The sequence below is a fragment of the Schistocerca piceifrons genome, chromosome X, assembly GCF_021461385.2.
Source record: "Schistocerca piceifrons isolate TAMUIC-IGC-003096 chromosome X, iqSchPice1.1, whole genome shotgun sequence".
Lineage (NCBI taxonomy): Eukaryota > Metazoa > Arthropoda > Insecta > Orthoptera > Acrididae > Schistocerca > Schistocerca piceifrons.
The window spans coordinates 665,349,039-665,421,127 of NC_060149.1; positions in this window are offsets into that span (position 1 = coordinate 665,349,039).

Below are 72,089 nucleotides of genomic sequence, written 5' to 3' on the forward strand. Positions count from 1 at the left end.
GATGAGTGGTTAACACATGTATTGGTAGAATGTAAGAGGGAGACTTGTTAACAACGGTGAACTCGTCAATCTTGACAATTACTTCATGAATATTATTGTCAGTGGAAGTGGCAAAGACAGTGGCATTTTTAATTTTTGATCTTACATACGATGCTACCCCATAAGGTCGGACGTATGAGCAACTAGAAAATCATAACTATATATTTTGTCTCTTGAGAAAAGGTTTCCTTCAGATTCGTCGAGCGCCTTCTGTATGGGGACCAGATCGACACCGTTGTCACTTTTTTTTTGTATTTGAAATTTGCTGTGCTTATTCTCTCTATATTAAAGTGGCAAACTCGGCGAGAGGATCCGAGCTTCATGGTCAGAAGGTCCTTAGGAGATCCGTTTGTTGGAATCAAGCCGTAATGTGTGGTGTAAGTGCCAAGAGATCTGAATGATTGTCTGGGGCTAGTTGAGATAGTTCATTTAGCGTTATCCAGAGCGGACGTGTGGTATTCTACTACGGACGCGAACTAGATTTGCATCCCAGTATATCGGTGAGGTTCTGCATCACGCAGTTGACATCACGTCTTTTTCTTCACAGCCCACCTCGCCATCCGTGGTTCACTCCCCATCTGGACTTCATGACAGCTGTGCAACTAATCACTAAACAAATCAGTGACACCCTTTTTCACTCCTACGGTGTGACAAGTCATCAGCTGAAGGTCAGTACATGGGCGTAAAACTATTTTCTGTCGTCTTTGTAGCCGGCCGCGGTGACCGTGCGGTTCTAGGCTCTTCAGTCCGGAACTGCGAGACTGCTATGGTCGCAGGTTCGAATCCTGCCTCGGGCGTGGATGTGTGTGATGTTCTTAGGTTAGTTAGGTTTAAGTAGTTCTAAGTCTGGGGGACTGATGATCTCAGATGTTAAGTCCCATAGTGCTCAGAGCCATTTTTTGTCGTCTTTGTAAGTCACAAGCGCTTCGGTGCAGTGATTAGCACACTTGCCTGGCATTCAGGTCGGCGGATAAAATCCATATTTAAGTTTTAGGTGGTTTTCCTAATACGCTTAAGTCAAATTCAGGGAGTGGTCCTTTGAATAGGACATTGTCGATTTCCATTTCCTTCGTTCCCAATCTGTACTCCGTTGCAAATGATTGTATTGGCACAGAGACAAATGTGAACACACAAACTACTGGAAAAAAGTACGACACTCTCAACAATGTGTGTATACTGAGGGGCTGTAGCAGTACTATTAGCGAGTCATTTGTCACGGTCGTCGGGGATCAGATGGCGCTAAGGAGGCCTCTCTGCGCCCTCTATGTTTTAACTATGTTGGCAGTAAGTGTACTGAGTTTAGAGGTGAACAATGTTTGCAGTATTCGTTCTAGAGTACAACCACGTCCCGCCGACGAGTACGAATCCTGTTGGCTGCTCCAGCCATTTGAACTGGATCGCATTATGGGCCTCCTGGAAGCTGGAGGCCGGCCACTGTGGCCGAGCGGTTCTAGGCGCTTCAGTCCGGAACCGCGCGACCGCTGCGGTCGCAGGTTCGAATCCTGCCTCGGCATGGTTGTGTGCGATGTCCGTAGGTTAGTTTGGTTTAAGTACACTACTGGCCATTAAAATTGCTACACCACGAAGATGACCTGCTACAGACGCAAAATTTAACCGACAGGAAGAAGATGATGTCATATGCAAATGATTAGCATTTCAGAGCATTCACACAAGGTTGGCGCCGGTGGTGACACCTACAACGTGCTGACATGAGGAAAGTTTCCAACAGATTTCACATAGAATGAGATTTTCACTTTGCAGCGGAGTGTGCGCTGATATGAAACTTCCTGGCAGATTAAAACTGTGTGCCCGACCGAGACTCGAACTCGGGACCTTTGCCTTTCGCGGGCAAGTGCTCTACCATCTGAGCTACCGAAGCACGACTCACGCCCGGTACTCACAGCTTTACTTCTGCCAGTACCCCGTCTCCTACCTTCCAAACTTTACAGAAGCTCTCCTGCGAACCTTGCAGAACTAGCACTTCCGAAAGAAAGGATATAGCGGAGACATGGCTTAGCCACCGTCTGGGGGATGTTTCCAGAATGAGATTTTCACTCTGCAGCGGAGTGTGCGCTGATATGAAACTTCCTGGCAGATTAAAACTGTGTGCCCGACCGAGACTCGAACTCGGGACCTTTGCCTTTCGCGGGCAAGTGCTCTACCATCTGTTTTAATCTGCCAGGAAGTTTCATATCAGCGCACACTCCGCTGCAGAGTGAAAATCTTATTCTGGAAACATCCCCCAGGCTGTGGCTAAGCCATGTCTCCGCTATATCCTTTCTTTCAGGAGTGCTAGTTCTGCAAGGTTCGCAGGAGAGCTTCTGTAAAGTTTGGAAAAATGGTTCAAATGGCTCTGAGCACTATGGGACTCAACTGCTGAGGCCATTAGTCCCCTAGAACTTAGAACTAGTTAAACCTAACTAACCTAAGGACATCACAAACATCCATGCCCGAGGCAGGATTCGAACCTGCGACCGTAGCGGTCTTGCGGTTCCAGACTGCAGCGTCTTTAACCGCACGGCCACTTCGGCCGGCTGTAAAGTTTGGAAGGTAGGAGACGAGATACTGGCAGAAGTAAAGCTGTGAGTACCGGGCGTGAGTCGTGCTTCGGTAGCTCAGATGGTAGAGCACTTGCCCGCGAAAGGCAAAGGTCCCGAGTTCGAGTCTCGGTCGGGCACACAGTTTTAATCTGCCAGGAAGTTTCATATCAGCGCACACTCCGCTCCAGAGTGAAAATCTCATTCTGGAAACATCCCCCAGGCTGTGGCTAAGCCATGTCTCCGCTATATCCATTCTTTCGGGAGTGATAGTTCTGCAAGGTTCGCAGGAGAGCTTCTGTAAAGTTTGGAAGGTAGGAGACGAGATACTGGCAGAAGTGAAGCTGTGAGTACCGGGCGTGAGTCGTGCTTCGGTAGCTCAGATGGTAGAGCAATTGCCCGCGATAGGCAAAGGTCCCCAGTTCGAGTCTCGGCCGGGCACACAGTTTTAATCTGCAAGGAAGTTTCAGATTTCACATACACAAACAACAGTTGACCGGCGTTGCCTGGTGAAACGTTGTTGTGATGCCTTATGTATGGGGCAGAAATGCATACCATCATGTTTCCGACTTTGATACAGGTCGGATTTTAGGCTACCGCTATTGCTGCTTATCGTATCGCGACATTGCTGCTCGCGTTGGTCGAGATCCAATGTCTGTTAGCAGAATATGGAATCGGTGGGTTCAAGAGGGTAATACGGAACGCCGTGCTGGATCCCAACGGCCTCGTAGCACTAGCAGTCGAGATGACAGGCATTTTATACGCATTGCAGTAACGGATCGTGTAGCAACGTCTCGGTCCCTGAGTCGACAGATGGGGACGTTTGCAAGACAAAACCATCTGCACGAACAGTTCGACGACGTTTGCAGCAGCATGTACTATCAGCTCGGAGACCATGGCTGCGGTTACCCTTGACGCTGCATCACAGACAGGAGCGCCTGCGATGGTGTACTCAACGACGAACCTGGGTGCACGAATGGCAAAACGTCATTTTTTCGGATGAATCCAAGTTCTGTTTACAGCATCATGATGATCGCATCTGTGTTTGGCGACATCGCGGTGAACGCACATTGGAAGCGTGTATTCGTCATCGCCATACTGGCGTATCACCTGGCGTCATGGTATGGGGTGCCATTAATTACACGTCTCGGTCATCTCTTGTTCGCATTGACGGCACTTTGAACACTGGACGTTACATTTCAGATGTGTTACGATCCGTGGCCCTACCCTTCATTCGATCACTGCGAAACCCTACATTTCAGCAGGATAATGCACAACCGCGTGTTGCAGGTCCTGTACGGGTCTTTCTGGATACAGAAAATGTTCGACTGCTGCCCTGGCCAGCACATTCTCCAGATCTCTCACCAATTGAAAACGTCTGGTCAATGGTGGCCGTGCAACTGGCTCGTCACAATACGCCAGTCACTACTCTTGATGAACTGTGGTATCGTGTTGAAGCTGCATGGGCAGCTGTACCTGTACACGCCATACAAGCTCTGTTTGACTCAATGCCCAGGCGTATGAAGGCCGTTATTACGGCCAGAGGTGGTTGTTCTGGGTACTGATTTCTCAGGATCTATGCACCCAAATTGCGTGAAAATGTAATCACATGTCAGTTCTAGCATAATATATTTGTCCAATGAATACCCGTTTATCATCTGCATTTCTTCTTGGTGTAGCATTTTTAATGGCCAGTAGTGTAGTTCTAAATTCTAGGGGACTGATGACCTCAAATATTAAGTCCCATAGTGCTCAGAGCCATTTGAGCCATTTAGGGAGCTGGATGGACATATCGACAGACATGTTGGGCACAATCTATCGGTTGTGTATCGCAACTCTCTAAAGTGGTCTGTGGGACATTCCCACACCTGCAAGTGAGGTTGTGGACTTCCACGTAGTACAGACGCACGTCAAGATCGACGCATTGTGCGAGTAACGGTGGCCTCCCAATGATCATCGAGGAACGAACTCCGGGCAGATACACGAGCTGTGTCATCAGGGATCATTGGGATCCGTCTGCTAGCAACAGGACTAAGATCACGTGTGCCCTTGGCTGGCCTCCCAATAATCATCGAGGAACGAACTCCGGGCAGATACACGAGCTGTGTCATCAGGGATCATTGGGATCCGTCTGCTAGCAACAGGACTAAGGTCACGTGTGCCCTTGGCCATGCAACCGCTGACTCCACGACAGCGCAAAGCGTGACTACTGTGGTATAGTGAAAAAGTTTGCGGAGAGTAGAATTTCGCTCTGTTGTCTTCACACAGACGAGAAGGGGATCTGTATGAATGGGAGTGATAGATGTGCATGTGTATGGTGTGAACCTGGTGAGTTGTCTGTCCCAGACTGTATTCGCCCACGACACACAGTTCCCAGCCCAAGCTTCATGGTGCGTGTATGTGAGGGTTGTGGCGGCGCGGTGATGTGCTTCTGCTAATAAATTTCCACTCAACTTGGAGTGAATCTCTTCTCACGCGCACGCCTCTTTGAAGTTACTGAAATGCAGTTCTCCACCGGGAAAAGCTGTACACCTTGTAACCACAAATCTCACTAAAATTGTTCGGTCGGTGGAGGGTTAATAATGCTTAAATGAGAGCATTTATGTGCTTAAAATTTGACTCTATTACGGTAAGCTTGCATACATCAGTTACTACTAAGCCTTACTCGAAGCTGTACAAAGTAGGAAAAATCCACACGCACACACCACTCATAACCGTTGCCAGTTTATGGTAATTATTAATTATCCTTCACAGAAAGTTTACAAACGGATTGTTTCTTTCAGAATAGCTCATTCAAATGTTGTTATAATCAGTCTCACGTAACAAAATGTTCACGTTCTCGAGTATTTAACACGATACGCGAAATTTAGTTATTTAAAATGTCACCAAAAGTTCTGGATTTCACACTGGGCATTAAATCAAACTCTCTTCCACACTTCACGGCATTTCTCAAACACTTTGGTACCGGAATATCAAGATGTTAATAATTTTCATCGGAGCACCAATCACTATGCGATACAAGCTCCGACTCTACTCCTCTCTTTACACAAAAGAAGTTTCTAGTTCCCACACTACGTGCGAATACGCGAGTTTCTGATTTGCAGAGGAATATCACAGCCAGTCGGAAAGCAGCATCAAACCCGCTCAATGCCGCTCATATATGCAGAACCAAACAGAATTTGTCACTGAAACAGAACAGTACATTAACATAAATAAATTTTGAAAACTCACAAATATAAAATTAATTTCCTCTGAACAAAACTACTTTACCGAAATCAAAATCTCATTTCCTCAGTAACATACACTGAGGAAATACAGTAGTTTGTAACAAGTTGCCCAGTACGAATGACTAACACACGCGTCATTCTAGAACATTCTTCACGAGACCAGTTACTTTAATGTACAGTATAAAAAACTATACATAAAACATTATTTCAGATGCACACCTTCATTCAGTCTCGTAAATAAGCACAATAGTTAGAAAATTACAAACAGAACTGCAAATAAAAATTACAGCAATTTTGACTGCAGCTCAAACAGTGGCAGTCAGCTAGTGACCTCCACCAGATCGCATAGAAACCACATACATTCGAGTATCTGAGCACCTGTCTTGTGCGTGACTCATACTGCACTTCTACTAACTGCTGTTACGATCTCAATAGGGACCACATAAGGCGCCACGCCGCGCGGTCACGTCTGGCGTTTCTGCAGGGTAAAGGAACCAGTGCCCGCTACATTGCAAAGGCTGTTATCTTCACGCTACCGCCATTACTTCGACAGGAAGGTGATGTGCTTTTTCAGCAGGACAATGCACGTCCACATACGGCTGCTATGACGCTGAGCTCTTCGTGATGTACAGCAACATCACCAGATCTTTCGTCAATTGAACGCGCGTGGGACATGATGAAACGGGAACTTACTCGTTCTACAGGGCCTGCAAGAACCATTGCCGAATTGCAACAAAAGGCGGAGGTGCTTGGGACAATCTATCGCAGATTGCTATTCGGTACCTTTGTGGTTGTTTGCATGCGAAAATACACGCCTGTATTGCCGCCGGAGGGGTGTACGCTATGTTTTAATGTGGCTGTATGGGTACCCTTTACTGTGATGTGTGTGTTTCAGTTGGTCTTAATTTGATATTATATAATCCTACTATGATCTAGTATCTGTCATCTCACTTTTCAATAAAATGTCCTTGTCGCTGTGGGTGTTGAACTTTCTTCCAGTTGTGTTTTTATCGCCTCGGCGCTATTTTTGCAGTTCAAAATGTAGGTTAAAAAGATTTCATTAATGTACACATGGGCATCCACAAGGAGGGACAAGAGAGGTCACTTGTATCTCCTCTCCCCCCCCCCCCTGGAATCTGAAGTACACAATTTTTTTATTCATTACAGAATGCTCATACGCGTCTGTAAGTGATTTGCCGGGATTACGCTAAACCTCTCTTTTTGCTAATTTATTAAGTGACTGACCACAGTGAGAAAATGCTACGGCATTACTAATTGCTGTGTAACTTATGTTTGTTTATTGTTACAATGCTCACAGAAAACTATGCCATTTCTTTTGGCGCACCTGCGTGTTTGCACTGACCTAAACTCAAAAGCAGATGCAGATCTTTACAGGCCAATTCTGAAAAACAGCCCTAAATCTATTTCCTGTCGATTCCCCATACCCGCTCTTATCCGCGCACAGAGGAGGACAGGTCCAGCTTATACAAACAGGTCAACGGCGAAGATAATCATGAAATGAAGCTTACGTTTTAAGTATCAATCGATCTATAATAAATATTGAGTGAATAACAGTCACTTCTCAGGGATAGAATAAGTTTTTGTGTTACCAATAAAATGTAATTCTTATGGCAAGACCGGTCTCGAAACTAGCTAACAACTCAATTGTACTAAAATGACAATTTTAGGGTCTTTGTCTCCGCTGGATAAAGTTCTGCTGACGCCCATGAGTGTACTACCCTCAGATGTTTTTCTCGTTTTACCATCCAAAGTGAAAAACTGATAAAATGCTAATATAGAAACTATTCACATTACTTACCTCACAGCAAACTAATATGAGCGAACTTTGTACAAACTATACTTTCAGTTAGGAACGTTTTAGGTAGTAGGTACCGTTCATAAAGTGGCAGAATTAATGCGTTTATTGATTAATAAACACAGTGGCGGTTTTATTTTGTAAGACATTTTGTTTCGTTTCTCCTCGCCTCCTCTTTCATATAATTAATAGGATCTATCACGCCTCCTCCCCCTCCCCTCCCCTTCTCAGATCCAAGGCGCGCTTTTTCCTTGGAGTTTATGGCGAATGGACACTTGACTACTTCTGGGCAGTCTTTGTAGGCGCCTAGTTGCAGCATTTGGCAGCCCTTGGAACTAGCTGTTTATAAGCGACGAACACCAGTGTGCACCAGAGTTCATCAGTATTCTAATGGGAAACACCACGCGCAGAGTCGTTAAATCTCGCAGCCGGGTGTTTCTCATTTCCGGCCGGCGCGAGGAACAAGATCGTATATCGCGTGCCTATTTGGCGGCGCGGCGGCGGTGCGACAGCTACATTCCTGGATCCTGTGCGTCTCGCCGCGCCAGTAATTGAAGTGCATTACACCTGTGCTGCCATCTAGCGGCACGGCGAGGCGGAGCGCTCACCTGCGCGGCGTTGCCAAGCTTGCGCGCAGGTAGGCTCCCGGCGCGCCGGCAAAAAGACAAGCGACGGCCCGCTGCACGCTGCAAGCCGCCACCACCCGCCGCCCTACTTGCCAATTTCTTGTTGCCAACGCTGAGGCGTGGAGTGCCGCTGCATGCTGCCGTGATCACAGTCTGAAGTGCTCTCCGCCGTCGGCTCGCACACAGTGTGACAGAGTGCGGCTGTGTCTACGTCTTCTCTACATTTATTAATGCTGATCAGGAACTGCTGAGGAAGAGCAGCGACTACGTTTTTCTTGTTTGTATAAAAGAATCTGAGGCAATATCAGGCTGCCTCAAATTAATGAAAATATGTTTCCTTCAACATGCTTAGGCCGACACTGAATTATCTGATCGAATAATAATTTAGAAATAGGTGGCAGGGCCGAACCAAAGATCTCGTAAAAATAATTAGACTCCCCGAGGACGCTGCAGTCGAGGGATATTTTGAACATTCCGCTGGATGCCATTGTGGTGGTAAGAGTCTGTGAAATGGAAGTGTATTGTGACTGTTAAGGACGCAGATGAAACTTTTTGTATTTATCCGGAGATATATACAGTATTTGTTAGTTGTAATTGTACTGCCTGCACATTACATCATCATCATCATCATCATTTAGACCGATTATGCCTTTCAGCGTTCAGTCTGAAGCATAGTCCCCCTTATAAAATTCCTCCATGATCCCCTATTCAGTGCCAACATTGGTGCCTCTTCTGATGTTAAGCCTATTACTTCAAAATCATTCTTAACCGAATCCAGATACCCTTCTCCTTGGTCTGCCCCGACTCCTCCTACCCTCTACTGCTGAACCCATGAGTCTCTTGGGTAACCTTGCCTCTCCCATGCGTGTAACATGACCCCACCATCTAAGCCTGTTCGCCCTGACTGCTACATCTATAGAGTTCATTCCCAGTTTTTCTTTGATTTCCTCATTGTGGACATCCTCCTGCCATTTTTCCCATCTACTAGTGCTTGCAATCATCCTAGCTACTTTCATATCCGTAACCTCAACTTTGTTGATAAGGTAACCTGAAACCACCCAGCTTTCGCTCCCATACAACAAAGTTGGTCGAAAGATTGAACGGTGCACAGATAACTTAGTCTTGGTACTGACTTCCTTTTTGCAGAAGAGAGTAGATCGTAGCTGAGCGCTCACTGCATTAGCTTTGCTACACCTCGCTTCCAGTTCTTTCACTATGTTGCCATCCTGTGAGAATATGCATCCTAAGTACTTGAAACCGTCCACCTGTTCTAACTTTGTTCCTTCTATTTGGCACTCAATCCGTTTATATTTCTTTCCCACTGACATTACTTTCGTTTTGGAGATGCTAATCTTCATACCATAGTGCTTACATTTCCGATCTAGTTCTGAAATATTACTTTGCAGACTTTCAATCGAATCTGCCATCAAAACCAAGTCATCCGCATATGCGAGACTGCTTATTTTGTGTTCACATATCTTAATCTCACCCAGCCAGTCTATTGTTTTCAACATATGATCCATAAATAATATCAACAACAGTGGAGACAGGTTGCAGCCTTGTCTTACCCCTGAAACTACTCTGAACCATGAACTCAATTTACCGTCAACTCTAACTGCTGCCTGACTATCCATGTAAAGACCTTTAATTGCTTGCAAAAGTTTGCCTCCTATTCCATAATCTCGTAGTACAGACAATAACTTCCTCCTAGGAACCCGGTCATATGCCTTTTCTAGACCTATAAAGCATAGATACAATTCCCTGTTCCACTCATAACGCTTCTCCATTATTTGCCGTAAGCTAAAGATCTGGTCCTGACAGCACATTACAGTTTGCGTGAAAAAAAAAAAGAACTGTTGGTGAATTACACAGCGTTTAATTTCACAAATAAATTCGATAAAGGGACCAGTTTTACCTTCCACAGGTCCGTGGATGTTTTAGATGTTTTATATGTTAATGCAATTGCCTGATAAATGTGTCTACAACGTGATAATAGAATAAACGAGCATTTAATTGCAGGTTCCTGTTTCAAAACCACAGCTTTAAGAAGATGGTTATAAATGCTGTCAGGAGACAGAAAACCATTTTCTGTTTTCGGAACGTTTCGAGAATAGTCAGTTCCTTGCGAACTATGCAAATTGCAAAAGACTGAAAGATGTTGCTGTTCCATCTATCTTTCGTTTTCCGAACCACAGATTTCGCGCGTACGTTTGCTACTACAATGGCCGCTATTCAATTTGTCAGCTGTTCGTCACACACCATTTACGGGATTGCGGAGCCTTGGGCCGATTCAATGGAAGCGACTTCCTATAAAGGCAAGATGGCGTCAGTTATTTGGAGAGGGATATACAAGTCGTGCATTAAGGCCTGTGCTGAAGGTGGAGAAACAGTTTATCACAGACGCCAATATTACACCTGAAACAAGATGTTTGCAGTAACCTTGGCAATTTATGAACTGAGAATTATATTCATACTGCTGCACTTTAAAAGAGTGCTACAACCGTAAAGATATCCGAGTGCTGCTTGGAGTCATAAACAGCAACAGCTGATCGTAGCAGTAGGAGTTGTGTAAACTAGCTGGAATATGCACGTGACAGGGGAGATCTGAAGCTGTGACAGTCGTGGTGTTTGTATCGAGACGTACCGAAGGATGATTACAGTAATACCAAAGTTTAAACCACTGTATGCACAAGAAACAAGCTCCACGATGAAAGAAATATGCAATATTGTTTATTCCCAGCCATGAGAGGTAATTGAAAATATTATTTCGCCCAAAATCAATTGCCGTGTGAGGTCTGCACAAACAATACAATACTCTGCGCCAATCACAATTATCACTAGTCCCCTTCATATCAAATGAATTCGCAATTGTGAATAAGGACTACTATCAGATGTAGAATGGAATGACGACGAAAATTTGTGCGGGACCGAGAAGCAAACCCGGATTTCCAGCTTATCACGAGTGGTCGCTTACCCATTTGTTTCATGTCATTTTGGTCGTGATTGTTCGCTCTATTTGTTCGGGGCGGACGTCCCATGATGCTTGTTGAAGTTCGTCGTTGATCCACTAACTCAGTTTTTTTATTACAAAGGGCAGCTAACCCTCTGACTGAACACGCTGAGCTACCGTGTCGGCGAGACCCAAACTTCCAATTGTCGTCAACCATTTGTCTACGACCTGCACTCGTACATCCATGTATGCATGTCCAAAGGAACTTTGCTTCGTAATCAGAATAACACAGACACTGGCAATATCGTAATCCCCTTCATGTTTTGATCGTCACAAAAATGGTTCAAATGGCTCTAAGCACTAAGCGACTTAACTTCTGAGGTCATCAGTCGCCTAGAACTTAGAACTAATTAAACCCAACTAACCTAAGGACATCACACACATCCATGCCCGAGGCAGGATTCGAACCTGCGACCGTAGCGGTCGCTCGGCTCCAGACTGTAGCGCCTAGAACCGCACGGCCACTCCGGCCGGCTTTGATCGTCACAAAACACAACAAATTATTCTGTGCTGTTCATCGTGAATTCTATTACTGGCATGCACATGCGTCTGTCAGAATTGTGCGAGGTATTTTATACTGCAGAACTCATTACAACTTGTTCATCACATCGCTAGCTGACGGAGAAAAATAAATTACAATTACGTACCACTAAAGCAATCAATGCGTAAATTGTCCGTAGCCCGTGGTCGTGCGGTAGCGTTCTCGCTTCCCACGCCCGTGTTCCCGGGCTCGATTCCCGGCGGGGTCAGGGATTTTCTCTGCCTCGTGATGACTGGGTGTTGTGTGCTCTCCTTAGGTTAGTTAGGTTTAAGTAGTTCTAAGTTCGAGGGGACTGATGACCATAGATGTTAAGTCCCATAGTGCTCAGAGCCATTTGAACCAAGGCGTAAATTACATCAACAAAAAAGCACCATCAAACATTGTTTTACTACTACCTTGTTAAGGTAAATGCTGATCGTTGACCAGGAGACATTCATTACGCAGGCAGAGTGGTGGTCTGCACATGGGCAACAAGTGATGAGTTCAAAAATGGCTCTGAGCACTTTGGGACTTAACAGCTGTGGTCATCAGTCCCCTAGAACTTAGAGAACTACTTAAACCTAACTAACCTAAGGACATCACACACATCCATGCCCGAGGCAGGATTCGAACCTGCGACCGTAGCAGTCGCGCGGTTCCGGACTGCGCGCCTAGAACCGCGAGACCACCGCGGCCGCCCAAGTGATGTGTAACACAACTGTCATCTTCTATAGTTATGATTTGACATGAGCTGTAACCCCTGACTGTGCAGATCACACAGTTACCTATAAGAAAGTGAAACTGAAAGGAAGTTTGGCACTCAACCCCGTCAAGGGAATAACGCTGTTTGGTTCAGGAAAGTACTATGAAATTCTAACAAATTGTAGTAACACGCGCCATGTTATTTTTGTGTTGATACCACTGGTGATTTGCCTTAACAGTAACGTCTAAGACTGACAGCTTGTTTGTTGTATCGAGAGCAAAAATGTCTGAGATGATAACGGCGTTGCAAGGACCACTATCAAAACGCGAAACGGGGACGCGAAACGATCCATATTAGGATACAGGAGACTTGTTACCGAAATACACTTTGTACCGAGAACTGTGAGTGAGTGTAAAAGTGTAGACGCAACGATGTGTTTGTCATTGACTGAAGACTCTTTGGATGATGTCATATGGCCTACGTAGCCTGAAGCATTTCTCCCTTCTAGAAAAACCACATCATGTAAAAATAATTATCACCTAAAAGCAAGGCCATAACAAGGCAGCTCTGCCCGAAAACGCAATGCCATTTGACGAATAAGCCAACTTCCAGACTTTCACGCTTTGGCGCGCTCAATTAGGGTGGAAAGATAACGTATTTGGACCAACTGTAGTCCAAAGAGACAGAGCGAAATGTATCCTTTTAAGTTCAACAAATCCTTTCGGGATACTCTGGGTGTTTTTTTGAAGCCCCTTGGTAACAACATCACAGTATTCGGGATAGCTTTGTGGTCGCTCTGCTTAACTACAGGGTGGCGCACGAAATGTGTTACCATTTTGTTTTTGAATATAAACTTTATTGTCAATACAATCTGAAAGGAACATATACTACACTGAAGAGCCGTCCATGGAGATTTGTTCTAACTCAGCACATGCTCAATATGTCCACCATTTCGTTTCCTAGCTTCCTTCAAACGAACATAGAATTATTGATCTACGGCACATGTCTTCCGTAATTTCACTGCAAGCTTGAAGAATAAGTCTTCTGAGCTCCATTAAATCACGTGGACGTTTCGGGAAAATTTTTTCCTTTAGCCACCCCCAAAGAAAAGAGTCACATGGATTGAGGTCTGGACTATTGGGGGCCAATTTTGTCAGTCATTGAAGCAACCTGGAAACCTGAGTGAAATGATCCGCATGTCGAAATGCTCGTGTAAAAACTCCAACACAGTGTTTGCAGTATGTGGCCTTGCTCCATCTTGCATGAACCACTGCGTGTTGAAGGGTAAGGCATTAGCAAGAAGCTGTGGAATGAAGCTATTGCGAAGCATGCTCAAATAACGCTCGCTGTTCACAGTTTCTTCAAAGAAAAAGGGTCCAATAAGTCCGTGACTGGAAATTGCTGCCCACGCTGTAATCCTCGGAGCATAATGTTGTCGTTCATGAAACACTTGTGGGTTTTCAGTGGCCCAAAAGCGTACATTTTGTTTGTTAACAACGCCGTCCAAAATGCGCCTCGTCTGAAAACCAAACGTTGTTGAGTGTTTCTTCCCTATCCTCCGCCCACTGAGCAAACAGTAGTCTCTGCTGCTTGTGTTCTTCAGTGAGCTTCTGTGTACAGGTCATCTTGTATGGGTACATATGACGCCACTTTTAAGAATGCGTTGAACGGAGCGTCTGGATATTCCCAGTTGCACTGCTGCCTTTCTACACGATTTCCCGAGACTTATCTGTACAGCAATTCGTACAGCTTCAATATTCTCCGGCGAACAAACAGGCTTAGGCTGAGGTCGCTTCGCTTCCAATACTGTTCCTTCCTGTGCAAATTGATCGTACAACCTGTGGATGATCTTCTTGCAAGGGACTTATCGTGTGTTAAACCGTTGTCGAAATCGCCTCTGAGTCACAACAAGGCTTTTCGTTTCATGAAAAAGTATTACAATTGCCGATCGTTGCTGTGTCGTCAGTCTCCCATTGTCAGCCATTGCTGCTTACTAGTCTCCTAGCAGCAGTATCGTGAATTACACGTCATTTCGTAACTCATTTGTTTTTCCAAGCTCTGCTGGTACTGCTGTAGAGATCCCAGCGGGATATCTAATGTGTGTCGTAAATTGTGAAAGAAACAATTGGTAACACATTTCGTGCGCCACGCTGTACCTGAGTACATGGCTTTGTCCGGGTATGTATTTATTCCGATCTTCTATTAGCGCATCTCCACCTTCATCCTGTCTCTGTCCATCTCATCCTTTCCCTCCTCTCCGTCCATCTCCTCCACCTTCTCCTGCCCCTCTGTCTGTCCATCTCCTCACACTCCTCTCTCCGTCCGTCTGCTCCTCCCTCTCTGTCTTTCTGCTCCTTCTCCTTCTATACACCTCGTCCATCCCCCTCTATCCATCTCTTCCTCTCCCACTCTAATTTCGTCTCCACTCTAATTTCGTCTCCCTCTCAACATCTCCTCCTTCCCCCTATCTGTTCTCCCCCCCCCCCCCTCCTTTCACCTATCGCCTTATCTCTGCTATCCCAGTAGGCGGCCAGTGGTTCTTACCCTCCCAGAGTGATTTTTCCAGATCGTAAATAAGAGTACCAAATCTGATTCAAAACATTCCAGGTGTTTAGGATGAACTTTTTACCTGTGGCTTTGTCTGTATACGCATATGTCTAATAAAACGGCTCTGAGCACTATGGGACTTAACATCTATGGTCATCAGTCCCCTAGAACTTAGAACTACTTCAACCTAACTAACCTAAGGACAGCACACAACACCCAGTCATCACGAGGCAGAGAAAATCCCTGACCCCGCCGGGAATCGAACCCGGGAACCCGGCGTATGTCTAATACATTTCACATATATTTAATATATTTCACTGACATATGTCCAGTTATTTCATCCGTATCCCTAGAGAAATTTACCCTGCAGTTTCGCTTTAATACAGCGCAATGTTTATGACGTCATATCTCCTGAACTATTGTGGTACAATGATATAATTTTACAAATACATCCAGTGGTGTATGTAGATACTGTCTACGAAATGTGTTGTGAATAGAAATAGTAGTAAAAGAAATAATTGATTAAAACAACATGCATGATGCGGCAGTTTTTCACATATATCAGTGTTTATGACGTTACATCTCCTGAACTATGTGTCGTACAACGAAATATTTTTCTAGGTGCGTTCATAGGCATATGTGTACACTGCGAAATGTGTTGGGAATAGAGTTAGTAGCAAAGGAGTAATAAATTTAAAAGCGATGCATGATGCGGCAGTTTTTCACACATCTCAGTATTTGGCGGCATATCTTCTGAACTATGTGTCGTACAACGATATAAGTTTGTAGGCACATTCAGCGGGATATATGGGCACTGTCTGCGAAAAGTGTTGCTAATAGAGTTAGTAGAAAAGAAGTAATAAATTAAAATGAGGCAGTTTTACAGCAAAAACAACGAAAATATAGTAAGCAGTAACATTTATTCCTTACATCATTTTGTGTGTGTGTGTGTGTGTGGGAGGGGGGGGGGTTGTTAGACAGAAAGAGTTTCGTATGGGTTTGGAATTATGTGTAGAGTTTCTTGTAAGTCATTAAGTGCTCTCATTCTCAAATATTGAATGAATAAATTACGGGTATTATCGGCGATGATTTCCAGACAGTTAGTGATATGCCAAGTTTGGTTGAAATCGATCAAATGATTTAGGGAGTTGGGGTATATGGAACATACATACAAACGTGTATGTATATCCATTTAATTATGTGTATGGATTCATCCCTTCACACTCCTTAACTATAATAACACCAGTAATCAATACCTGTGGCTGGTGTAGCATCAGGAAGGTACCTCACAGTTTGATTAGAGGTTATAAGTTAGAAAGTAACTCAGTGAGTGTCCTGAAGGAAAGCCAAGATTTAAATCTGTGCGAATTCTGGCATAAATGTAAATGTCGTGTGACTAGGGCGTCCCGTCTGATAGACCGTTCGCCGGGTGCAAGTCTTTCGATTTGACGCTACTTCGACGACTTGCGCGTCGATGGGGATGAAATGATGATGATTAGGACAACACAACACGCAGTCACTGAGCGGAGAAAATCTCCGACCCAGCCGGGAATCGAACCCGGGCCCTTAGGATTGACATTCTGTCACGCTGACCACTTTTTTTTTTTCGTTGCATCTGCTCGGGGCGAACGTCGTAAGACATCCGTTTTAAGTTCGTTTTTGATCAATTAACTCAGTTTTTTTTTATTACAGAGGGCTGCCAACCCACTGACCGAACACGCTGAGCTACCGTGCCGGTAACTCAGCTACCGGGGGCGGACAATTCTAGCGTTAACACTCACAGTTTATAGTGGTCGACGTCATACTTGACATTCGCTGCGGATCGTGTCACCTTTCACCACACAATCATTAAAAGTAAGTTATGACATGATTGGGCAATTTGTTTTAAAGCTAACGCCATCGCTAAATGAGAATCGTTGTTAACCTAGGAAACACTCACTGTTTTATGTACTCTCATTAAGCTGAGCTGCCAGTCGAACGGTACCACGGTACCACACACCTTCCGGAGCACAATTCAATATCTTTTCAAAAATATATTAGCTGTTGATTTCGTGGCCATGCAACCAAGCAGAGTAACAACTGTCAGTTTTGACTATTATCTACTGTAGTGAGTAAAATAAATCTTTGTGATATGATATTGTATGCAAACTGCTAATGAGATTGGCCCACGTCGGGCGCCAAAAATTGTGTTGAATACAGAATTCTCAGTAATCTCTTGCATAAAATACATGCAAGTTATTAATTATATTGCACCACGTTGGGAGCCAATAATTGTCATCAATAATTGAGTGAAATAAAAAAAGTTATGAGATTAAATGATTGACAGCCAATGGAACAGATTATTTAGATCAACAAAATATGAGATGACTCTTTTACACACACACACACACACACACACACACACACACACACACACAAAATCACATATTTCAACCCGGCCGATGTGGCCGAGCGGTTCTAGGCGCTTCAGTCCGGAACCTCCCTGCTGCTACAGTCGCAGGTTCGAATCCTGCCGCTGGCATGGATGTGTGTGATGTCCTTAGGTTAGTTAGTAGTTTTAAGTCTAGGGGACTGATGACCTGAGATGTTAAGTCCCATAGTGCTTAGAGCCATTTTTTGAATATATATATGAAGGTCGATTTGACTGGGCTTGGACACGACTCAGTTATTAAGGGAAAGGAGGGAGGAATGAATCATCTCACCATTCCTTATAGTCATAGTCGGTCCGGCGCAGCGCGTCATTTCGGAGCTGTGCCGCGCGAATCGACCGCTCTTCCCGGTCTGGCTCTGTAGACAGAGCCCGGACCCGTCTGTTGTGGGCTGCGTGGCCGAAGCTGCGATATCACGCTGTCGGGAGGCGGATGTAGGCGATGGATGGAAGAGCCTCCACGTCGTCCCGCTTCCGCTCTGTCCCACCGACTGTCCTCTTCCCTTCTCATCGCTCTTTAAGCTCACTGATTCGTTGATTTTTTCCCTCCTCTCTGCATCGTCATTGGCGGGCTACATTTACAGTGCCGCCCAATAGCTGATCGACGTTTCATGACCACACTTCCCATTGCAGGGTGGAAATTTTCTATCTTGTGTGGACCGGTGTGTGACTCGAAAGTTGGCATCTCTATCAAGTTATCACTGTCAAGGCTGTTCCCAGCGTTGGCCACACAGTTTTCCGCTATATTTCTGCATTCCTTGGTTGCTGTGAAGGCAGCCACTTCTTTGTAACCGTTGTCCTAGCGTGAGGCACGAACATTCTCAGTCTGCGCTTAGTCTTAGAAACTGCTGGCGTTCTTGATTTATAAGCAACAGCAAACATTTTTTAAGCAGGCTGACGTCTTCCGCAGTTCTTTAGTTTTACACATCTCTTGGCGCTTTGTGTCTGTGCCCCGTCCCAGTGTCTGCAGGGGTCCCTCAGTTATCTGCACATTTCGTACTGTCCGCCAGGCTCTTCGTACGGTGTCCTTTCTCAAGCGAGGCATGTCTCCAGATTGTGCCTCTGGCGCTCGCTCTGTGGTGTATGACTTTCCTCTAGTGCCGGGCCACTGGCCGCTGTGAGCCGGCGAAGTGGCCACCAACGGAGGTGTCCCAGAGTACCTTGTCATGACTGTTAAACTTTTGTTATGGAATGTTGAGAGTCATGGCAAAGTGGCCCAGCTACACTTAATTAAAATTACTACACCAAGAAGAAATGCAGATGATAAACGGGTATTCATTGGACAATTGTATTATACTACAACTGACACGTGATTACATTTTCACGCAATTTGAGTGCATAGATTCTGAGAAATCAGCACCCAGAACAACCATCTCTGGCCTTAATAACAGCCTTGATACGCCTGGGCATTGAGTCAAACAGAGCTTGGATGGAGTGTACGGGTACAGCTGCCCATGCAGCTTCAACACGATACTACAATTCATGAAGAGTAGTGACTGGCGTATTGTGACGAGCCAGTTGCTCGGCCACCATTGACTAAACATTTTCAGTTGGTGAAAGATCTGGAGAATGCGCTGGTCAGGGCAGCAGTCGAACATTTTCTGTATCCAGAAAGGCCGTACAGGATCTGCAACATGCGGTCGTGCATTATCCTGCTGAAATGTAGGGTTTCGCAGTGATCGAATGAAGGGTAGGGCCACGGATCGTAACACATCTGAAATGTAACGTCCAGTGTTCAAAGTGCCGTCAATGCGAACAAGAGATGACCGAGACGTGTAATTAATGGCACCCCATACCATGACGCCAGGTGATACGCCAGTATGGCGATGACGAATACACGCTTCCAATGTGCGTTCACCGCGATGTCGCCAAACACGAATGCGACCATCATGAGGCTGTAAACAGAACCTGGATTCATCCGAAAAAATGACGTTTTGCCATTCGTGCACCCAGGTTCGTCGTTGAGTACACCATCGCAGGCGTTCCTGTCTGTGATGCAGCGTCAAGGGTAACCGCAGCCATGGTCTCCGAGCTGATAGTCCATGCTGCTGCAAACGTTGTCGAACTGTTCGTGCAGATGGTTGTTGTCTTGCAAACGTCCCCGTCTGTTGACTCAGGGATCGAGACGTAGCTGCACGTTCCGTTACAGCTATGCGGATTAGATGCCTGTCATCTCGACTGCTAGTGATACGAGGCCGTTGGGATCCAGTACGGCATTCCGTATTACCCTCCTGAACCCACCGAGTCCATATTCTGCTAACAATCATTGGATCTCGACCAACGCGAGCAGCAATGTCGCGATACGATAAAGGGCAATCGCGATGGGCTACAATCCGACCTTCATCAAAGTCGGAAACGTGATGCTACGCATTTCTCCTCCCTACACGAGGTATCAGAACAACGTTTCACCAGGCGACGCCGGTCAACTTCTGTTTGTGTATGAGAAATCGGTTGGAAACTTTCCTCATGTCAGCAAGTTGTAGGTATCGCCACCGGCGGCAACCTTGTGTAAATGCTCCGAAAAGCTAATCATTTGCATATCACAGCATGTTCTTACTGTCGGTTAAATTTCGCGTCTGTAGCACGTCATCTTCGTGGTGTAGCAATTTTAATGGCCAGTAGTGTAAAATCTTCACTCAATAATAGTAACACAAACACTGTAAGTAGGCTGTTTAGGTTTTCTTATTGTTAACGCCACGTAGCACTCTGTATGAAAATCACTGGCTGTGCTGTGTGCAGTCTGTGGCTAGTTTGCATTGTTGTCTGCCATTGTAGTGTTGGGCAGTTGGAGGTGAGCAGCCAGCAGTGGTGGATGTGGGGAGAGAAATGGCGGAGTTTTGAAGTTTGTAAGACTGGATGTCATGAACTGCTATGTAAATTATGATTTTTCAACATTGTTAAGGTAAATACATTGTTTGTTCTCTATTAAAATCTTTCATTTGCTAACTATGCCTATCAGTAGTTAGTGCCTTCCGTAGTTTGAATCTTTTATTTAGCTGGCAGTAGTGGCGCTCGCTGTATTACAGTAGTTCGAGTAACCAAGATTTTTGTGAGGTAAGCGATTTGTGAAACGTATAGGTTAATGTTAGTCAGGGCTATTTTTTTGTAGGGATTTTTGAAAGTCAGATTGCGTTGCGCTGAAAATATTGTGTGTCAGTTTCAACACAGTCATGTACAATTTTTCTAAGGGGAAGTTTCATATGTCGACACTTAGCCGAGGATACCTCACAGCAATCTTCTGATTTTTTTCTTGTAGTTTGTGTAATTAGTGTAGCTTTAATTTATTGCTAGCGCGTAATTGTAGAGAGAATCTCCTTTGTAGTTGCAGTATTTCATTGTTGTAGAGTAAAATAGTTGTGGCATGCATGTAAATTTGCAACAAGTATTTCGCAGCTGCAATTAACTAGATATTATTTTTAGTGCTATGTTAATGTGTTCTCTTATTTTTGATCTTCAAATTGTGCTTGTCTGTGTTATCGTGTGAAATATTGTGACCATGGCGTGTGAAAAATGTAACACTAGGCTCCAAAGTAAACTGAGAAATAATAGTGACGACGAGCGTAGCTTATCAGCACCACTGTGTAATGAATTAACAGACATTCAAAGTAGTAATTTGGTAATTGTGCATAGGGAAATGGAGCGAGCGGCAAATAATGGTGTAGACAGTGAAACAATTAGTGAACAGGGAAGCATTATCGATCGATCGCTCGGCAACAGCTCGCCTCAGGATTCCGAAATGACAGGACACAATATTGCAAATACTGTAGACTCAGGTTTTGGGTTCTCACCGTTTTCTCAAATGAGTCAAGACACATTTTCCGCTTGTCAAAATGTGAATGTTGCCAGTGCAAATTCACTGCCGAAAAGCACTTAAGAACATATTTCAGACACCAGTGCGTTGTTATTACAGTTAATGCAACAAATGGGACAAAGGCTACAAAAGTTAGACACAATGGAACAAAATCTTCAAAAGTTAGACACAACGCTTGAACAAAATCAGAAACAAATGGGACAAAATCTTCAAAAGTTAGACGCAATGGAACAAAATCTTCACACCACACTTGAACAAACACGTGAAGATTTAACTACTGAGTTACATAAAATTGAATCGAAATGTCAAAAAGTCTGTAACGACGTAAAAACACAAATTTGTGAGCATTTCCAACCTATTTTTTCGCGTCATGAAAATGCATTACAGATTCACGAAGCAGCCATAAAGGAACTGCAAACTATTGTTCATGAAAATCACGACATCTTGCAAGCTAAAATTGACTCAGCTGCATCTACCGATTCGGTTATGCAGCTTGCAAAAACTCAGGAACACTTAAAAGACACAGTAGATACGATTTCAACACAAATGGACACTCTGAAACTTGGTTCAGAAAAACACACAGATTAAATAATTTCACTAACGGATAAAGTAGCCGAACTTTCAGATCAGTTCACTAACTTATCTACAAAGGTACATGATGATCTGAATGACACAAAACCGGTAGTCCTTAATGACACAGAAGTGTGCGAAGAAATTAGGAAATTCAAACAAAATCAGAATCAAATTAATACGCAACAGCAAAGAGAAATCCGGAAAGTAAAAGATCAGCTGACGCAGGTAATACAAGAATTACGTATTTCAGAGGACACTCGCGCTCAAATACGGGAAGAGGGACATAGAAATACGGAAAAGCCACAAAATATTAACACAGGACACTTCGGAAATTATGAAAGAAATTGCCAAGGCGCATTGGATTTTGAGATGGAACCGCCGAAACGAAGTAACAATGAGCGATGTGCGACTCACTGACACCATGATTTTGACTATAAGCTGTTCATTACTACACGTAAATTCAAAACATTTAAGAATTCTGACAACGACATTCATCCACAAGCATGGCTTCATCAATCCTCTCATTGTTTTCCTCCCAACTGGTCATTGGAGCACAGGTTAGAATTTATGTGTGGCTATTTAGAGAATGAACCAGCTGTAAGAATGCGATCGGTCATTCACGATTGCCACAGTGAAGGAGAATTTTACCACGCCTTCCTCTCAGCATATTGGTCTCAAGCTACACAAGACCGAGTAAAACATAGCATCATAATGATGAAACATTTCGAACAATCTCAATTTTGCATTCTTGTGAAATATTTTGAAGATATGTTGCACAAGAATCAGTACCTGTCAAACCCATACAGCCCCTCAGAACTCATCCGCATTTGCTTAATCAAACAACCTGAACATTTACGACATATAATTTTGGCAGGACGTTGCAAAGACGACATTGAAGCTTTTCAGGGACTGTTAGAAGAACTGGAAATTGACACTGACAATCGCGGAACGCGAAAACAGGAGCACAACAATTACAGGTCACATCTGTCACAATTCCGCGATGACAGAAATAATACACGACAAGGCTATTCTTACAACGTCAATCGTGACCAAAACAGACACCACCCACATGACAACCACTGGCAGAGTAATAATAGTTACAGAGAAAGATCGCATTTCCGTAGTAATGAATATGACAGAGATTACCATAGAAACAGACAATATGGGAACAAAAACAATTATTATCAAGGGAGACAGAATAACTTCAGACGCAACAGTTCAGCTCGCAGTTACGATTCAGGAAGAAATTCCCCACCACGTGACCGGCAAGAAAGAAACTATGGAATCTACCGACATGACGACAGACGATATAATCGCAACAACAGACCTGAATTGCATCAGAACTGGCGAGCTTCAAACAGGACAGGGCCTTCTCGTCAAGGTGAATTTGTAGAAGTTAGGTCTCCTAATCCCAATAACGTCGCACGCCAACAAAGAGATAGCAGGCAATGACCCGCACCGCAGGCAGCCATGTGCGCCGGCTGGCTCAGAGAAAAATAACATAGACGCTAACATTGAGAAAAATTCCAGTATTCCTTACCGACGTGTACCGTATGATAATTGCGTTGAAGTTGAAACTCCGCGTACTAGGAAGAATGAAGGTTTACACCACATTTCACATGTAAAACCGTTTATTGAGGGATAATCTGCTTTTTAACTTTGTCTTTGCCATAAAACTTTTCACTTTACATTACTAGTATGCTTTGTCAGACTTAGAATCTGTTAACATGCAACTATGTTTGAAATTAAATATCCAGTCAAGAACCAAGAGAACTTATTGAAACAGAAATTACGAATGCATTGTTATAGTGAACAGACGTCACAGTGTTATTGTGTGTGTACATTCTTCCTTGTTAGTTGCACAATTACGTAACAACTATAAGGCTTACATACTTAGAACATATACGGGTACTGCTAATGAGATTTTAATGCAAGATTTTGGTTTACTTGAAAATACATTCTCGATTTAAGGTGCTTTCTGTGAGATGCCGGACGACGCAGTGGTTGGTTTATGTGACAGCTGCACGGTTTTATCACGATGCTACTAATGAGTGACAATTTACAATGTTGCTTTTGCAGTGTTTCTATTTTATATCTGCACAGTTTTTCTGCATTATTCTGGAAAGTAAAACATGTTTTAGTAGTAACTTTTGTGGTATAGCTACAATGTGACTGCCTTTTCCGTAGCACAACAATACATTACTGTACAGTACTTTCTTCATCACGGCAATAAGCGTAATAACTAAGATATCTATACGCAAAGCATTTCACTGTTGTGTATCATGAGGTAAGTACATTGACTTCTGCAGAACTTAGCTTTCGGAGGACAATAACTACTTCACTTCCACAGAGATTATCTTACAGCAGGACGCACATTTAGCACTACAGGACACGTATTTGAGTGATTAATTTTGTACTTAAATCATTTATTTTTAAAGATATTTGAAGTACAATGATACAAAGGTTTTCCGTGATACATTTCATTCCATTGTTGTAATCTGTAACACCTGAGGGTATAATTACATTAATCCTCAGGGGGGTACACGTTTACTTTGTGTACCATGTGTTTGGCAAGCACAAGGAGCCCTAGCTAATATGGTATTTGCTTATACAACTTTACACATCGGTACCATATTTCTCTAACACACAAATTACACAGCTATCTGATCATTTAACTGAGAGATAAACATTTTTTTTTACTATGGCAGTGACAGATGCTTAAGTAATTACACCGTTGGATAACTTTGCACTTACAAAATTGTATTTTGTCTGTACTTTGTGAACTGTTCATATTTTTTCGGACCCATTGTGATATTATGAGAGCTTTGAATGATATGTTTGGTATGGGATCACGATTTTTAAAGTACGTTTGAGGCAGATGACACTTTTTACATGAGCAGAGAATTTTTTTTAGGTTTTGAAATTATTGAAAGAAGCTGCAACGATTCTGAGATGTGACTGATCTGTTATTATATTATTATGACGATGACTATGTGTATTATGCTGTTGCGGTATGTTTATTATCAATAAGCTTATGCTATATGAGTTATCTGATTATGCTACATATCTGTTATGATGAAATATTGAAGAAGTGTCGACGAATAAGGTAAGGAATAATGAGTAGTGGTTAGGGACTCTGGTTTGTGAAAAAGGTTGTAGGAAACCAAGAATCGTACTTTAAGAGTTATGAAATGTATGTAAATGCGTGAATGTATTACAATGGCGACGAAAATTTTTTGGACTCTGTTATATCAATAGGATTTTGTTTCTACAGATTTGTAACACAAATTCTTGACCTGTGAAATATTTTTATATGAGACTGTCACTGTAGCGGAAACTGCTGTCGTAAATATTTCCGTAAGAAAGTTAAGTGACCACCTGCACGTAATGCGTCGTGGGCAGCTGTGCGACAGTCACCTGGAAAAAAGCCATTAGTGTGTGCCTTTCAGAGGCACAGGTGAAAAAAAGAGGCCATTATCCTCACTATTGACATTTCTTTGTAGAAAGCATCGCAAATACAACACGCTCAAACTTGAAAACATATTATACTGTGGAGATTTTAATTTATGATATTTACTAAAATGTCTAATGAAATGATGAGAAACATTTTACATCTATTGTCTTTCTAGTTGAGAGTTTGCTCATTTTGTTTAATATCAAGTTTCTAGCTGCAGCAGCATTGGTTAAAATAAAATTTAATAGATGTACTAATATAAATATTTTATGCCTACAGATTCAGTAAATAATTTTATGATCTATTCAAAAAAATGAAGGAGCATAAAAAGACATTTCCCTTCACAGGAATTGCATATGGAATTTTCTTTTCAACTACTTGGTAATTTTTTTGGTAGAATAACTTCTTGTGGTGCACCACTTTAATTACATAGACATTAAGATGTGAATATACATTTCCCTTGTCTGCATTGTTGTCTTTAGTGTAATATTTTTTCTGCTTGAGCTATGTCATGTTCAGATATAAGTTATTGCATTTGCTGCTGCTGTTTGCCAGGCATAGTGCTACTAAATTTCACTTTGTATTACTCTGTTAAGCTAGTTTTACTACTGATTTATTTTTATTGTTGCTGCACATTGGCTCATATTGGTTGTAATGTTGCATTGCTTGTTAATTTAGATTTACTGTAGCTTGCTTTGCAATTTTCCATTTTTTTGTCATTGCTGTTTGTATTAATTGTTTTGTGCTGCTGCATTGCCTCGTCCCTTAGTTTAGCATCTGAGCTCAGTAGATTTAAGTTAGCTTAAGAGGGGGTAGCCTATAAGAGAATGAGTTGTGATGAATTTGAAGAAATGCACTGAGAGGCTATACGAGAAAAGTACAGAAAGCAGGTATAGTTAGGACTTTTGGAAATAATGAAGAACGAAAGGAGATCTCCGAGAAGTAAAGAAAGTTTTGTTTGCAAAATACTGCAGTAAAACAAACCCTGTCCTTTCCTTGTGTTATCCCACTATGCGTTTGTGTACCCTTGTGTATTTATGTTCTTCCTGTCTTTATTTATCTGATAAGATTTATGTTGTAGAATTTTTCTAATACTCAGCTACATAAACTATTATGAGGAATACTGTTATCCTCAAATATAATTTGCATTAATAATATGTTATTTACTTTGTAAAGATGTTAGACACTATTAATTCTGTTCTGTTTTAATGCTCATGTGTGAAGTTGATGTTTCAATAATTATTCAGATCTTTTATGTATTTACTTATGTCATAATTCCTGTAACACTGATGTATATGTTTATTTCTATTCTTTTGTAAAGCCCCTATTACTTCAAATGTTATCTATATTATTATGTTTTTAATGATGTATTTTGTACCATTGTTATTGTATTCTTGTTATAAAATTGTAATTGATACCAGTTCATCATATTATTAACTTGTAAGTTACATTTCACTGCACACGTTTCTGTTGGTCACAGTATTTGGACAATGTGTGAGAAGTAGGGACTGTTGGTGTTTGCACGTGTGTTAAAAATTCAGCAAGGGACTGGATAACAGCATTGCTGGTTCTAAGGACAATTCTAAAAACTTTGTGAGTGCACAAGTGGTGGTTATGGACTTGCTATATTGTCTGCAAGACTCTTAAATGGTGATTGTGCACCTGCACAATCGCGGCAGATGGCTGCTGGCCATCTCTACAAGGACTACAGTGGGTCTACACCTTTGATGATCCATCAATACCATTATTTCTACAAGGACGGCAGTGGGTCTGCAACTCTGGTGGCCCACCAATACCATACTCTCTACCAGTACTACAGTGGGTCTACTCTGTGATGACCTACCTACCAATACTCTTCAAAATTTCGACTGACTCTGCTGTGGGTTTGCTCTGTTGTGGACCAATACCTGTCTGCATGTCAAGAGTCAGCACTGTCTTTCCATTGGAAGGACAACACTACTTCTTCAAGACTGCATGGAAATCCACTACTTCCGTGTGCATTTTCTTTTACTGCTCAGACTTTGAGAAAAAAAAAACACTGCAATTTTACTGTGATGGATGATCAGGACTATCTTTATGGACAGTGAGAAAATTTTAGCTTTTGACCAACATTGTATCAATAAGTGTGTGCATTTGATTTCTTTGTTATTGTAATTGTGAAAAAAATTTTAACAAATATGTATTGGCCAGTGCCCAAAAAAATTTGTAAAATTTTTTGTGGGAAGCATGGGGGCTATGTATTGTTAACGCCACGTAGCACTCTGTATGAAAATCACTGGCTGTGCTGTGTGCAGTCTGTGGCTAGTTTGCATTGTTGTCTGCCATTGTAGTGTTGGGCAGTTGGAGGTGAGCAGCCAGCAGTGGTGGATGTGGGGAGCGAAATGGCGGAGTTTTGAAGTTTGTAAGACTGGATGTCATGAACTGCTATGTATATTATGATTTTTCAACACTGTTAAGGTAAATACATTGTTTGTTCTCTATTAAAATCTTTCATTTGCTAACTATACCTATCAGTAGTTAGTGCCTTCCGTAGTTTGAATCTTTTATTTAGCTGGCAGTAGTGGCGCTCGCTGTATTGCAGTAGTTCGAGTAACCAAGATTTTTGTGAGGTAAGCGATTTGTGAAACGTATAGGTTAATGTTAGTCAGGGCCATTTTTTTGTAGGGATTTTTGAAAGTCAGATTGCGTTGCGCTGAAAATATTGTGTGTCAGTTTAAACACCGTCATGTACAATTTTTCTAAGGGGAAGTTTCAACACTTCTCTCACTAATGCGGGGTTTTGTGGGGATATTACATTTTTAGTTCTGTCCTAGAGTGTAAAACCCACTCGACTTTTTTTACGGATGGTTGTCCTTGATAAGTAGGTACAAGGTATGCGGAGTGGCCGCGCGGTTAGACGCGTCATGTCATGAATTGCGCAGCCCCTCCCGACGGAGGTTCGAGTCCTCCCTCGGGCATGGGTATGTGTGTTGTTCTTAGCGTAAGTTAGTTTAAGTAGTGTGTAAGTCTAGGGACCGATGACCTCAGCAGTTTGGTCTCTTAGGAATTCACACACACCAGACGTGTGAAATTAAAAATAAACCGTAGATGGTGATAGTGTTCATCATGGATGTGTATGTCACTTATGAAGAAAGCTATGCACAAATAAGATAAATAGATTTAAGATCTGTGAAGCAAAAAGTAACTTTACACTGCAATTATGTTTGTCAAAGAGTTATTTGTCACAAATGCCAACATGGAAAACTGATAATTAATACTTGTGACACGAAACTCGACGTTTACACAGTGGTAATTTCCGTCACCGAGCTCTATAAAATGGGTACAAAACTGATATCAGTTCAGTCTCTTAGACACGAAAGCAATAAATTTTTTGATGACATATATTATTGGATTGCCATGGGCCAAGCCGGATAGGATTGGATGGCTAACGCCTTAACGTTTTTACCAACAGTGTACGATGTTCCTCCCCAGTGAACTGTTTCCCATCAAACAACACGTACAAAAATAAGGTTGGTACCCTCATTTCTACCACAGAACCTACAACTATTATGTGTAATGTACGCACCACCAATCTTTGTGAGGCCTCGTTCTTATTTACTCGGTTGCATAGTGTCAGTTGTGTGTGCCACGTGAACGAACTCAAACGTCAACATAAAAAAAGAAAACAAAATGTTCCTGTACCTAGCATTGTATACTCGAGCAATCTTAGCCTACCCTTAACTTCCAATATGCAAAACAATCTCTTTCACTAAGTTTAATAGCGTCAGCTGTGCGAAATGCGTGAACAGACTCTAATGTCAACAAAAAAAAAGAATCGTGCATGTACCTAACTTTGTACACTTGAGTGATTTTAACGTACCCGTAAATTCTAACATGTAAAATAATCCTAACATGCCTCAACCCACGTTTCATGCAGCACTTGTCAAAGATCAAATGTCTTCTCCACCGACCGCAAAGTACCTTTGGTGCGTCTCTGTGTGCTGCAACAGAAATCTCATCAAATATTGGTGCGTTTGCGGTCCCCATCATCCACGCTAGTAGTCTTTCTTGACAGTTCTTTTTCTGACTCCAGGAAACTCTTCAGGAACTCAATATTTGAGACTGTTATTAGCTCTCTCTGCTATGCGTTTCGAATTTCATGGTTGCTTATAAAATGGGGACGCTTTAAGGTTTTTCTTTACTTTTCGGAACAGAAAAGGGTCACATGAGGCCATGTGTGTTCAAATGTGTGTGAAATCTTATGGGACTTAACTGCTAAGATCATCAGTCCCTAAGCTTACACACTGCTTAACCTAAATTATCATAAGGACAAACACACACACCCATGCCCGAGGGAGGACTCGAACCTCCGCCGGGATCAGCCGCACAGTCCATGACTGCAACAACCGAGACCGCTCGGCTAATCCCGCGCGGCCATGTCTGTCGAATGTAGAGGCTGGGGCATGATTACAGTATTGTTTTTGGTACAAATTAACGAACCAGAAACGAAGTGTGTGCAAGTTTATTATCGTGGTGAAAAAGCCATGAATTGTTTCGCCAGAAATGCGGGAGGATTTTTTAAATTGTTTCAGACAAATGACGTTGAACTTGACCTTTCGAACTTGTGCTAAGAACTCATGATGGACCATTCTGTCAAAATTAAAGAACACAATGAGCACAACTTCCACATTCGACAGCACTTGTTGAGCTTTTTCCACCGTTCGAGATCCATACCGCTTCCACTGGGACGATTGAGCCTTAGTTTTGATGTCATTGCCGCAAACAAATGTTTCATCACCTGTTATGACACTTCAAAAGATTTGCATCGTTGCTGATTCCATCTAGCGACACCTTAGTAGCAAGCATTCGTCACTATTTTTGTTCAAAATCCGATAATTCTGGAACAAATTTTTGTGTCAAACGTTTCATACCCAAAACATCTGGATAAAATTCATGTGATGAGCTGACATTATCAGCGACCTCTCTGAACGAGATTCAGTAGTTCTAAGTTCTAGGGGACTGATGACCATAGATGTTAAGTCCCATAGTGCTCAGAGCCATTTGAACCATTTTTAATAACTTTAAGTGTCAGTTAATTTTATTTTAGTCGAATATGTTGTTGAATTAGATCATTAGACCACTTACGTTCACGCCAAGTAATGAACGCCAGGCTCAACACAATCATTTATTCAAGCTCGCTGTTTAGCCTCAATGTCAAATCATGTCTCAGTTTGCCGGCCGGAGTGGCCGAGCGGCTGTAGACGCTACGGTCTGGAAACGCGCGACCGCTACTGTCGCAGGTTCGAATCCTGCCTCGGGCATGGATGTGTGTGATGTCCTTAGGTTGTTAGGTTTAAGTAGTTCTAAGTTCTAGGGGACCGATGACCTTAGAAGTTAAGTCCCATAGTACTCAGAGCCATTTGAACCATTTTTTTTTTCGTGTCTCAGTTTGCTTTTATTCCAAATATTTCCATATTTTTCGTACTTTCAAAGTGACGAATTTGTGTGTGAGTTTGTGACCACGCGGCTACTCTCCAGCCCATCATATATAAGTTTGGTGTACGGGTATTATTCTTATGATTCCTTCTTTCTTTTCCTTCTTTCTTTGTGTGGATTGTTGGTACGAATGTGCGTGTGATTCGACGAATCCTTCCTTTTCACTTATCACATATTCTTCCCACGTGTTGAGATACGGTTTATGAAATGTGTACAGTATTATAACGGGCATCAGGCAATCTCCTTCGATATTGATTTTGAACTGATGTTGTTGTGTCATTTAATCCGTATATAAATGGAAAGTGATTTCTCGTTTGCGATCCTAACATTACTTAGTGTAACCCATCCAACTTTCCAATCTGGGTTCTTCAAAGCCATCTCATTACCAATGAGTGTTTGATTTTTAATATTTTATTTGATGTGTTAACATGAGAGTTTTTATTTTGAATTTAATAGAATGCTAATCAGGAAGATAACTCTCCAGTGATTCAGTTTAATGTTAATTGATTTAATGATTCATCGATGTGCAAATTTAATTGACAGGGACTTATCCTGTACAAAGAACATTAGTCTCGCTTTCAACATGGCCATGAGGTAGGATGTGTTAGTTGAAAACGAGTAGGAATCTTTCATTATGATATTTACAGAGGCCGAAAATTCCCTCTGTAGGAATCAACATAGATTCCGGTAACAACGATCGTTTGAAACCCAGCTCGCTCCGATCGTCCGTGAGACTCAGAAAGTGCCACATGCAGGCGCCCAGGTAGATGCTATGTTACTTGACTTCCGGAAGCCGTTCAATACAGTCCCGCATGCCACCAGATGAACTAAATGCGAGCGTACGGAATTTCAGAGGAACTGTGTGATTAGATTGACGAGTTTCTGGAAAACAGAACACAGCATGTAATTCTCAACGGCGAGAAGTCTTCAGACGTAAAAGTGGCTTCGGGCGTACGCCAAGCGAGTGTTATAGGACCATTATTTTTCACAGTATATATAAATGACCTAGTACACACCGTCGCCAGTTCCAGGAGGCACTTCGAGTACGATGCTGTTGTACGCAGAGATGTCACAACACTGGAAAACTGTAGCTAAGTGTAGGAAGATCTGTAGAGGACCGACGCTAGGAGCAGGTAGTGCCAGTCGTCCCTGAGCATAAACAAATGCAACGTAATGCGTATACATAGAAGGAAGGACCCATTATTATATGACTGCACGATTTCAAAACAATCACTGGAAGCAGCCATATCCACAAAATATTCGTATCTAGGAGTATGCATGTGTTACGATTTGAAGTGGAATGACAACATAAAATTAATCGCGGGTAAGGCAGATGCCAGATTGTGATTCACTGGAAGAATCCTCAGGAATTGCAGTGTTCCAACAAAGGAGGTGGCTCACAAACCCTCGTTCGACCAATACTTGAGTATAGCTCAGCAGTCTAGGATTGATACCCGATAGGATCGACAGACGAAATAGAAAAGATCCAAAGAAAAGCAGAACGTTTTGTTACAGGTTCATTTAGTAAGCGCGAAAGGGTGTTGGAGATATGCAGCCAACACAGTGGTAGACACTGCAAGAGAGGCCTTCTGCATCACTGTGTGACTTATTGTTAAAGTTCCGAGAGCGTACGTTCCTAGACGAGTCAAGAAATATATTGCCTCCTACCTGTATATGAGTACCTCGCGAAAGAGCACGAAGTTAAAATCACAGGGATTCGAGCTCACTCGTAGGCTTCTTCGCGCGAAGCATTAGCGACTGGAGCAGGACAAAGGGGAAGTGGTAGTGGTACGCAAAGTACAGTCCGTCATACACCATAAGGTGGCTTGCAGAGTGTAGACGTAGGTGTAGTACAATCTGTACAAAGTGATGTCAGCAACCAGAACGCATCCATCAGAGACAAAGTCGTAGAGCATATTTCTTCTTTACAATCCCGCCAGTTGGAAAAAATTTGTCGAATATGTAGCATTCCGCCTTTCTCTTCGGAATTTTTGTTCTCATAATTTATTCCCAAGAAACCTTCTTAAAACTTAGTATTTTACATAATTTTATCTTTATATGTAAAAATAGATACTTGTTTAAACTTAAAATAACTATACCTTCTTTCTGTATGTGCCATAAATACATGTTGCGAAATATTGTTAAAAATAAGAGTAATAGTTCTTTTCCTTACATCTTTCTGAAGTGCTTTAATCAATGTATCACACACTGCTGTGGTAATTCGCCATATTGTACTCTTTGAAATTTCCAACGGATTCCGTAAACTAGTATATGAATCACTTATCATGAGAAATCGCAGTGTCATAGTCAGCATTTCTTTGCCAGTTACTGCTTCTGTCAGCTTCACATCCATATTCTCGATTTTCGGTTAGATTAGTGACAGAAGGTATTCAAAACCTTCCCTAGTCATATGGATGAAGTTCCTTGTAGTATCCCTCATAACCTGATTCCCATATTGTCATCGCCGACAGATAATTCCTTATTCTAAAAGTGGCGACATCGTTTCGTTTTCTTTTTGAAATACAAGATCGTCATGAAGACGAACTCAGCTGCAGCAGCCAAAGGTGCGACAGAGTATGACGACTGGGTTGTCTCGTATAAAGTGATGGCTCGCCCTTTAAGTACCTGCTTCACGCAACGTTTAAATGAAAGAGGGAGACAGTCATCTTGGGCAACAGCCTTGTACGGCTGTTTTGTGAGGTATGTCTCAAGTAGAGTGTGACATTACGAGTAGTCGGCTCACAGAACGAGAACTGGCGGAAGAGCCGTTGTCAGTGTGGCAGCCAACGAAATATGCACTATCCAGTCACATTAACGTGACAGCTGCCTATGTTAGACATCAACAGGTGGCCGTTTCAAATGATTCACGTTTTATGCTCATTCGGATGGATGGCCTTTGCCGTGTACTGCGTGAATCGTCGGAAAGAAAACACCAACAACTATAGTTGCTCCAGGCTGGAGCAGGGAGTGCTGTGATCTGGAGAACGTTTCCGTGGCATTCCCTGGGTGATCTCGTCATTCTGGAAGGCACACTGGATCAACACAAGTATGTCTCTATCCCTGGGGACCATGTCCACCCCCACATGCAGTTTGTTTCTCCACGATACGATGGCATCTACCAGCGGGACAATGCAATATGTCTCACAGCTGGCAGTCTACGTGCGTGGTTCGAAGAGCAAGCAACAGGACGAATTTACCGAACTCCCCTGACCACTAAACTCCCCAGAATCAAACCCAGTCGAGAATCTGTGCGACCATCTCGAACACACTGAACGCGCTATGGATCCTCAACAGAGAGACCTAGCACAGCTGACAACAGCACTGCAGTCGGCATGGCTCCACATCCCTGTTGGTAGCTTCCAGTAGATGTGCACGTCTCACAGCGTATCCCGCAGCAAAACGTGGTTATTCAGGCTTTTAACAGGTGCTCAAATTAATGTGACTGTACAGCGTAAGACACATTTCGTTTTCAGGGAAACTACGTTACAGACTCTACAAACATGACACAGGAAACCCAAATATACCATAAAGATCGCGGCTACGAGACAAACGCGTTGCAACTTTAAGCAAGATTCTATGATGTGTATTAAGAACGTCCCAACTCTTTTTAATTTTGAATATTATATTCTAAAATAGAAATTAACATCAATTAAGCCATTGGACTCCCCCCATGAACCATGGACCTTGCCGTTGGTGGGGAGGCTTGAGTGCCTCAGCGATACAGATAGCCGTACCGTAGGTGCAACCACAACGGAGGGGTATCTGTTGAGAGGCCAGACAAACGTGTGGTTCCTGAACAGGGGCAGCAGCATTTTCAGTAGTAGCAGGGGCAACAGTCTGGATGACTGGCTGATCTGGCCTTGTAACACTAACCAAAACGGCCTTGCTGTGCTGGTACTGCGAACGGCTCAAAGCAGGGGGAAACTACAGCCGTAATTTTTCCCGAGGGCATGCAGATTTACTGTATGGTTAAATGATGATGGCGTCCTCTTGGGTAAAATATTCCGGAGGTAAAATAGTCCCCCATTCGGATCTCCGGGCGGGGACTACTCAAGAGTATGTCATTATCAGGAGAAAGAAAACTGGCGTTCTACGGATCGGAGCGTGGAATGTTAGATCCCTTAATCGGGCAGGTAGGTTAGAAAATTTAAAAAGGGAAATGGATAGGTTAAAGTTAGATATAGTGGGAATTAGTGAAGTGCGGTGGCAGGAGGAACAAGACTTCTGGTCAGGTGACTACAGGGTTATAAACACAAAATCAAATAGGGGTAATGCAGAAATAGGTTTAATACTGAATGGGAAAATAGGAATGCGGGTAAGCTACTACAAACAGCATAGTGAACGCATTATTGTGGCCAAGATAGATACGAAGCCCACGCCTACCACAGTAGTACAAGTTTATATGCCGACTAGCTCTGCAGAAGACGAAGAAATTGAAGAAACGTATGATGAGATAAAAGAAATTATTCAAGTAGTGAATGGAGACGAAAATTTAATAGTCATGGGTGACTGGAATTCGTCAGTAGGAAAAGGGAGAGAAGGAAACGTAGTAGGTGAATATGGATTGGGGCTAAGAAATGAAAGAGGAAGCCGCCTGGTAGAATTTTGCACAGAGCACAACTTAATCATAGCTAACACTTGGTTCAAGAATCATAAAAGAAGGTTGTATACATGGAATAAGCCTGGAGATACTGACAGGTTTCAGATAGATTATATAATGGTTAGACAGAGATTTAGGAACCAGGTTTTAAATTGTAAAACATTTCCAGGGGCAGATGTGGACTCTGACCACAATCTATTGGTTGTGAACTGTAGATTAAAACTGAAGAAACTACAAAAAGGTGGTAATTTAAGGAGATGGGACCTGGATAAACTGACTAAAGCAGAGGTTGTACAGAATTTCAGGGAGAGCATAAGGGAACAATTGACAAGGAGGGGGGAATGAAATACAGTAGAAGAAGAATGCGTAGCTTTGAGGGATGAAGTAGTGAAGGCAGCAGAGAATCAAGTAGGTAAAAAGACGAGGGCTAGTAGAAATCCTTGGGTAACAGAAGAAATATTGAATTTAATTCATGAAAGGAGAAAATATAAAAATGCAGTAAATGAAACAGGAAAAAACGAATACAAAAGTCTCAAAAATGAGATCAACAGGAAGTGCAAAATGGCTAAGCAGGGATGGCTAGAGGACAAATGTAAAGATGTAGAGGCTTATCTCACTAGGGGTAAGATAGATATTGCCTACAGGAAAATTAAAGAGACCTTTGGAGAAAGGAGAACCACTTGTATGAATATCAAGAGCTCAGATGGAAACCCAGTACTAAGCAAAGAAGGGAAAGCAGAAAGATGGAAGGAGTATATAGAGGGTCTATACAAGGGCGATGTACTTGAGGACAATATTATGGAAATGGAAGACGATGTAGATGAAGATGAATTGGGAGATATGATATTGCGTGAAGAGTTTGACAGAGTACTGAAAGACCTGAGTCGAAACAAGGCCCCGGGAGTAGACAACATTCCATTAGAACTACTGACGGCCTTGGGAGAGCCAGTCCTGACAAAACTCTACCATCTGGTGAGCAAGAGGTATGAGACAGGCGAAATACCCTCAAACTTCAAGAAGAATATAATAATTCCGAGCCCAAAGAAAACAGGCGTTGACAGATGTGAAAATTACCGAATTATCAGTTTAATAAGTCACGGCTGCAAAATACTTACGCGAATTCTTTACAGACGAATGGAAAAACTAGTAGAAGCCGACCTCGGGGAAGATCAGTTTGGATTCCGTAGAAATGTTGGAACACGTGAGGCAATACTGACCCTACGACTTATCTTAGAAGCTAGGTTAAGGAAAGGCAAACCTACGTTTCTAGCATTTGTAGACTTTTTTTTTGGTCATCAGTCTACTGACTCTTTTGATGCGGCCCGCCACGAATTCCTTTCCTGTGGTAACCTCTTCATCTCAAAGTAGCACTTGCAACCTACGTCCTCAGTTATTTGCTTGACGTATTCCGATCTCTGTCTTCCTCTACAGTTTTTGCCCTCTACAGCTCCCTCTGGTACCATGGAAGTCATTCCCTCATGTCTTAGCAGATGTCCTATCATCCTGTCCCTTCTCCTTATCAGTGTTTTCCACATATTCCTTTCCTCTCCGATTTTGCGTAGAACCTCCTCATTTCTTACCTTATCAGTCCACCTAATTTTCAACATTCGTCTATAGCACCACATCTCAAATGCTTCGATTCTCTTCTGTTTCGTTTTTCCCACAGTCCATGTTTCACTACCATACAATGCTGTATTCCAGACGCACATGCTCAAAAATTTCTTCCTCAAATTAAGGCCGGTATTTGATATTAGTAGACTTCTCTTGGCCAGAAATGCCTTTTTTGCCATAGCGAGTCTGCTTTTGTTGTCCTCCTTGCTCCGTCCGTCATTGGTTATTTTACTGCCTAGGTAGCAGAAATCCTTAACTTCATTGCCTTCGTGACTATCAATCCTGATGTTAAGTTTCTCGCTGTTCTCGTTTCTACTACATCTCATTGCATTCGTCTTTCTCCGAATTACTCTCAAACCATACTGTGCACTCATTAGACTGTTCATTCCGTTCAGCAGATCATTTAATTCTTCTTCACTTTCACTCAGGATAGCAATATCATCAGCGAATCGTATCATTGATATCCTTTCACCTTGTATGTAGACTTAGAGAAAGCTTTTGACAATGTTGATTGGAATACTCTCTTTCAAATTCTGAAGGTGACAGGGGTAAAATACAGGGAGCGAAAAGCTATTTACAATTTGTACAGAAACCAGTTGGCAGTTATAAGAGTCGAGGGACATGAAAGGGAAGCAGTGGCTGGGAAGGGAGTGAGACAGGGTTGTAGCCTCTCCCCGATGTTATTCAATCTCTATATTGAGGAAGCAGTGAAGGAAACAAAGGAAAATTCGGAGTAGGTATTAAAATCCATGGAGAAGAAACAGAAACTTTGAGGTTCGCCGATGACATTGTAATTCTGTCAGAGACAGCAAAGGACTTGGAAGAGCAGTTGAACGGAATGGACAGTGTCTTGAAAGGAGGGTATAAGATGAACATCAACAAAAGCAAAACGAGGATAATGGAATGTAGTCGAATTAAGTCGGGAGATGCTGAAGGAATCAGATTAAAAAATGAGACGCTTAAAGTAGTAAATGAGTTTTGCTATTTGGGGAGCAAAATAACTGATGATGGTCGAAGTAGAGAGGATATAAAGTGTAGACTGGTAATAGCAAGGAAAGCATTTCTGCGGAAGAGAAATTTGTTAACATCGAGTATAGATTTAAGTGTCAGGAAGTTATTTCTGAAAGTATTTGTATGGAGTGTAGCCATGTATGGATGTGAAACATGGACGGTAAATAGTTTGGACAAGAAGAGAATAGAAGCTTTCGAAATGTGGTGCTACAGAAGAATGTTTAAGATTAGATGGGTAGATCACATACTAATGAGAAAGTACTGAATACGATTTGGGAGACGAGAAGTTTGTGGCACAACTTGACTAGAAGAAGGGATCGGTTGGTAGGACATGTTCTGAGGCACCAAGGGATCACCAATTTAGTACTGGAGGGCAGCGTGGAGGGTAAAAATTGTAGAGGGAGACCAAGAGATGAATACACTAAGCAGATTCAGAAGGATGTAGGTTGCAGTAGGTACTGGGAGATGAAGAAGCTTGCACAGGATACAGTAGCATGGGGGGCTGCATCAAACCAGTCTCAGGACTGAAGACCACAACAACAACAACAACAACAAGCCATTGGAGTGATCCCATCATATGAAGCGTTAAATGAAAGTCAGCAAATGCCAGAATAGCAAAGCTCTGTATTCTGATCCAGGTGAGCTTACCCGGCCCCACCGATCGCCGTGTCATCCTCTGCCAATTACCTTCATTCGACAGGATCTGGAGCGGCGTGGAGTCCGCACACTGCTCTCCCGGCCATCATCGGCTTCCTTGACCTTGAAGCCGTTTCTTCTCATTTTGGGTGCATAGATCCTGAGAAATCAGTACCTAGAACAACCACTTCTGGACGTAATAACGGCCTTGATATGCCTGGGCATTGAGTCAAACAGAGCGTGGATGGCGTGTACAAGTATAACTACCCATGCAGCTTCAACACGATACCACATTTCATCAAGAGTAATGACTGGCGTATTGTGACGAGCCAGTTGCTTGCCCACCATTGACCACAGGTTTTCAGTTGGTGAGAGATCTGGAGAATATGGTGGCCAGGGCAGCAGTCTAACATCTTTTGTATCCAGAAAGGCCCGAACAGGACCTGCAACATGCGATCGTGCATTATCCTGCTGAAATGTAGGGTTTCGCAGGGATCGAATTAAGTGTAGAGCCACGGGTCGTAACACATCGTAAATGTAACGTCCACTGTTCAAAGTGCCGTAAGTGCGAACAAGAGGTGACCGAGACGAGTAACCAATGGCACCCCATACCATCAGACTGGGTGATACGCCAGTATGGCGATGACGAATACACGCTTCCAAGAAGCGTTCACCGCGATGTCGCCGAACACGGATACGACCATCATGATGCTGTAAACAGGACCTGGATTAATCCGAAAAAATGACGTTTTGCCATTCGTGCACCCAGGTTCGTCGTTGAGTACACCATCGCAGGCGCTCCTGTCTGTGATGCAGCGTCAAGGGTAACCACAGCCATGGTCTCCGAGCTGATAGTCCATGCTGCTGCAAACGTCGTCGAACTGTTCGTGCAGATGGTTGTTGTATTGCAAACGTCCCCATCTGTTGACTCAGGGATCGAGACGTGGCTGCACGATCCGCTACAGCCATGCCGATAAGATGCCTGTAATCTCGACTGCTAGTCATACGAGGCCTTTGGGATCCAGCACGACGTTCCGTATTACCCTCCTGAACCCACCGATTCCATATTCTGCTAACAGTCATTGGATCTCGACCAACGCGAGCAGCAATGTCGCGATACGATAAACCGCAATCGCAAGAGTCTACAATCCGACCTTTATCAAAGTCGGAAACGTGATGGTACGCATTTCTCCTCCTTACACGAGGCATCACAACGTTTCACCAGGCAACGCCGGTCAGCTGCTGTTTGTGTATGAGAAATCGGTTGGAAACCTTCCTCATGTCAGCACGTTGTAGGTGTCGCCACCGGCGCCAACCTTGTGTGAATGCTCTGAAAGCTAATCATTTGGATATCACAGCATCTTCTTCCTGTCGGTTAATTTCGCGTCTGTAGCACGTCATCTTCTTGGTGTAGCAATTTTAATCGCCATTAGTGTATAAATTGTTTTTATGTAAATTGTCATTAATAAAAGTTATATTAAATCGCTGTGGACGTGCAGTAATAAAAGAATATGCACTAGAGAGGAGAATGACGTTCTTTCTTCAACCTTGCTGGATGTATTCTGTAATTTTAACGTAACTGTTTCATTTTGTAAAACCGGATATTACCATGTTTATGAATTATGCTGACACGAGTAACTTAGGTATTATGGTATTATTTTTGTAATGAGTAGTCATAAAATGTCCGTAATATGTGTAGGATTATTCTCGTATCATGCATATATACGTACAAATAGCCTTCGTTTTGTATGGTGGTGATTGTTGAAATATTTAACTTACATTCAGTAGTGTGTGAATTCGCTTAACGTATTTCAGGGCTCGCGGCAACGCACAGACAGTCCCTGACGCAGAAGCTGACCCAGTAGATATCGTCGGTCCCTAACGACAACAGTAACCTACCCACCATTATCGTATCCTTAAACCCAACCCGAACTACCACTGCTGCAGCTAAACCTGCAAGTAGACCCACTATTCGTTCAGACAGTTGCACAGGTTTTTCTACCGTGGCACTTGCCGAGACATTCTTTCCCTCTGCTGTAAACCAGCTATTCTTCAACCGCTTTTATGTCTACTTTCTCCTACACTGAAGATCCAAAGAAACCGGTACACCTGCCTAATATCGTGCAGGGCCCCCACGAGCACGCAAAAGTGCCGCAACACGACGTGGCATGGAAAAGACTAACGTCTGAGACAGTGCTGGAGGGAACTGACACCATGAATCCTGCAGGGCTGTCCATAAATCCGTAAGAGTACGAGGGGACGGAGATCTCTTCTGAACAGTACGTTGCAAGGCATCCCATATATGCTCAATAATGTTGATGTCTGGAGAGTTTGGTGTTAGGTGTTTAAACTCAGAAGAGTGTTCCCTGGAGCCACTCTGTAGCAAATCTGGACGTGTTGGGTGTCGTATTGTACCGATGGAATTGCCCAAGTCCGTCGGAATGCACAATGGACATGAATGGATGGAGGTGATCAGACAGGGTGCTTACGTACGTATCACCTGTCAAAGTCGTATCTAGACGTATCAGAGGTCCCATATCACTCCAACTGCACATGGCCCACACCTGTACAGAGCGTCCACGAGTTTGAACAGTCCCCTGCTGACATGCAGGGTCCATGGAATCATGAGGTTGACTCCATACCTATACATGAGCAAGCTTCACACTTTCTATTGTAATCAAGACTTTAATGAAAAATGGCAAAGGTAATGTCAATCAGAACACTGGGAGGTGTTGTGGTCTAAATAACAACATCACAAGACAAAAACAAAAGAAAGGCTAAAAGTATGACACACAAAAATTTTTTTATTGTACAAACGCTTTCAATGATATGCGGTCTATAGTGAACAAAGTGATCAGCTGAGGATCAACACACGACACTTACCGTAACTAATCACGTTACCTGAGTTCATACATGTGAATCCGTGGTATGGCCCAGAAACTACGCTGCTATCATGCATCTCTACTGTACTATTCCATAAAGAAAAATATGGTTCCAAAGGACAGGGGGCTGAGAAGCATCTATTGGAGCCCTAGAAGCGAATACTTTACCCTCCTGCTGATCAGGGCGCACACCACGATGCGCTCAGCGACTGGAGTCATGGACGGCAGCAATCTGTTATTAATGGCGCACGCCCGAAAAAATGCAAGTATTTATTCTCTTTCGGCTAATTCAGAACACAGGTACTTCCTTATGAGCCTCTGAAATCCCGGTTGATTCCAGTGTGCAGGTGAACCCATTTGCTGGTCTGCCAAATCAGTTTGACTCTGTGCCACGAATATGCGTGACGGAATATGTCAAATGTTTAGACAGCCGTCTCAAAACAAGTAAGTACACCCATGCGTCACTCATTGTGTGCGTGATTCTACAAGCAGTACCTCTGACGGTTCAGATGGTGACTGGCACAGGTGCTAAGTGGCACACTAGCAAAGGACACAAGTCTCGCCGTTTAGGTAACGCCCTGCAGTTCTTTGCTCGCACAGCGCCAGTACAAGAGAGACGTTTTCTCTTTCTCTCAGCTTTCTCACCAGCTCGGCAGCCTAGCACATTTACATCTTAGACTACTCCCACTCTAGCCCAAGTCAATCATGAGCTGGAGCGTGGCACTCGAAGCTGGGAGACCGCCCCTTGCTCTGCATACACAGATTTGACCAATCAGCGACTTTAAATATTAATTGGGATAAAAGAAAAAAAATTCAGTTTCGTGGCCTCTTTCCCACGCGTTTATGCCGTGTCTTTTGCTACTAGCATGACCTGGATGGAACCACAGCCCTCAATAAAAATATCGTTATGTACCCTGTTGCGTCCAATTCGAACTTTGCAAAGAACGGCTATAAACTCTGTAAAAGCGTCGTGCCTTCACAAATAAGTTTTGTAGCAGTGTCTGGACGTCTGGGCGCCACTGACCTGTCCCACTGAAATTCGCAGACACACATAGTCGTCTCTTCGGCTTCCTGCCTAACAAGGGCCCATCCTCTGCTTAGTTGCCGGTCATCAATGCTCTGGCCATAGCAGCGGCGACTCCTCGGCGCTAGTCAGCCTACCTCGACAAGGCCGCCGATCTACCAGCGCCATCCAACGTGTCTGCACAATGAGACCGAGGAACTCTGCAGTACGCAACTTTTTCACCCAGGTTCCACAGAAAAAAACGCTCCCCTCGGCCCTCAACCACTGTACGCTTTAACTGCAGACATTTAAATCGACACCCTCTTCCTTTGAATGCAAATAAAGCTTACCGCTATTCCTTCACTAGAGCACACAAGCATCAGCGTTCACTACTGCCAACCATTTCAGCATATGAATGAAGTCAGGTCATATCCAGTATAGCTACCAAGTAACAAAGATCAACTTCCCTAAGAACATTACGTAGCATAACACCATATCAGAAGTGAGAGTGCAATGCAATATCTCATAGGTCCGTGCGCTGGATGCAGTTTGAAAAGAGGCTTGTCCGACCAGGCAACATGTCTCCAGTCATCAACAGTCCAGTGATGGTGTTGACGGGCACAGGTGAGGCGTAAATCTTTGTGTCGTTCAGTCATGGAGGGTACACGAGTGGGCCTTCGGCTCCGAAAGCCCATATCGATGATGTTTCGTTGAATGGTTCGCATGCTGACACTTGTTGATGGCCCAGCACTGAAATGTGCAGCAATTTGCAAAGGGATGCACTTCTGTCACGATAACAATTCTCTACAGTTGTCGTTGGTCCCGTTCTTGCAGGATCTTTTTCTGGCGGCAGCGATGTCACAGATTTTATGTTTTACAAGGTTCCTATATTCATGGTACACTCATGAAATGGTCGTAGAGGAAAATCATCACTTCATCGCTACCTCGGAGATGCTATGTCCCAGCGCTCTTGCGCATACTCTAACACCATGTTCAGATTACTTAAATCTTGATAGCCTGCCATTGTAGCAGCAGTAACCGATCTAACAACTGCGCCACACACTTGTTGTCTTATATAGGCATTGTATTTGAATACGCATGCCTATACCAGTTCAGTGTGTATGGAAGCGTATTAGTGAGTGATTGCACCCAGATGTATTAACAACATCACAGTCCCGCGTGCTATAATTCCTCAGTAGCAATACTGGCACTTTCACAAAGGTGACTGTAGAAATTTTGTGATGGTCACAGTGCGCGTGCGGACGTGGAGGGGCTCCTCTTCGTTCTCGACACACATGGCGTTTCGTCTTTTGTCTTCTATCGGTAGTCTTTCATCGTTGGATGCTGTATCTGTGAGCCTACTAGGTGTAGATAGTCTTCATGGCGAAGCAGCTGCGCTAATTACATACTAATTATGTTCGGGTGCCAATCATTGGACTTAGAATAATTTCGGTGAGCGCAGGCTAATTTTTCAAATCGTCACTGAACTTAGAATATTCGACAGTGGATCCAGTGATTGAATTTGAGCGCCCTTTTGAACTTTAACTTACGTTGTGGGACTTGAGGTGCCTGAGAACTTATCTATTTTGCTGCAGTTAATATTGCGACTATTGAGTGTTGGCATTGTGATTGTTTATTTACGACACAGAATTTTTTTAATGTCATGATCAATAGTGAGAAACTGTGCTGTCGGACATTGAGTTTTTGCTTTCAAATTTCGTGACTGATGGGCTGTTAAAAGGAACTTTACATGTACGTGTTCTGTTTACGTTGCCTGCTGCGCTACATTGATTATTATTTATCATTGTTTTCTTTGATCTACTGTTGTGTAAAGCCACCATTTGAAAATGTGTGAACCACTTTCGATATACCTCTACGTGATTTGAACGATAATAGTGCTCTTTCGACCACATTATCGATCCAAGGGAATTTATTCATGCAGTTTATTTACTAATAAATAATTTCGCTAACCTGTCTACTAAATTATAATGGTTTGAGAGTCTGTTCTTTAGTAAACGCATGAGTTTCAGAGTGACGGTACACTTGTGACCCTTATGACAATGAAGCAAGAGAAGCTAATAGCCTAGGTCGTGCGCCCGCATCTCGTGGTCGTGCGGTAGCGTTCTCGCTTCCCACGCCCGGGTTCCCGGGTTCGATTCCCGGCGGGGTCAGGGATTTTCTCTGCCTCGTGATGGCTGGGTGTTGTGTGCTGTCCTTAGGTTAGTTAGGTTTAAGTAGTTCTAAGTTCTAGGGGACTTATGACCACAGCAGTTGAGTCCCATAGTGCTCAGAGCCATTTTGAACCTAGGTCGTGCATCGCCTGCGTTAAGAGCGGCATTTAAAACCGCCAATGACGTCGTAAGTGGAAACGCACCTTCAAAAACCACTCAACTCGGATACGACAAGGTTAACGAAGGAAATTCACAATGTCCTTCTAAAGGAACAGGAACCATCCCAGAATTAGCATAAACTGATTCGTAAAATGATCGGCAAACTTAAATGTGTTTGGACGGGTGGGGATTTGAATCGCTGACCTCCCTAATGCTAGTCTACCGCCTAAACAGCTGCACCATGTCGCTTGGCGGTAAGACAATATCACGTAGCGAAGTAACGGTGCCGGCCGTTGTGGCCGTGCGGTTCTAGGCTCAGCAGTCTGGAACCGCGGGACCGCTATGGTCGCAGGTTCGAATCCTGCCTCGGGCATGGATGTGTGTGATGTCCTTAGGTTAGTTAGGTTTAAGTAGTTCTAGAGGACTGATGACCTCAGATGTTAAGTCCTATAGTGCTCAGAGCCATTTTTGAAGTAACGATGTCAACGCGCGTAAGGGACGAAAGTGTTTTTCAGTAGTAAGCGGTTCGTGACTGTCGCCAGCGATGAAAAACTGCATCGGAGAAAAGAAAAATGACGGAGAACGTGTAAGAACAAATCCATCGACTTTTCTTATCGATGGCATATGGAAATTCGAACTTCAAGTTGTTTGTTTCACGTCTTTCGCGAGTGCATCAGGGACAGTATAATCACTTCTTCCAAAATTCGGTTGACATCATTACAGTTATCTTCAAGGCGAACGCTCACAGAATATGTTCACGTGACGCAGTATTGTGGAGTAAATGCTGGATTCCTGTCACGCAACTAACGCGCCGAAGTTACCTTAAAAGGGAAGCGCGTGACCTCGAACACACAGAACCGCACGAAAATGTTCTCAGAATATAAATCGCTGATCCCAAAAACAGTGGTATGAGCCATTCGCATGCAAAACTGCGCGTCATACCACGAGAGAGGTTTGAATGATCACCTAGTCAAGGTCTAAGAGAGAAACTCTGGAAACGCGAAGAAACAAAATTTCTATATATCAGGAGCAAACCTCATCGAAGACAACAAAATACTGTCAACCTTTTGAAGTGTACTTATTTACGCAATATAAGCACTAGATGGGTTCATACTACGGTTTTTAGGCGGAGCAGTTTAAATTCTAACCACACTTTTTGTGTGATACTGAGCGTCCGAGATCACGCACTTTCCTTGTTACAGTTACATCTTATCTTCCTCACCAGTATAATTCTCAAGTATTTTTGCTTATCCTTTCATATTCCTACATTTCTCACCGAAGATCGGAGTTTAGCACGCCAGTGACAAAAGGCCACAGCATGAAATCAGTTGGACAATAAAGTGGAAAAGGATGGGCAGAGGGCAGGGGTCTAGCATGCCCTCTTTGAACGGTCCATCCAGTCATTCACCGCAAGTGAGTGAGAGAAACAACAGATAATCAGAACTACAATGGCCCTTCCCACCGAATACTAAAAAGGAAAGAAGGTTTACCGCCCTGTAGGCGAGATAAACTGCAAACCCCAATAAGACAAGGCTGGGCAACGAAATCGTATGTGTCCTTTTCAAATGAACTAAAGGCTGCTCACTATTTATAAAATAACGAAAACATATAATACCAGGAGTTGGTGTTTTGGTGGGACGAAATTTTGCGATATAACACGGACTTTTTCGTAACCTGTTTTATCACAGAGAAACCGCAGAACGGAAATTTAACTACTGGACTTCAGATCGACCGATTGGGGAATGAACTTTACTAAATCTACATCTACATGACTACTCTGCAATTCATACTTAAGTGCCTGGCAGAGGGATCTTCGAACCGCTTTCAGACTATTTCTCTAGCATTCCAGTCTGTAATAGCACGCCGGTAAAACGGACACTTAAATATTTCCGTAAGAGCTTTGATTTGTCTTATTTTATTATGATGGTCAATTCTCCCTATGTAGGCTGCCGGCAATAAAATATTTGCTCATTTGCAGAAGAAAGTTGGTGATTGGTATTTCGTGAAAAGCGGACGAGCGTAGTGTTGTAGGTGGTCTCTTCAGTAGACTTTAGTTTGCCTTCCCTACAACATTATTTATGTGATCATTCTAATTTAGGTTGTTCGTAATACTAAGTCCTAGGTATTTAGTTGAATTGACAGCATGTAATTTGTGTGATTGACCATGTAACCGAAACGGATTTCTTTTAGTACTCATGTGGATAACCTTGCACTTAGTCATAGTCACTCGCCTTTCTCGCACCATACAGATGTTTCTAAATGATTTTGCAATTGTTTTTGATCTTCTGATGACTTTACAAACAGTAAATGACACCAACATCTGCAAATAATGTAAGAGGGCTGCTCAGATTGTGTCCTATATCATTTACCTAGATTAGAAACAGCAGAGCGCCTATAACACTTTCTTGGGGACCGCCAGATATCACTTATGTTTTATTCTATGATTTTCCTTCGATTAATACCTACTGTGACCTTTCTGACAGAAAGTCACAAACCCAGTCGTATAACTGAAACTGTTTCCTCGAATTTAGTCCAGATCTGCTCTACACTTACGTAGTCAGTTTGGAAGGAGTGGTGACTGCCTTCTAGAAAGGCGTCAAGCGAACTTTTATCTGATTTTTAAACAGGTATACTTTGCGTTTATTTTTGATGAATTTGAGTGTTGTGGTGGTCAGTCTCCCTACGATGACTTTGTGGTCACCAATACCTGTATCTGTCATGATGCTCCATATTAGCTCAGGATTATTAGTTACTAAGACGTCAGCTATGTTTCCACAGACATTTGCACTTCGGGTGGGTTCCTTAACTAATGCTTCCTATTATCTATCTCTTACGTGGTAAATGAGATTAATTACAACAGGAGCTGGGATGACGTGCTAATATGCACATTAGGGGAAAGTTTAACGAATTATGTTGACTCCACACTGACATTTATTCAGAGACATTTAACTGGTATAAAATCGTAACACTATGGTTCCGGAAGGGGAAACTGCTTGTCATCGTATTAGTCATCAATACTCAGGGAGGATTAGGTTGACTAAATAACGCAAAACAGCGCTCATGTGCACACACATTAAAATTCGAACATACGTAGAACAACCGAAGGCAAAATTCCCTATTTTGCAGTAAAGGTTGAGTCGTCGAAGCTGGCTCGTGACTCGCACCAAAACAGAAGCACGAAACGTGACCGTATAGAAAACAAGGGAGAACCCATTTGAATCTAGGTAAGCGATAGCAATGTTATCAGTCGAGAGATTCCCATAATGCTTCTGAAAAATTACCTAAAAATTGTAGAAAATTCCCAACAGGGAAGAACTGAACTAGCTCCCATTCGAAACCACCTTCCAAGTGCACACAGAAGCAGTGGGTCATAGTCACCAGACACCAGCACAGCGACTGCCTAACTCTGCAGAAAATGCAACCTGCCTGGCCTCCGTGAGCAGAGACAGAAAAAAGTGGAGGGGGCGAGCTGACCAATGGCTAGACGTATTTTGTAGTGGTACCAGGCGATCGGTTCAGTGACTACATTTTGAACAAGTGCTTGCTTGCACGTGGGTCTGAGGGAACCAATCCCGAGGCCGTGCGTCCAGAAAACCAAGAAATCCCGGACAGATAAACGGCCAGCACATCTCGCGCGCCAACCGAGCTTCGAAAAATTAAATTCAGAGGCCATCCCAGGTTTTGCTACGAAGCTGAGCCATGAAGTCCACCTGAGTTCACCAATGCGCATGTGTTTGCAATTACACCCACACTTATGCAAATTAGCATTCATCCATGTTTAAGAAAGGTGGTAAGAGATACGTGGTGTGCTGAGTATCAATCAAAATAGAAAATGAAAATTAAAAATCTATCAGTTCGGTTCCCAGCATGATCTTCCCCCTGGCACTGTAAATCTTGAGGAAGTACAGGCAGACGAAAAACACTCTGCACAACTTGATAAAACTACAAAACCACGTGTAAGGTGGATTGACTGTCGCCTTTCACAACCATCACAACAATTAGGTCAGACATGGAAAAAAAATCTAAACTAAATCAGGCTGGTCTGATAGTAAGATAAATCCCAGTATTCGTAATTCAGTTTTCACCCAGGTGAATTGTAAGACAGTCCTCGTAACGCAACGTAAAGTTGCCTGTCATAGTTGTATTAGCTGAACATAGGGTTGTTTAAAAATGTCACATATTCCTACAGGACGTCAAATTTAGAGGAAAAGTTCATATAATCGTATGTCTGGGTGTTGTGTACATAGTTCCGCATAGTCAGCGCGTACACAACTTTCCCACTAGAGCACGCCCCGCTAAGCACAACAGCGCAGGCGCAGCGCTCGTCCATCTCCGCACTACGAGATGGCGCTGCCTTAGAGACGGACCAAATTCTGCTTCCGCCGATTCGCGTATTAATATGTAAAGCAGCCAATGAGATTGCTGCTAACGTAGAACCTTTTCTCCTCGCGGATCACACTCGCGCAGTGATACCTGAACGCGCGAGGTATTATAACGAGTGTACAGACCTCCGATTAGTCAGTCTGCATTTGTCTGCACCAGTCTGCATTAGTCTATACCAGTCTATAGTCAAGTTTCAGTCTGCACCTAATAATATTACCATATTCCTGTACATAGCCATGAAGATAAATGAATAGACACTTTGTCAAGTATCAGAGATATGTGAGAATAAGATTAACGTACCAAGACCAAAGGAACTTCAGACTGTCAATTGTAAACAGCATCCAGAATCAAGTTACGTAATGTCTATGCTTTTTATTATTTTAATAAATGTGTGTGAAAATTAATCAAGTTCTGTTTAAAGTTGGTCACCGTCAATCTGCTACTCTAAGTGTGCAAGTGGCATTTCTATCGTCTGACCTAACGGCAGAAGATTAACACCCCACGATAAGACCACGAGACATATTGCTGACACTCGCCTACTTCTTTAGAGCGACAAGTCAAATAATCTGTTGGTGTGAGTACCAAAGGTCTTACAGTATGCACGCCACACTGGGAACCATACATTTTGAGATACAGGCCAATGTGTCCTCTCATTCTCCTCTGTCTGTTATGTAGAAGCAGGCACTATAGGCAGTGGTGCAGGTGGTTACCGCGTATTCTGAAACGTCCTTTAGCCCTTCTTCGCAATGAATCATGCACGCCTTCAAATACATCAAACTCCATTAAGATTGTGTCACATGCATTGGTCACACGCTCCTGTATCGTCTGCACATTGTCGATGGTTTCAGCGTACACCAATTCTTTTAAATGTCTCCGTAATCAGAAATCCGGTGAATGAGGAGGCCATGCTGCCAGTCCTCCTCGATCAATCCATCTCCCACAAATAGTTACTGTGAGGTACTGTTGCATATCCATGGAAAATTGGATGGTGACCCTTAGTGCATAAATCACAGACGTTATCTTTCTGCAAGGTTAATGTTCTCCAACAGAGCTGGTATTTCGTCGGACACAAATCAGTGATAAATCTGTTAAACTGTTTGGTAAAGTGTATGGCGTGGTTAGCTCCTGCACTGTTGGTTAGAATGGGATTTCCAGGATGGCTTTACGTGGGCTTTGATTCTCTGCTCAACAAGGATGAGGTTTGCGGGCAAAGGAGGTTCGATCAGGGTTACAATAATGTCTTTATTGGTACCTGTTTACAATCATTGGCTTGCAACTGCAAGTAATAATGGGGCTGAGGTGATTATCATGACTTTTCCCGATGTGTCAGCCCTTGGCTGCTGACCATGCGGCCCGCTGATGCTGCTGCATTGCCAGATGCTTCGATTCCCCAGTCGTGGAAGGTGTGTTCGACGGCGGTTGCTGTGAGGACGTCTCGCTGTGCCACGCACCAGTGCACAGAGTACAGAGGTCACCTGTTGATACCCCGGCGAGGGGAAGGATAGCTGGATGCTCACTTTATATTCCTGAGAGTGCAGCAAAGAGCAGGCCCAGAAGTATAGGTGTCAGGTAGCGGTTGCTGCCCCGTTCATGACATGTGCATCTGCGTCATCGGCATGACGCTGAACAGCAAAGGCTGGACGTCAGTAACTGCCCAGCTGTTCGAGAGCTGAGGAGCTAGTTCGGGCGGTCTTAAATGCTGCTGCTCCCCGCTGACTTTGCGGTGGCGGTGGTGCTAGCGTGTCACACCGAATTACCTGGAATAGAGGAAATAACCAGCTGTCTTAAGTGGAGTGAATTGGACTGTAGTACTTCCTGATGACGGACCTGGTTTCGTCTTGTGGAAGGCTGTGACTCAGAAGAGGTGGGAGTTGTGCTCAGCATAGGGGTCGGTGACCAGGGCTGGCTGACTTCAGTGTGGCGTGGTTACCATCCTAGTGCTAAGTATCTGGCTCCAAGCGCTACCCTCGACAGAAGATATCCGCCCTTGATTTTGCTGAAATATATACACTTGTTCCTAGAATGAAATTTTCACTCTGCAGCGGAGTGTGCGCTCATATGAAACTTCCTGGCAGATTAAAACTGTGTGCCGGACCGTTTTAATCTGCCAGGAGGTTTCATATCAGCGCACACTCCGCTGCAGAGTGACAATTTCATTCTAGAAACATCCCCCAGGCTGTAGCTAAGCCATGTCTCCGCAATATCCTTTCTTTCAGGAGTGCTAGTTCTGCAAGGTTGGCAGGAGAGCTTCTGTAAAGTTTGGAAGGTAGGAGACGAGGAGCTGGCAGAAGTAAAGCTGTGAGGACGGGGCGTGTGTCGTGCTTGGGTAGCTCAGTCGGTAGAGCACTTGCCCGCGAAAGGCAAAGGTCCCGAGTTCGAGTCTCGGTCCGGCACACAGTTTTAATCTGCCAGGAAGTTTTATACACTTGTTTATCTACTCTTCACATTTCCACTTCCCTAATTGTCTCATTTTGTCCTTTACGCTATTTACACTTTCTGTCTGACTTCACTAACACTTGGCTCTATACAGAGTTCTTTGTTCATGGTTCACTTTGTCCTTTGTGAATTTTTTTGTCATTGGTGAGCACATTTTGGCGCCACTATACGGAAGGCAACAGATATCAGAGTGGTTTTCTAGCATTATGATCTGACTTGCTCTTATCTACTCCTACCTGTATCAGCTTCTCCAAGTTTATGCTAACAACTTATTGCTTATCGTTAATCACTGACGAGGGAAATACGTGTACTGTGGTCTAAATCCTCCCTTAAAAATGGGGAACAAACCTGACCTATGCGAGTAGAATGGTTTGTGTACTATCCTATCTTTTGACAATACTGGCCTACATGAACTCTTTCGGTTTTTACACTCTTCTTTTACTAGATATTCTTATACCTTAGTAATTTGGATAAATTTATTTACAGCAGGAGGGGATACATAGCAATGTTTCATTTATCGTGTTCTCAAGATCTGACGGAACAAGCAATCCAAACTTTCATAAGTTATGACTCTTTCCACTCTTTATTAAATTTTTATTAGTTCCTGTTGTTCTGAGAGGTTTGTCCAGTTATAGCACCCAGCTGCAGGTGCTACACCAGCCCCACATGTGCTGTCTTACACTGAAGAACCAAACAAACTGGCACACCTGCCTAATTTAGTGTAGGGCCCCCACGAGCACGCAGAAGTGCCGCAACACGACAGACATGGACTCGACTAATGTCTGAGATAGTGCTGGAGGGAACTGACACCATGAACCCTGCAGGGCTGTCCATAGATCCGTAAGAGTATGAGAGGGTGGAGATCTCTTCTGAACAGCATGTTGCAAGGCATCCCAGATATGCTCAATAATGTTCATGTCTGCGTAATTTGGTGGCCAGCGGAAGTGTTCAAACTCAGGAGAGAGTTCCTAGAGCCACTCTGTAGCAATTCTGGACGTTTGTGGTGTCGCGTTGTCCTGCTGGAATTGCCCAAGGCCGTCAGAATGCACAACGGACATGAATGGATGTAGGTGATGGAATCGGATGCTTACGTAAGTGTTGCCTGTCAGAGTCGTATCTAGAAGTATCAGGGGTCCCATATCACTCCATCTGCACACGCCCCACACCATTACAGAGGTTCCACCAGCTTGACAGTCCCCTGCTGACATGCAGGGCCCATGGATTCATGAGGTTGTCTTCATACCCTTACGTCCATCAGCTCGATACAATTTGAAACGAGACTCGTCCGACCGGGCAAGACGTTTCCAGTCATAAACAATCCAATGTCGGTGTTAGCGGGCCCAGTCAAGGTGTAAAAGTTTGTGACTTGCAGTCATCAAGGAAGGTCTCCGAAAGCCCATATCGATGATGTTTCGTTGAATGGTTCGCACGCTGGCACTTGTTGATTGCCAAGCATTGAAATCTGCAGCAATTTGCGGAAGGGCTGCACTTCTGTCACGTTGAACGATTATCTTCAGTCATCCTTGGTCCTGTTTTCACAGGATCTTTTTCCGGCCGCAGTGTTGTCGGAGATTTGATGTTTTAGTGGATTCCTGATATTCCGTTACACTCGTGAAATGGTCATAGGGTAAAATCCCCACTTCATCGCTACCTCGGAGATGCTGTGCCCCCAACGCTCGTGGGCCGACTATAATACCATGTTCAGATTCACTTAAATCTTGATAACCTGCCATTGTAGCTGCAGTAACCGATTTAACAGTTGCACCAGACACTTGTTGTCTTATATAGGCGTTGTAGACCGCAGCCCCGTATTCTGCCTGTTTACGTATCTCTGTATTTGAATATGCATGCCTACACCAGTTTATTTGGCACTTCAGTGTATAATCCTATATTCTCACCGACTACAGGTGCTGTATCAGCCTCAAGTGCGACACCGAGTAAAGAAAAAAAATCACTTTAATTCTTTCACTTCCACATCTCATAGACTTTCCTGCTATGACACTTACTCCTCTTGATCAGCTATTGTTAGTGGATCTACCACTGTCATGAACATTGCTTCTCGAGAGACCTAGAGCAATTTAACTGATGACGTCACATCTAACGACCATCTTGCATCCCTGTGGTATCTGAACACTTTAGCTGTTTCGAGAAAATTCTGCATTTTGTGAAGCCAATAAAACCTAACCAAAGGAAACCATCGCGACTCTTTATTCTTCTTCTAATTTATCGGCAGTGCACAACGGGTTAAAACTGTCTTAACGAACTGAGTATTATCTGTTAACTACTTTCCTTGGCGTCATATTTTCTCAGAATACATATACTAATATTCCGATGTTAGCCATGACCGTAACACCTGCATGATGCTTATCTTTAATTTTTAATAAGCATGTTACCCGCATCGTCTTTACTCATCCTAACACATTTACTCTGCACAATTCCTATTTAGAATAATAAACTTTTGCCTATTCTGGCTTATCCTTAAAAATTTACCGAAGTTTTCAGGGTATCCAAGGTTTCTCACGCCTAAGCCAGGCACACACTCTGCACTGACTGATCTAATGCCCTTTCCGTTGACATACAAACTAAACGATGAGACTGACTGCCCAACTTAACTACACAAGGTGCAAGTCACTAGAGTTAATGGTTCAGCTCTCCGTCCCTTATCGAACGCTACAGTGATATCTAACACCGCCATTATGGGAAAAGCGGGGAAAGATCAAACCCATTGGTGTAGGGAATCATACAATCGAATATTCAAGTCCATTCTTCCATTTCCATATTTTGCTGTTGCAGATGATTCTTCTACTCTCTGTCTTCCATCCATCCACTCCCTTTCCCCCTTCAGAAAAGTGCTGTTTTGGAATTATGGATTTGGCAGCAGTCTTCCGGTTGTCCATCTTCATTTTCAGCAGCCCTTCTGACACTAATTATACGAGGGGGTACCCAAAAGAAACCGAACTTATTTATTCACATTTTAATCACAAACCTTCACTCCCCTTCAAAGTACTCTTCTGTTTCACTAAAACACTTGTCTAATCTTTCATTCCATTTTTCAAAACATTGTTTAAATTCATCTTTTGTGATGCTTTACAGCGCCTCCTTCGTTTATTTCTTCTTGTTGTCGTACAGACAGATGTATATGAGTAGGGGTATTGTCATGATGGAAAAACCATCACCGAACTGCCACAAATCAGGGCACTCCCGTTACACACTGTGGTGCAGTCTTTTCAAAATTTCCAGTCAGAATGTTTGGATAACTGTCTGACCCTGCGGAGCAAACTCTGAATGGACAAGTCTTCTCACATGGAAAAAGCAAATCAGTATTGTCTTAACGTTTGATTCCACCGGACGAGCTTTCTTGGGGCTATGCGACCTTAAAGTCTTCCATAGCCTGGATTGCAGCTTTGATTCAGGGTGGTAAGCACAGCACCAAGTTTCGTTCAGCAACATCAGCAAAACGCTTTCTTTTTATGCCTCTTTTCATTACAGGAAACAAGGATAAAAAGTCGCAAGAAGCAAGGTTGGGTGAGTAAGAGGGGTGAGAAACAGGGGTCATGCCATTTTTGGCCGAGAGCTGTCATGCGAACAGAGCTATGCGACCAGTGGCATTGCCATGAAGGAAAAACCATCACCCTACTCCCATCAATCAGGCCGCTCCCACCGCACACTGTTGCACAATCTTTTCAAAACTTCCAAATAGAAAACTTGGTTAACAAAATGATCCTGCAGAGCAAATTCTGAATGGGCGACTCCTCTCACACCGAAAAAACAAATCAGCATTGTCTTAATGTTTGATTTCACCTGACGAGCTTTCTTGCGGCGAGGCGACCTTGAAGTCTTCCATAGCCTTAATTATAACTTTGATTCAGCATCGTAAGCATAATACCGAGTTTCGTCACCTGTGATAATTTTTGAAAGAAATTTTGGAGTCGGCCTGCTGTGGCCGAGCGGTTCTAGGCGCTTCAGTCAGGAACCACGCGACAGCTGTGGTCGCAGGTTCGAATCCTGCCTCGGGCATGGATATGTGTGATGTCCTTAGGTTAGTTAGGTTTAAGTAGTTCTAAGTTCTAGGGGACTGATGACCTCAGATATTAAGTCCCATAGTGCTCAGATCCATTTGAAAGCTTGGATCAATTCGGGACTCTTCTTTCATACAATAGCATGTTCCCACGCGAACTTGTTTTTGTTCAGCAGTCAGCAGTCGCGGCATGTATTTGACAGCCGCCATTTCTTTCCTAAATCTTCTGTCATAATTCGCGGCAACGAACTCCAAGTCACTCCCGACAGCTCCAGAATTTCTTCAGTGGTTCTTTGTCGATCTTTTTTGATAATTACACGAACGTTTTCGACATTTCCATATTTTCAGACCGTGGAAGAACGACCAGAATGACGCTTGTCGTCAATTGACATTTTACCCCTTTTTGAAACGGAAAACCAGTCAGACACTTGAGTTTTCCATGTAAATTGAAGGTGGCGAGGGGAGCAGCTGCATCAGAACATTACCCAGAGTCAGCGGCGACGAGTGAAAATGTGTACCGGACTGGGATTCGAACCCAGGATCTCCTGTTTACTACGCGTGTGCGTTAACCACTGCGCCATCTTCTTTTTTATCTCATTTTTTTCGCTTTCGTCCGTTGCATCCGCTCGGGGCGGACGTCGTAAGACATCAGTTTAAGTTCGTTGTTGATCGATTAACTCAGTTTTTTTTATTACAGAGGGCTGCTAACCCTCTGACCGAACACGCTGAGCTACCGTGCCGGCATGTTCAAATGTGTGTTAAATCTTATGGGACTTAACTGCTAAGGTCATCAGTCCCTAAGCTTACACACTACTTAACCTAGATTATCCTAAGGACAAATACACACATCCATGCCTGTGGGAGGACTCGAACCTCCGCCGGGACCAGACCATCTGGGACACAGTGTCAGCGCAGCTCGCAGACACATCTCACGCTGACCTACACTCCCACCGAGCGCCACCTATCGGCAGTCCCTGACAATTTCCTCCATGCTCGCTACTCAGAGGTTGCCGCAGGAGGTCGGCCATACTTGTGCATCCGCACTAAAGAAGGTAGATCCATTGCCCATCTAGGCGAATCAATTATATGAATGCGTGGTGTCTGTTCTTTCCGATAGTATAGGAACTTTTCTTCTAGGTTTCACCCCTGTACCAATCTGTGATACTTACCAAAAAAAAAAAAAACACTGAACCACTGAATACCAGTATCAGCTTGGCTTTGTCCATCAGAAGTATAGTAAATTCTGTTATTGTAGATCTCAAAGAGACTAACTGATTGAATCCCATGAACGCTTCCCTAGTGCCAAACAAGTAGTAAGCATGCTAGGTGCCGGGGTGGAGAAGCGTTTGTACCTCTTTAATTCAGACGAATTTTGCATGAGAACGAGACATGCACTCGACTCCACCTTATCTACCAGCTAATTAATTATGCTCACAACGATAAGGAAGGAAATGATGGTGGACCCTGCTAGTTGGTAGAATAAGGAGTGCACACTCACAATAATTTAATAAAAATCGTAAGCTACTCAAAAAAAGAGAACTTTGTCATAATAAACAACAAAAAATGGGATTCTGCCTATATCTACGAAATGATATGCGGATTAAATATCACAATGAGATTTATTATATATCAGAACATAAATGCACATGATTGTCGACACACACAGTAGGTTAAAGGATAGGGTATACTGAACTATTATGAGAATAAGAGCTGGCTCGAGAACAAGGGGTTTCTATTCTCTGTCATGCAATAGATTGACGATAATGACTGGAGGGCCTAATGAATCAAATATTATTCTCCCGACTATATAGCAGTATTGCATTTAGTAGTGAGAGCTCAAATGGGATCACATAGAGAGACATGCAAGGTGGACTTGTAGCAAAGCGAACGCTCGTGCTGCTGAGGGATTCAGTATAAAATTGATAAGGTCCTACAATGCCGGAGCCGCAAACTACTGTACCAGTACTGAAATCTGCAGCACGTCGTCGGTAGGCAGTGTCCAGATGATGTAGGGACCGACTTCTGCCATGTAGCAATACTGTGTCAACCCCTGGCCGCGAAGGCTGTCCGAGAATTCTAAGTTCTTCCCAAAACGAGCGACAAGTCGCAAGACCGTCCGACTCCAAGGGAGAACAGATCCCGAATCTCCTCTGTGATGCGATGCAAGAACGAAGTCAGCATTGCTCTACTCCCTGCTCTCCTCGAAAACCACGAATCAGCATTCAGTTCTGATTCCAAGATTCCCCCCACACTGTCTCAGAACATCATTCGCGCCAATAGCGACCGTTCCCTCCAATTTAGAGCACGGCTTTATGACGTCAACTAGCCTCAGTTTAAGTTGACCAATCATGCCTCTGCTATCCAGCTGAGGGCACTGAACGTGCCATTTGACAGGCTACGAAAACAACCTGCCTAGACCACCGGCCATCCGGTGCCAGACAGTCGCACCCAGCAGGGCACAGTCCACAAGTATTCTCCGAATCAAGAGGACAATGCAGTCAGTCGGTACCAGGAATCTTCGTTCCAGACGCGCCGGTACGGTAAACACATAAACTGCGGCCACCCTCAGACGTCTCACAGGTCGTTTCGCCCAGCATACAATAGGCGAAACTCGACCGACGACAGTCATTCCGCCAGCACTTAAGCCTATTGTACGAACCCCACAGAATTCAGGGAAGTACAGCCCCCAACCGGAAACGCAGTGTGCCGCGTCCTCCGATGCTCGCCTAGCACAGGCCACCCATGGAACTAACCCAACATGTATAGGAATAAAATGAAAAGTATTTTTTGAGCTCTCAGTACAAATACTCTAGTTACAATAACCTTATTCGATCTGTTACCACCGTGCAATGACATAGAACAGTAATAAAATTGATAAAAATGAGAGGCGAGCTGCAAAAGAGGGTATGGACCCTCCTAAGCTAGACATCTATCATGCTGGTACCACAAATATCTACATAATTCCAGCGGTACTCTGTCAGACCGGGTAGCACTTCCAAAACAAATGCTGCGTATCTGTTACCCGTTTACGTTTTTTTCAATAAAGTGGGAACCAATTTCGGAACCTCCACTATTCCCACAGCAAGCTTTCACACACCATTACCTACTGTATTCGACCTGCCTCAGCGACCCAATAATACGCATTTCTTACATGGTAACAACTATTGAACTATATGAAAAAAACGTAAATTAGTTACAAACTACGGCATGCGCACACTTTATTCAATATCTAACCGTTACTACAGATATTTGGTTTTAGGTTATGACATGTTTGATATGCCTGCCATCATTGGCGATGATGTGGCGCAGACGAATAGCGAAATTCTGCAAGAGCCGCTGAAGTACTGGAACATCGATGCAGTCGATGACCTCCTGAATGGCTGTTTTCAGCTCAGAAATGGTTTTGGGGTTATTGCTGTACATGTTGTCTTTAGTATAGCCAGACAAAAAGGAGTCGCATGCGTTCAGATCCAGAGAATATGGTGGCCAATCGAGGACCATGCCAGTGGCCCCTGGGTACCCCAGGAACAGAAAGCGGTCCCCAAAGTGTTCCTCCAGGACATCAAACACACTCAAGCTTCGATGGGGTCGAGCTCCGTTTTGCATGAACCACATCTTGTCGAAATCAGGATCACTTTGGATAATGGGGATGAAACCATCTTCAAAAAACTTCACGTGACGTTCGGTAGTCACCGCGCTATCTAGGAATATCGCACCGATTATTCCGTGACTGGATACTGCACAGCACACAGTTACCCGTTGAGGGCGAAGAGACTTCTCGATCGCAAAATGCGGATTCTCAGTCCTCCTAAGGCGCCAATTTTGCTTATTGATGAACCCATCCAAATGAAAGTGGGCTTCGTCGCTAAATCAAATCGAATAAACCATAGTAATTTTCATCATGCCCCGCGGCCATCAGTGCAGTTTGAATGTCCTAACGCAAACCGTTTAGAAGTTATGACGATTTTATTTCTTGAAGTTCAATAATTGTCACCATGTAGGTTCCACTTCCTTTCATTTGTAAAAATTGCTCCATGTGTAAAGAGAATTCATTGAAGAAAGAAACCACTGTTCTGAAGTCGCGTCACAAATAATCGAAAGAATTTTTTGTTGGTTAACCTAGTGGTTATTTTGCTGGTGAAGTGATTATAAGCAGTTTTCGTGCAAGATGCGAACGCTGGACTGTATTATTCCAAAGGCACTCACAGTTTTACCTGAAGCTGACAGACGGATTCCGAGCACTAACTGTCAGAATGTGTTATTACGTTCAGTCTGCTTGTTGCAGATTTGTACCTTACCCTCCGAATAGCATTCCTTTGCCTTTCTAATAATAATGTTTCGCCGGCCGGGATGGCTGAGCGGTTCTAGGCGCTACAGTTTAGAACCGCGCGACTGCTACGGTCGCAGGTTCGAATCCTGCCTCGGGCATGGATGTGTGTGATGTCCTTAGGTTAGTTAGGTTTAAGTAATTCTAAGTTCTAGGGGACTGATGACCTCAGAAGTTGAGTCCCATAGTGCTCAGAGCCATCAATAATGTTTCGCACGTTTGCTAAATTCTCAATCTTAGTACACACCGTCTATCGGGTATGCATTTGTATGTACAGTTCAACTGTTTTCTTCGAGTTCCTTCTGCATTCTCCGTAATGCAGTAGAGTATCCCATTTCTTTTGGTTTCCGAAAAACATTCTTTTTCTTTTCTTCAGATTAACCAGTCTTCGACACACGTGAGCTACACAGGTGTTCGTCTCTTTGCTCTCTACGATTCTTTACTTTACATTAATTTATATGAGGCAAGCACCTTAATGACCATACGCCTGCTCTATGATCCTCTTCCATTTCTTTATGTCCAGTGCATTGTTTGTATTTTCGGTGTTGATGTTCATCGTAGCTGCGTCCTCCCGGATGTTAACTAGCCACCTACTTCCTGGTCTTCCTCTCGTTCCACCTATTGTCTTGCTGAGTGCTATTTTAGACAATCTATTTGCTTGCTAAATGGCCTGCCCAGCTCAACCTTCTCTTCTTTAACACTTCGTCGATGTTACGGTCTTTGTACAGCTCTCTTAATTCTTCATGTGTTGTTCTCCTCCACTCCATGTTATTTTCGTCACATACCGGTCCAACAATTTTTCTTAGCATTTTGCTTTCGATTATGATAATTTTTTATCACTCTTTCTTTCTAAATTTTACTGCTTTACATCCGTATAATGTTCCTGGTAGAACAATCGATTCATACTAACGGATTTTGAAGTTAGTGCTAAATGATATTTTCTTTAAGTTTTTGGCAAAACTAAAATCTAGTTTGTTCGCTGTTAGTAGACGAGCATCTTTTTCTAAATCAGTTCTATTTTTGTTACTGAAAATACTCCCTAAGAACTTGAAGCGGTCAACTGTCTTGAAAGGAATCCATCTACGATACTAGCCGCAGAAATTACTATAGCTACACTCTGAAAAAGCTAGTGGTAGTGATATCTTGGAAAAGAGAAAATGCTATACGCCCTTTAGTGAAGACTTTCTTAGAATTCGTCTCTGTGAAAACAGAAGAATTACGATATCTCAAATGGTCCTACAAATATTTGAGATGAACATCTTAGCTGACTCGTCCTGTAGTGCGTCAGTTTGTTCAGTGTTATACTTGAAATTTGGGCGTAATCTCACGAAGCGTAGTAAGCAGTGTAGTATGCGCAAAGGATATGCGAAGCTTTGTAATTTACTTTTCTAACGAGCCCTCTGGTCTGGGTACTGTTTTATGCACCGCCTCTGCTATCAACTGGTCCAGAAATTTCCTAGCTGTGCGCTTTCAAGACGCCACATTCAGAACGCTGCCAGCTGTTACGATTTACTGGAGCGTACAGACGAGTGGAACACTTGAACGAGCGCCAGCTAGCGCAGCTAAAACAGGAAACGGAAACAGTTGCTGAACACTAACAACAAGCGAGCCGGCGCGTAGACGGCACGAGGACTGGCTGGGAGCGTGTAGCTGGCGATACGAGACGTGTTAAAAATAACGGGAATTTTTGTTTTTTTGGAAAGTATTTTATTTATTGATGTACATTAATGTTATCCCCATAAGAATAGTCCTCAGCAGACACACTCGAAGACAAAAAATGACGCTGTACATGTGCAGATAAACAAATGATTATAATATCAGAAAAATCGTAACCAAGATAGACAAGAAGCCCACGCCTACCACAGTAGTACAAGTTTATATGCCAACTAGCTCCTCGAATGATGAAAAGATTGAAGAAACTAATGATGCAATAAAAGAAATTATTCAGATAGTGGAGGCAGCCCAAACCTTAATGGTCATGGGGCACTGGAATTCGATAGTAGGAAGAGAAGGAAAAATAGTAGGTGGATATGGAATGGAGGTAAGGAATGAAAGAGGAAGCCGCCTGGTAGAATTTTGCACAGAGCATAACTTAATGATAGCTACAACTTGGTTTAAGAATCGTGAAAGAAGGTTGTATACGTGCAAGAGGCCTGGAGACTGTATAAGGTTTCAGATAGATTATATAATGAGAGATTTATTGGTGATGAACTGTAGATTAAAACTGAAGAAACTACAAAAAGGTGGAAATTTAAGGAGATAGGACCTGGGTAAACTTAAAGAACCAGTGGTTGTAGAGAGTTTCAGAGAGAGCATTAGGGAACAATTAACAAGAACGGTTGAAAGAAATTCAATAGAAGAAGAATGGATAGCTTTGAGAGATGAAATAGTGAAGACAGCAGAGGATCAAGTAGATAAAAAGACGAGGGCTAGTAGGAATCCTTGAGAAACAGAAGAGATATTGAATTTAATTGATGAAAGGAGAAATATAAAAACGCAATAAATGAAGCAGGCAAAAAGAAATACAAACGGCTTAAAAGTGAGATCGGCAGAAAGTGCAAAATGGCTAAGTAGGGATGGCTAGAGGACAAATGTAAGGATGTAGGGGCTTATACCACTAGGGGTAAGATACATACTGCATACAGGAAAATTAAAGAGATCTTTGGAGAAAAGAGAGCCAGCTGTATGGATATCAAGTGCTTAGATGGAAAACGAGTTCTAAGCAAAGAAGGAAAATCAGAAAGATGTGGGGGACAGATGACCTTAGCTGTTTTTAGTCCCCCTTAAACATCCCAACAACCACCAACCACCATCAGAAAGATGGAAGAAGTAGATAGAGCGTCTATACAAGGGTAATGTACTTGAGAGCAATATTGTGGGAATGGTAGAGGACGTAGATGAAGATGAAATGGGAGATTTGATACCGTATGAAGAATTTGACAGAGCACTGAAAGACCTAAGTCGAAATAAGGCCCCGGGAGTAGACAACATTCCTTTAGAACTACTGATAGCCTTGGGAGAGCCAGCCATGACAAAACTCTACCATCTGGTGAGAAAGATGTATGAAACAGGCGAAATACCCCCAGACTTCAAAAAGAATATAATAATTCCAGTCCCAAAAATGGCTCTGCGTATTATGGGATTTAACTTCTGAGATCATCAGTCCACTAGAACTTAGAACTACTTAAACCTAACCAACCTAAGGACATCACACACGTCCATGCCCTAGGCAGGATTCGAACCTGCGACGTGGCGGTCGCGTGGTTCCAGACTGTAGCGCCTAGAACCGCTCGGCCACACCGGCCGGCCAATCCCACAGAAAGCAGATGTTGTCAGGTGTGAGAATTACCTTACTATCACTTTAATATGTCACGGCTGCAAAATACTAATGCGAATTCTTTACAGACGAATGGAAAAACTGGTGGAGGCAGACCTTGGGGAAGATCAGTTTGAATTCCATAGAAATGTTGGAACACGCGAGGCTATTCTGACCCTACGACTTATCTTAGAGGATAGATTAAGGAAAGGCAAACCTACGTTTGCAGACTTACAGAAAGCGTTTGACAATGTTGACTGGAATACCCTCTTTCAAATTCTGAAGGTGGCAGGGGTCAAATACAGGGACCGAAAGGCAATTTACAATTCAAACAGAAACCATATGGCAGTTATAAGAGTCGATTTCACGAAACGGTAGCAGTGGTTGAGAAGGGAGAGCCGGCCTCTGGTGGCCGAGTGGTTCTAGGTTCTTCAGTTTGGGACCGCGCGACCGCCGCGGTCGCAGGTTCGAATCCTGCCTCGGGCATGGATGTGTGTGATGTCCTTAGGTTATTTAGGTTTTGGTAGTTGTAAGTTCTAGGGGACTGATGACGTGAGATGCTAAGTCCCATAGTGCTCAGAGCCATTCGAACCACTGAGAAGGGAGTGAGACAGGGTTGTAGCCTATCCCCGACGTTATTCAATGTGTATATTGAGCAACCAGTAAATGAAACAAAAGAAAAATTTTTAGTAGGTTTTAAAATCCATGGTGAAGAAATAAAAAGTTTGAGGTTTGCCGATGACATTGTAATTCTGTCAGAGACAGCAAAGGACTTGGAAGAGCAGTTGAAAGGAATGGACAGTGTCTTCAAAGGAGTATATAAGATGAACATCAACAAAAGCAAAACGAGGATAATGGAATGTAGTCGAATTAAATCAGGTGATGGCGAGGGAATTAGATTAGGAAATGAGACACTTAAAGTAGGAAATGAGTTTTGCCATGTGGGGAGCAAAATAACTGATGATGGTCGAATTGGAAAGGATATAAAATGCAGACTGGCTATGGCAAGGAATGTGTTTCTGAAGAAGAGAAATTTGTTAACATCGAGTATCGATTTAAGTGTCAGGAAGTCTTTTCTGAAAATATTTGTATGGAGTGTAGCCATGTATGGAAGTGAAACGTGGACGATAAATAGTTTAGACAAGAAGAGAATATAAGCTTTCGAAATGTGGTGCTACAGAAGAATGCTGAAGATTAGTTGGGTCGATCACGTAACTAATGAGGAGGTACAGAATAGGATTGGGGGGAAGAGGAATTTGTGGCACAACTTGACTAGAAGAAGGGATCGGTTGGTAGGACATGTTCTGAGGCCTCAAGGGATCACCAGTTTAGTAGTGGAGGGAAGCGTGGAAGATAAAAATCGTAGAGGGTGACCAAGGGATGAACACACTAAGCAGATTCAGACGGATGTAGGTTGCAGTAGTTACTCGGAGATGAAGAAGCTTGCACAGCATGGAGAGCTGCATCAAACCAGTCTCTGGACTGAGGACCACAACAACAACATCAGAAAAATTGGACGATTTATTCAAGAGAAAGAGCTTCTCAAATTGAGCAAGTCAGTAAAGCCTCGGTCCATCTCTGGCCCTCATGCAAGCACTTATTCGGTTGACATTGATTGATAGAGTTTTTGAATGTCCTCCTGAGGGATATCGACCCAAGTTCTGTCCAATTGACGCATTAGATAGTTGGAGATTGGTTGAAGGGCCCTACTCATAATATTCCCGACGTTCTCAATTGTAGAGAGATCCGGCGACCTTGCTGACCAACGCAGGACTTGCCAAGCCCAAAGACAAGCAGTAGAAATTCTCTCCGTATGTGGGCGGGAATTATCTTGCTGAAATGTGGCCCCAGATGGCATGCCATGAAGGGCTACAAAATGGGGCGTAGAATACCTTCGACGTAGCGCTGTGCTGTAGGGGTGCGGCGGATGACAACCAAAGGAGTCCTGCTATGAAAACAAATGTCACCCCAGATCATCACCCCTGGTTGTCGGGCCGTATGGAGGGCGAAGTCAGGTCGATATCCCACAGCTGGGGGCGTCTCCAGGCATGTCTTCGCTGGTCATCGGGGCTCAGTTCGAAGTGGGACTCATCACCGAAGACATTTCTATTCCAGTAACGGAGATTGCAGACCGAAGACGTGAAATAATCCTGAAACAGTTCTGAAACTCGATCTTTGGGACAGGTTTTTGTTCTCTCAGCGATGCGTTTTTAATCTCACCTGTGTCTGTAAAATGGCGGGCATTCAGGTTTACTTTATCTTTTAGAACAGAACAAAGTCAGAGGGAGGCTGCGACATTATTACAGTATTGTTTTTGGCCACAAATTCGTACACGAGCAATGAAGTATGAGCTCGTGAATTATTATGTTACAAAAGCCATAAATTTTGTAATTTCGCGTTTAGTATTAGTCCAAATTCACGAGATTTTTGTTGTTGTTGTGTTGGTAAACATATCCGGCACGTATATGGATGGTGTTAATTAAATTTAAAATTTGGAAATTTGTGGTAAGGTCTTATGGGACCAAACTGCTGATGTCACCGGCCCATAGGCCCACACACTACTTAATCTAACTTAAACTAACTTACGCTGGAGGACTCGAACCTCCGACGGGGCGAGACGCACTGGCCGTGGCAAGGCGCCCCAGACCGCACGGCCCGTCGGTGTTAGCCATATCGTGTATTTAGTCTGTTGTCAAATCAAATGTTCAAATGTGTGTGAAATCTTATGGGACTTTACTTAAAAATGGTTCAAATGGCTCTGTGCACTATGGGACTTAACATCTGTGGTCATCAGTCCCCTACGACTTAGAACTACTTAAACCTATCACCACACACATCCATGCCCGAGGCAGGATTCGAACCTGCGACCGTAGCGGTCACGCGGTTCCAGATTGAAGCACCTAGAACCGCACGGCTAGGGACTTATCTGCTAAGGTCATCAGTCCCTAAGCTTACACACTACTTAACCTAAATTATCCTAAGGACAAACACACACACACCCATGCCCGAGAAAGGACACGAACCTCCGCCTTGACCAGCCGCACAGTCCATGACTGCAGCGCCCTAGACCACTCGGCTAATCCCGCGCGGCAGTCTGTTGTCAGCTGTCAGCAAGGTTACATGTGTTTTGGAAGAGTCGGTGATGATTTATTTTGCATAAAATGGATCAGAGAATTTGTATTAAATGTTGTTATAAGAGCGGAATAAAGTGTAGATAACTTTTAGGAATGTTGAATGTTGTTTTGGGTGAGTCCGCTGTTAGTAAAACGAGGTTTTACGAGTGGTATAAGCGTTGCGATAAAGGGCGTGAATGTGTCAAAGATGCATTAGTACATCAACCGATGAAATGGGGTAAAAAGTGAAAAAAATTCACATGAACTATAGACGAAACGAAATCCGGGCAGTTGCTGACAATGTTGGCATGTCGACTGGCTCATGCCATGGAATATGTTCGGATGTGTGGGGGTATGAAATATGGGACAGCAAAATTTATTCCATAATTGTTGTATTTCGATCAATTACAGCGGCGAGTGCAAGTTCCTCAGTAGTCGCTAGATGAAATCAGCCACGACGCAGAACTATTGCAACATGTTCAGTGGAAAGACACTTCAGCTATCAAGATATTAGCAATAAATTTTCAGAGTGTTCGGAATAAAGTTCCTGAATTTACTGCCCTCCAGGAAGCGTGTGGCCGTCAAATTATTCTCGGGACTGCGACCTGGCTGAACCCTGAGATAGGAAGTTCTGAAATATTTAGTGAGGGTTGGAACGTGTATCGGGTAGACAGATTAGACACCGTAAGAGGTGGTGTCTTCATTGCAGTTGACAAAAATATTGTGTCTACTGAGGTCGAAGTAGAATATGATTGTGAAGTTATCTGGACACGTTTAACAGGGCTAGGAGAAATAAAGTTAATTGCTGGGTGTTATTACCGGCCACCAGGTTCCACCGTGACAGTTCTAGAATCATTCAAAGGGAGTCTACACTCTGTATCGCAGAAGTACTCGGATCATGCTATATTAGTTGGAGGCGACTTCAGCCTACCCAGTATAGACTGGGATGTCTATGGATTCATTACAGGTGGTACAGACAAGCCGTCGTGTGAATTACTTTTGAACACATTATCCAAAAACTCTCTTGAGCAGCTAAATCGACAGCCAACGCGTAATGGAAATATTTTAGATCTGGTAGCGGTAGCCACGAACAGACCAGACCTCATCGACGGTGCCAGTGTCGAGACAGGGATTAGTGATCATGATGTTGTCATTACGACTATGGTTACGAAAGTCAAAAACTCGGTCAAGAAGGCCAGGAGAGTATTCTTACTAGAAAGAGCAGATAAGCAGTTGTTAGCATCCCACTTAGTAAATGAACCGACTTCATTTACTTCCGGTACGATGGATGTGGAAGAATTATGGGCAAATTTTAAACACATTGTAAATCACGCATGGGACAAGTATGTGCCGAAAAAGTGGGTTACGGACGGAAAAGACCCACCGTGGTTTAACAGTGCAATTCGGAGAATGCTCAGGAAGCAAAGACAGTTGCACTCGCGGTACAAGAAAGATCGGGAGAACGAGGACAGGCAAAAGTTAGTAGAGATTCGTGCTGCTGTAAAAAGAGCGATGCGCGAAGCATACAACCACTACCACCGTCATACCTTAGCAAAAGATCTTGCTGCTGCAAACTCAAGGAAATTCTGGTCTTACGTAAAATCGGTAAGCGGGTCGAAGGCTTCCATCCAGTCACTCACTGATCAGTCTGGCCTGGCAACGGAAGACAGCAAAACGAAAGCTGAAATTTTAAATTTAGCATTTGAGAAATCTTTCACGCAGGAGGATCGTACAAACATACCGCCGTTTGAGTCTCGTACAGATTCCCGTATGGAGGACATAGTGATAGACATTCCTGGGGTTGTGAAGCAGCTGAATGGGTTGACAATAAATAAATCTCCTGTTCCTGATGGGATTCCAATTCGGTTTTACAGAGAGTACTTTACTGCATTGGCTTCTTACTTAGCTTGCATTTATCGCGAATCTCTTGCCCAACGTAAAGTCCCGAGCGACTGGAAAAAAGCGCAGGTGACGCCTGTATATAAGAAGGGTAGAAGGACGGGTCCTCAAAATTACAGACCAATATCCTTAACATCGGTTTGTTGCAGGATTCTCGAACATATTCTCAGTTCGAATATAATGAATTACCTTGAGACAAAGAAGTTGCTGTCCATGCATCAGCACGGCTTTAGAAAGCATCGCTCCTGCGAAACGCAACTCGCCCTTTTTCCCCTGATATCTTGCGAACCATGGATGAAGGGTATCAGACGGATGCCATATTCCTTGACTTCCGGAAAGCGTTTAACTCGGTGCCCCACTGCAGACTCCTAACTAAGGTACGAGCATATGGGATTGGTTCCCAAATATGTGAGTGGCTCGAAGACTTCTTAAGTAATAGAATCCAGTACGTTTTCCTTGATGGTGAGTGTTCATTGGAAGTGAGGGTATCATCTGGAGTGCCCCAGGGAAGTGTGGTATGTCCGCTGTTGTTTTCTATCCACATAAATGATCTTTTGGATAGGCTGGATAGCAATGTGCGGCTGTTTGCTGATGATGCTGTGGTGTGCGGGAAGGTGTCGTCGTTGAGTGACTGTAGGAGGATGCAAGACGACTTGGACAGGATTTGTGATTGGTGTAAAGAATAGCAGCTAACTCCGAAAACAGATAAATGTAAATTAATGCAGATGAATTGAAAAAAGAATACCGTAATGTTTCAATACTCCATTAGTAGTGTAGCGCTTGACACAGTCACGTCGATTAAATATTTGGGCGTAACATTGCAGAGCGATATGAAGTGGGACAAGCATGTAATGGCAGTTGTGGGGAAGGCGGATAGTCGTCTTCGGTTCATTGGTAGAAGATGTGGTTCATCTATAAAGGAGACCGCTTATACAACACTAATACGACTTATTCTTGGGTACTGCTCGAGCGTTTGGGATCCCTATCAGGTCAGATTGAGGGAGGACATAAAAGCAATTCAGAGGCGGGCTGATAGGTTTGTTACTGGTAGGTTTGATCATCACGCGAGTGTTTCGGAAATGCTTCAGGAACTCGGGTGGGAGTCTCTAGAGGAAAGGAGGCGTTCTTTTCGTGAATCGCTACTGAGGAAATTTAGAGAATCAGCATTTGAGGCTGACTGCAGTACAATTTCACTGCCGCCAACTTATATTTCGCGGAAAGACCATAAACATAAGATAAGAGAGACAAGGGCTCGTACAGAGGCATATAGGCAGTCATTTTTCCCTGGTTCTGTTTGGGACTGGAACAGGGAGAGATGCTAGTTGTGGCTGGCCGGTGTGGCCGAGCGGTTCTAGGCGCTTCAGTCTGGAACCGCACGACCGCTACGGTCGCAGGTTCGAATCCTGCTTCGGGCATGCATGTGTGTGATGTCCTTAGGTTAGTTAGGTTTAAGTAGTTCTAAGTTCTAGGGGACTGATGACTTCAGATGTTAAGCCCCATATTGCTCAGAGCCATTTGAACCATTTTTTTTTTTTTTTTTTTTTTTTTTTTTTTTTTTTTTTTTTTTTTTTGCTCGTTGTGGTACGAGGTACCCTCCGCCACACAGCGTATGGTGGATTGCGGAGTATGTCATAACAGGTGATGAAACTTTGGTTACGGATATGACCTTGAAGCTAAGGCTCAGTCGTCTGAGTGGAACCATTCTGGATCGGCAAGGTCGAAGAAAGGTCAACGAGTCCCGCCAAGTGAGGAGGCTAGACACACTGTGATCTTCGTCCGCCCCTGGTAGCTGAGTGGTCAGCGATACGTTATGTCATACGTAACGGCCCGGGTTCGATTCCCGTCTTGGCCGTAGATTTTCTCCGCTCAGGGACTGGGTGTTGTGTTGTCCTTATCATCATTTTAACCCCATGGACAAGCAAGTCGCTGAAGTGGCGTCAACTCGAAAGACTTGTACCAGGCGAACGGTCTACCCGACGGGAGGCCCTAGCCACACGGCATTTCCATTACTGTGATCTTCCGTTTTGATGGCACATTGCACCGTGAATTTTTGGCACAAGGTTGAACGATCAACTTGGAGTACTATTTACACGTTCAACGCCGTTTGCATTAGGTAATCCGAAGAAAAGACGCCCGGACTTGTAAACAGGTGTTTTGTCATGTATTGCCGGCAGGAGTGGCCGTGCGGTTCTAGGCATCCGTCTGGAACCGAGCGACCGCTACGGCCGCAGGTTCGAATCCTGCCTCGGGCATGGATGTGTGTGATGTCCTTAGGTTAGTTAGGTTTAATTAGTTCTAAGTTTTAGGCGACTGATGACCTCATAAGTTAAGTCGCATAGTGCTCAGAGCCATCTGAACCATTTTTTTGTCATGTATTACAAGTGGCTTTATGATAGTAAAAATGAAAGCCAATATTAATAAAAATGCGACTGTTCAGCGTAGGTTTTTGTACGTTTTGTACTGCTGCTAGGAGGATTCAGCTTTTTCTATTTTGGCGCTGAAAAGACACTTGAACACACCTGATACATCATTTGTTAAGTAAATGTTTTGCATGTGAAAGACGAAAACGCCTACTTTTAATTTCACGTGATTTACTTATTTATTTTTAAATCCCGTACCACTTCTCACTGGATTTCGAGTAGAATGTTCAGTTAAATATAACTTTTTGCATCTGGTAGTGTAGTGTTTTATGGTATTTTTTAATGTTCATTGCGAAACAGCACTATTTGTCGAGCATGTGCTCTGACTTACAAATGCGATTACCTGATACTTTGTTATCGCTATGTTATAGAGTTCTAGACCATGCATGAGTGCGAGCAAAATACATGTAAGAGTACAAAAGAGTTTTTGGATTGAGAGTAATCCTTAAATACGCGTTCTTTCACAAGCAAATGTGAGTTGCTAAAGGGCGATAACGTCGCAGCCGCAAGTCGAAGGGGGTCCACGTACGTTCGGTTCAAAATGGTTCAAATGGCTCTGAGCACTATGGGACTCAACTGCTGAGGTCATTAGTCCCCTAGAACTTAGAACTAGTTAAACCTAACTAACCTAAGGACATCACAAACATCCATGCCCGAGGCAGGATTCGAACCTGCGACCGTAGCGGTGTTGCGGATCCAGACTGCAACGCCTTTAACCGCACGGCCACTTCGGCCGGCCGTGCGTTCGGGGTAACCATAAACGCATCAGTATAGGAAATTGGATTACCATCGATTGATATTGGCTTAGTGTTAGATTTTCGTGTTGTTTTAAACATCCATTAACAGAAACTCCAAATATACTTGGAATCCTTCCTCGAAAATGACTGATAAACTGCACAGTCATGTGCTGCCATTGGGGCAACTATGATTTTTTTAAATAGAATGATACACTTTCTTAACGACATCCGAAAACGCTTGAAAAGACGAGTCAGTGATGTAATACTTTTCAGTTTTGAGGTCTGAACTCTTCGCTAAAGAATCCCAGGAACGTACTACAGTTGGAAAGCAGTGTGGCCAGAGTAGAGAGTTGCGATGTAAACACTGCCAAGCAGAGCTCTCGCGTGAGGCACCAAAACAGGCCTAAGTTACTAAGATATAATCTTATTTCTTACACAGATACAGGGTCAGCTATGATTTTCGTGTGTGGAATTAAGGCATATGCTAGCTTCTGACGAGTTAGATGGGACTTAGAAAAACTATTTCAAATGTGTGTACGTTTCCAGGTTTTTGCGGAAAAAAATACATTTTCGTCAGATAGTTTTCCATTTAAACCCGCCC